The sequence below is a fragment of the Leucopleurus acutus genome (genome assembly GCF_964270905.1).
Source record: "Leucopleurus acutus genome assembly, chromosome: 13".
NCBI classification, from domain to species: Eukaryota; Metazoa; Chordata; class Mammalia; order Artiodactyla; family Delphinidae; genus Leucopleurus; species Leucopleurus acutus.
Window position 1 is genome coordinate 46183817 of NC_139155.1, and position 72089 is coordinate 46255905.

Consider the following 72089-nt stretch of genomic DNA (forward strand, 5'->3'; position numbering starts at 1 on the left):
CTAAATGCATAAACATCCCTCCCACACAGGCATGCGCACGCAAGCGTGTGCGTGTGTGCACTTACTGATGAAAACAAAAACACTTTTTTCCAAGAGATTTTTATTCCTTATAGGCATGTGTTATGTAAATAGTCAAGGGGGAAAATGTGAGTTTGATTGAGTTCCCAAGTAGTGGTTCAGCCTCGCTTGCTAAAGATCATAAATAAAGACACCACGATGAGCTTTCAACTGCAGAAGGGGTTTGCCTTGGTCCCTCCCTAACCCACTTCCACCTCTAGTTTCACAGAAAATTTTTCTTGCAGGAAGATCCAATTTATGCAGAGCCAAGCAGTCCCCTTGTCACCATCCCTTTGCCAGTATGTTAATAAACAATCTGTAACGCTAACCTGCCTTCAAATTATTCTGACAGTTTGGAGCCTTACAGGGAGCTGTCAGTTAAACAGCTTCCTTTTCTCGTTCCTTTGGAAGCCTTGAAGGAGGAGAGAGAAGCACCCTACCTGGTTACAACTGGAGATATTTTTGTACCTACAATCTTATACATCCTTAAGAAAATGTGAAAGTTACCAGGATGTTTAAAATGGATGAAATACATGGATTAAAAAAAATCAAGTCTCTTCAAAAAAAAAAAAGAGAACAGAACTGACTTGAAAATATTGAAGCAGTGGAGGCCAAATGTAACAAAAGAAACAGGTGGAATCTATATTTAGACATTCCTACTGGTATCTTGTATGATAACACTGAATTTTTAAAGCTTAATGAAATGAAGAGATATTGGAAGACTAGGATATAAGAGTTGACGTTAGTACATCTATCAATTTCTAATCTCCATCTAATCTAATCCTCTCTGAATTATCTGAAGCTATTTTTTTAAATATGAAGACCAAAACAATCAGCCTAGAGCTAATGAAGCTGATTAGTAATTATATATCAATCTCTTATAAAAACTAAAATATAGATCTGAACCTTTTTTTTTTCCTTTCTCCTTATATAAAGGAGGATTGTCTAAATAACCTTTTAAAGAGAAAAGAAAACTGGGTGTTTAATTTTATCAAGTGGATTTATTTTACAAAGGAAAGAGAATCTGTTTTTAATGAGAATTTTCACCAAGTCAAAATATTTAGTAGTGGTAAATGGCAGTTGTATCTTGAGACTCCAGGTGGCTGTCTCCAAAGTGGGGTGTATACTCACAGAAGTGGATGCAAATGTTCTTTTGGGGTATGGGAAGTAAGTATTAGAAATTCCATTTCTATTTTTTTTCTGAACATGCAGAAGTAATTAAGCTTCATTCTAGTCTAATTAATGTACTGACCTTGATGCTCTTAATGGGTCCATTTGTCAGAGTCACTTATCACCTCCAGTGATAAGGAGGGCTCTGGGAAGGGAGGGCTTGGAGGAACGTGGAGGTGTTGGCAGCACCCACTTTCTCAGCCATTCTACTCCAGTGCCATATGTCACACTGAAGTTTACATATGCCAATTTACGTAGATTTATCATTCTATGAACCTAAACCACGGCATCTTTACAGCACTTTAATAAGATAAGGAGCATTATGTAAAGTTATATAAGGCAATATTTCAAATTTAGTAATGGTTAGGAACATCTGTAGGGAAGGAAAATAAATTTTCATCCACCATCTTAGGTCTCTGGCGGGGTCTGAAAATTAAACCAAGAAAGACAGATTAACAGGAGAAAAGCATACACATTATTCAACGTTTACATGTACGTGGGAGTCTTCACAAGAGAATGAAGACCCAAAGAAGTGACCAGAGCAGGAAGCTTTTATAACTTTCAAACAAAGAAACAATTAATTTGTGAAGAACTGATAAGACAAAGGTTTAGGGCTAGGAGTAGTAAATGGTGAAGAAGTGACTGGGAAGATAAGGGTTATTTTAATAAGGTTTGTTTGTACAGAGTTCTTGGTCCCGAATTCTCCATCTCTGGTGACATGAATTTCTTCCCTCCTCCTGGTTCAAAGGGGGGAACTTTCACATGGGCGTTTTAGGGCCTGTTTCAGGGAGGAAGGGCAAGGGTGGGGGGAGGTCAGAGTGACCTTCCTGTTTCTGCTTTTTTTTTTTTAATTCCTTCAGCTTAAGATATTTAATATGCCAAGGTGCCTTATTTAGGGGTAGTATGCTCTGAATCCCACCAGATGGTGTCCAGAAGATATTTTAGAGAAAAATTAGCACACTTAATTTTGCCCTTCAAGATAAAAGCAATGTTTTAAAATCATAAGAATGTAATGATTCTTAAAACATATCCAGGCTATGAAGAGAGCACTTTGAAAAAAGTTGTTTGGAGATGTTTGGAGTTTTAGGTTACCACTTTCCAAAATTTACCTAAGAGGGTAATCAATGTACTTATCAATATGAAGCCACTAAAAGCAGATTTTTTAATTTGTTTTAAGATATTCCAAATGAGGGGTTTAGGAGAGTTTAAACCCAGTTGTTAAAAATATAACCATTTAGCTCCTTCAAAGTTTGAATAAACAATTGGTGGACATTAGGAAAGACAGAATTCGACAAGCTGAATTTCAACAAAATCCTCTCCATAATCACTCAGATAGATGAAATTTAAAAATAAATATTATGATTTGATAAGTGTAGCTGATGGCTTCTTTTTGCATTTGGATATTTGTGTCTTTGTAAGGTTATCATTTTCAGCTATGAGAGCCATGAAAATCAAATAAGTTAACTTCCAACAAGAAATTTTGTCCAACTGTGTCACAAAGTATTATAGCAATATTTTCCAGAAAAATGTGATAGAGTAAATAATATTGCTGGCACTAAAATTAGGTATAGTGATACCACTATTATTAGGTATCAATTAATAATGTTTTAGTATGAAAAAATTTGGAACACTAATAAAATATAATGTTGAATATTGCTTAATTTATCTTTACCTTATATTTTAATATTTCTATTTTGCATGTATTTTATGCATATAATACTTAGTAGAACATATCTATTATTTCAAGATAAATATGTATGGATATATTGTAGGCTCAAAACATTTTAATAATGAGTTGCTGTGTTAAAAGTATTTGGCTATCACTTCTTTCTGAATGCACAGTTATCTGCACATATAGAATCAAGAATCCATTATACTATTAAAATAGAAAATGTTATTCTCAAGGATTAGGAAATAATATTGAGCTACTACAAATACATATTATGAAGTATATTTCTGTAATATTTAGGAAAGAAATAAATTCTGAAAGTTTTCCCTTGTATCTTGAAAAAATGCTACATATCATTCATTTATTCATTCATTCAACAAATATTTATTGAGTATCTACTATATGGAAGACACTGTTCTGGGCCCTGAGGCTATATTAGGAAACAAAACAGAAGCTCTAGTCTTATAGAGCTTATATTCTGGAGGCAGAGGATCCAGACTCAAAAGTATGAACAAAAATGTCAAAAACACCAGGCTGATATTCTGCTGGGGTGGGCTGGTATGGTTGTACAGATTGTGAAAATATTGAAAGATTTTGTGCTACATGGTAAGTAGTTCCTCAAGTACACCTCCTTCATCCTGGCATCCTAGAGAACCCCCAGGCTTCCTCTTGATCTCAGTACTAAAGGATTAATGTCCCGCCCTGTAAGAGCCTGGCAAGCATCCACTCTGATGGTATCAGCATCTCTGTGCATCCCTGTTAGTTAAATATTTTGACTTTTACTGCAGGGTAAGTTTTTACCCAGGGTGATAGTCTATAAAAGAAGAGGAGGATAGGGGTGGAGAATCAAGGAGCAAGGAGCTTTTGGGGGAGGTGATTAGGAAAGACCCTGGGGAGGTAACATTTAAGCAGATAGTTGAAGGAAGAGAGAGGAGTGAACCACAAATGTACAAGAGTGAAGAGGGGAACCAACAGCAAACACAAATTCTAGAACACTCCATGGTGTTCAGGCGGGGCTACTCATCAGAATGGAAAATTTTAAAAGCCACTTCAATTTTATAAAAACAATCAGAAATTTGGGTTTAGGTGTTGAATGAACCACAAATCTTCCCACTCACCAGTCAAGCCTAATCTGAATGATGCTTTTATATAGAACTTTTGAAATCAGTCCTGAATGGATCTAGTTTTTTTTTTTTTAAGTTTCTAGAACCCCTGAACTCAAATTCAGAACACCAAGGCTCTCTTTTATAACAAAATTTGATGTTTACTATTGCATCCTCTTACATAGTTTCTTCCTTGGTAAAACACAGAACTATTAAAAATTACCCAGTCGTGTGCACTTTATTCCCTTCATTCAATAAACATATATTGAGCACTAACAGTTAGGAGCTGGGAATGTCAAAGAGCCCTGCTTTTTAGGTTTTAACAATTTAGTTAGAGACACAGTCCTGTAAATGGATAAAACAGAGTAAAAAGTGGTATATCCAAAATGTACATTTAGAATGCCAAGTAATGCTGACTTTCCTCCCATTTTTTCCACATAATTAAATAATTTTTTTTGTCACTTTTCATTATGTTCAATGGAATGTAAACCTGAGGATTAATGCAACACGCCACCTCATATTTTATTATTTTAAAATTACCTTGGTAAAATTATTTTACCAAGTAAAATAATTTATAGAGTTAATGAGAAAAAAAAAAAAGGCAGGGAGAGATCTATGGTTGGTTGAAATCCCTTAATTTTGAAACCCTATTTTGATATAATTTTTTGTTCCATTTTAGGTGAGTTAGACATAATGAAATTAAAGAGTATATATAGTCTTATAAAGCATGATGATCCGAAACCAGCCAAACTTTTTAATAATCAAGTTGATTTTACCTGCATGGCCATTGGCACTAACCACAGGTTGGCTAGCCTTCTTTTTCTCCCTCTCTCTATTTTCTTTCCCTAGGGGCTCTGTCCTTTAACACAGGGGTCCCCCAGCAGGGGGTAAGTGGTGGGCGAGCTTCATCTGCATCTCCTCATCGCTCCGCATCGCTTGCGTTACCGCCTGACTATCCCCACCCAGCCCAGGTCGGTGGAAAAATTGTCTTCCATGAAACCGGTCCCTGGTGCCAAAATGGTTGGGGACCACTGCTCTAACATAATAGAATCCATTAACCACCTACACTATAGTATAAGAAGGAGGTTTGCGGTTTTTACCACATCCATCATCATCTTGAATGTTTAAAAAGTCACACATGGCAATTTTATTTACATGCCAGTTCTTTTGTTTCCCTCCAGCTGAGACACAATTACATGTGTTTTATTATTTCCTCTGTATCTTCTGCACTTTACTTTTTATCAAAAGCCTGTTGATTCCCAGAGTTTCAGTTTTCTCCCTGGCTCAGGGAAGAGGGAAAAAACACAGTTCCTACGGGATAAAGTCACTGTTGCTTTTCCGGCCTCCTGCATTACACTGTTCTAATGCTGCCTATCAGGAAAAATCACATTTTTGTGTGCCTTTGGCCGGAGGGAAGGGGAGCGAGGAAGAAATATAAGTTTTCTCTAAAAGTACATTTGGGCTGACCTTGTGAAATTGGCACGTTCTTCTACCTCTACATCCACACTAATTCCCAAACTATTCTCTGAATAAATTCCCTCTAAAGCAGGATACCCTAGAACTGTAATGATCAAAGTGTGGACTGGGATCAACAGCATGAGCATCATCTGGGAACTGTTAGCACTGCAAACCCCAAGGCCCCACCGCAGACCTACTGCATCAGATGCTCTGGGGATGGGGCCAGAAATCTGAATGTTAACAAGCCCTCCAGAGGATTCTAATGCACACTCAAGTTTGAGAGCCACTGAGCCAGATATAGAAAGTAAGTAAGCAAGCATGTGTGAGTGTTATCTGCCATCCTGTTGCTTGTTTATCTAATTTTATGCCACCTAATCTTTTATGCAGTTAATAACCTTAAGTCATACCCCAGGTATCAGAACTATTAATACCTCTTACAAACTTTACCTTGGATCCTTTAGACTCATCACACAGGGTCGTCAGGGTGAATTACAATTTAAGGGGCATGATATTCATAACTTTACATTTTTTACAAAAAATAATGTAATTTGTCTATTATGTTGTACAAAGGCCAGTGAATAAAACCTGCACAGTAATATATAATTTTAGAATTTAGTCTAAGAACGTTTCTTAATTTGCATTATTGGTATGCTTTCACTGACCATAATATAAAAAATGTATAATATATTTCTATTTTCTGTGGTTCCCAGGAAATTAAAAATTAAATTTAATGTTCACTGAAAAATAGAGATTTAAACTAATTATATTTTATAATCAGTCATTAAATAAGCTTTTAAACAAATACACAAATTTAAATTTCTTGTGAACAATTAGTAAATATAGTGTAAATTTTCTATTATATATGTATATTTACTTATAAATGTGTGATATATATGCTAATATATATGTGCTGGTATATATGCTGCATGGAAAAAAAAGACCAGAAATTGAGGCCAGGATGCTCTTATTGTTTTATCACTGTGAAGAAAGAAAAGTTATAGGAAGTTACAGGTGAAAATTAAATGTTATACAAGAAAGTGTTTAAGAGAAAGAAAAGTAAAAAATTATGGCTTAATTTTAATATGGAATATGAAAGAGTCCTATCACACCTTCTTCTATCATTGGCTCATTTATGTATTCTTTGAAAAGTAACTGTAAAATTTTAAACATGAAAGGTATAATTCTTGTTTTTCATGTCCTGTACCAGGTGGATACCAATAGATATTCAACAACACTCAGAAACTTCTCTGATGGGAGGACCACACAGAGAAGCTTGCAGTGCTGAGTTTCTTCTAGCAGGGTGTTAGTTTCTCCTAACAGGGTGTTTCACACTGGACCCTTTTCTGACTTGGTAGAACTTAAGGTGATGCTTTAGGGCTCTTCTCTGGAACAGCAACGCTCTCCTCCAATAAAAATGACAACAGCAATTTGAAGAAAACCCAACTCAACTATGCTATATACCTAGAATGGAAGCTGGAGTACATTGAAATTTAGGTGATGATCACTGGCGTCTGAAAGTAGTTTTAACAAACAGAAGGACAAAATTACACAGAGAAGGATTTCCTCATCTGGGACAATATTTATCTCAGATACCCTTCCCTTTCCCCAGACTCCTGTTTAACCTAAGGTTTCATATTTGAACATAAAATACCAATAGAGTGAGCAGATGTAAAGGCTATCTATTTATAATATTTAGAAGAAAAGTATAAGGTGAAATGTTACCGATTTGTTGGAGAAAAAAGTAATAGACTTATTAAAACTATAACAAAAAAGACAAAGTATTTAAAAAGTAGATAAAGTACATGATTTCTAAAAATATATTAGACAAGAAACAAAATTAAAAATTAGATGGAATCTGCTTTGTTCCTAAGGAAATAAAGATAAACATGATTTTCATGAAAAAGACATTAAAATGCTTTGATATGACAATAAAAAAGGGGGCTGGAAAAGTTCAAGAAAGAAATGGGAAAATGTCACAGCAGAATTTTAAATGATATTTGCAATAGCATTGCAAGAATCAGTCATGATAAAAAGCGAATCTGTGATGTAGGAAGCATGTTTGAGAGGCTTTTCTGAGATGCAGAAAAGAGGGTCACAAAAATGATAGAAGACCTGAGACAACATGATAATGACGTGATGAAAGAGACCCAACACCCAGATGGTCAATATTCCTGAGGAAAATACAGAACAAACAGAAACAAACTAATAGTCAAAAAAGGATAGAATAAAAATTTCCTGGTCAGATACCTGAGAACTCAAGTCCAGGAAGCACAGGTACCAGACAAAATTAAGTAAAAGACAATACACCTGGGTGTTGATAAAAGCACTATCAGACTTCCTTCAAGGATGGTTTAATCCCAAGTAGGACTGTTGCAGAGTTGTGATAATAAACACCAAACATAGGGTGAAACATGTTGATTGAATTGGAAATATCTTCATAATAGATTGTCAACAGCCAAAGATAGTCAACTAAACAGATTGTACCATACAATGCCATTTTTACAAATTATGTGTATTTATAAGAGAAAGTAATAACAATGAAAACATTCATAGTGATTTTTCTATGGTAATGAGAGCACATTTTCTTTATTTTATTCTTGTCCATATTTATTAAATGTATAACAAAATATACATCACATTTGTAATAAGAGACAAAATAGTGTATTTTAAAATAAATTGCCAGTCTGAATACTGTGCAAAATTATCTCATACATGGAAGAACTCTTTCAGTCCAGGTGAGAACTGATAAAGGCTAAAAGAAAGTGAAATGTGCTTGGGTTAGAAACGTAGCTTTGTAGCTGTTATTGAGAGGAAAACTATTATGTGGTATGGCCATTGTCTCCTGGATTTATCCCTGTTATTTTTTCTTCTCTTCAATTTATTGTTGTTATTGTCTGAATCTCATTTGACAAAGGAAAGGTGAAGAATATTATTAGTTAAGTAAAAAACTGAATTAGGTATAATCATTTATTTACTAAAACCTTGATTTATTGAAAAAAGTATTGACCTACAGCATAATGCAGTTAATGTGTATGTAAATATAGATTAGTATTTGACCAAACATGCACTATTTAACACAGACCAACAAACTTAAACATTACTTATGAGGTCCATCAGTTACTTGTTTTGAAATTTAAAAATGAAATCCCCTTCACAATTTTTACTTGGGTAGAAATTTATATTTAAAAGATTTTATAAATACCATCCCCAAACATTTATACTCTGGCGCATATCATGTGGCTCAGTATTTTTCTTTTAGATACAATGAATATTTGACACTTAGCAAGCTAACATAGCACAGGAAACTTGCAAGCTTGGATGTAAAAGAAATGTTTGCAAATTCAGAAGCAGCTAAATCTGTGGATAACCCAAATGGTCACTGCAACCCGCAGTTATGCAATTCCAACATCTTTCTATTTAGTAGATTGGTCTATGCCATCATAATTGGATAAAGTCAATGTCAAGATAAATTCAACACCTATGTTAAGTCCACAAAATCAAGAAGCGATTCTAAGAAACAAATGATCGAATTAAATTTCAAATTTTGAATTTTCCAATGTGATGAAGACCTAGTGGAAAAAAAATCATAAGCTTCTTACTTGCTAGTTTCTTGGAGCAAGTTCAATTATGAAAGGTGACTGACACATTGAGCAGTTCCTTAAAGAGCTGTTTAATTTGAAAATGCAATGAAATTGTTAGCAGGGATCTGGGGGATTTCATTTTATTCCAGTATTAAGCATTCCTTTTTTTTTTTTTAATCAGGTGCTTTTTCATTGACAGAGTCTAAGGCATTTATCTGAAAAAGTCCTTTCTCATTCATTCTGAGAACCTAGAAAAGCTTTCACTTTCTTTTTTAGTGTTTCTTTTCCCCCTTTACCTATTAAATTGTCATTGAGAGCTAATTTGGTAAATGGGGAGAAAAAATTTTCTGACACAGAAGTTATGGACTCAGTTATTCATCCATCACTTTGAAATGAGCAGACATTCTAGGCTTTAAATGAAATAAAGACTAGTTATTCAACATGCATTTTTCAAATTTAGATGTGAGACTGAAAATAAGTAGAACTAACTCAATGTGTAGTCCTTAAATCATTGACCATATTTTATTTTCTCAACAAATATTTAAAAAAACAACCTGTAATACATAATATCACATTTGATCTGGTCTGTAGTATGCTTAAATTTTGCCAGATTTTTTTATATGTATCCAAAAAGATTATTAAAATGCATAGAAGGAATACAACCCTTGCTGTTATGTCACTATAAAAAAATTAACATCTGAAGCAAAAGAAAAAAACTCTAATTCTCAGGCAATTATTCTGTATTCTTTGACTTTCTGAGTCTTCTGCGCCAAAGCTGAATCACTTCTTGCAGGTATATAAATAGAAAGAGGAGGAAGGAGAATCAAAACAATGAGAAATCAGCTATAATTGATATATTTATATTCATCAACAACCAGGTCATTGACAAATACAAGTCAATTACAGAAGTTCTCAGGTATCCATGCATTTATGTAATTATGGAAAACCTCCAACCTTTTCTTTCTTTGTTTTTCTGATCGATATTGGACTTACTAATAACTCAGACTTCAGTCATCCAGGATTCCAAGTTCAGATATATTGTATCAAGCAATACAGAAAAAAAAGTGGATGGGATTTCTATTTGTATCTAACTTCAAGCACAATCAAGCAAATTAGGAATTCACAATATCTTCAAAGACATCATAATGTAGAAAAATATGAATTCATATTTACATATGCCTAAAGGTCTCAGCAGCCAGCAGCAAATTCTGAAAAATAAAATGAATAAGCAACATGTGACTATGTCCAGAGACATTTGTAGGATGAAATAAGATGCACATAGAAATACTATACTAATGCAGTGTCATTTTTATGTTGACATTCTGGTTCAAGAACTATATGACAATTCTTTGTCTTGTGTTTTGACTATATTCACTGAGTAGTGGTAATATTTTACAGTGCACTGAACTTCTGAAACTTTGTGTGAATTGGGACTCTGAAATATGAATCAGAGAAGAGTTGTAAGAATTAATGGCTAAGTGAATAATAGTACTAGTGACATGCATGTTTCTTTGAGACTGTGCTCACAAAGGTCACAGAACAGCTATGGCAGGTGTGGCTTTTGATCTCTACCAAGTGGGAACACATTTAGCCTGGCCTGTAAGTTAAAATAAGAATAGCTTTTGATAAGATAATGTAAAAAAATTTTTTATTGAAGCATAGTTGATTTACTATGTCTTGTTAGTTTCAGGCATACAGCACAGTGATTCAGTTATATATATATTTAACTTTTAAATAATCTTTTTCAGATTCTTTTTCCCTATGGGTTATTACAAAATATTGAGTATAGTTCCCTGTGCTATATGGTAGGTCCTTGTTATTTATCTATTTTATGCATAGTAGTGTGTATATATTAATCCCAACCTCCTAATTTATCCCTCCCCCGCCTTTCTGCTTTGGTAACTGTAAGTTTGTTTTCCATGTCTGTGAGTCTCTTTCTGTTTTGTAAATAAGTTCATTTGTATCTTTTTTTTTAGATTCCACATGTAAGCGATATCATGATATTTATCTTTCTCTGTCTGGCTTACTTCACTTAGTATGATCATCTCTAGGTCCATCCATGTTGCTACAAGTGGCATTATCTCATTCTTTTTTTCTGGCCGAGTAATATTCCATTGTATATATGTACCACATCTTCTTTACCTATTCCTCTGTCGATGGACAATTAGGTTGCTTCCATGTCTTGGCTAGATAATTTAAAATAGCAGTAAGGTAGTCAGTCAGTTATTTATTTACCAGTGACAATGTAACAAGGCAGAGTTTTATGCCAAGGAATCTGCACTGAACAAGAAAGGAGGTAGCTGCACTGAAAAAGATTAGATTTTACTTGGCAGAAAGAAATAGACCAAAAAAACGAAAGAGATAATAAATTTAGACAAATTTAAATCATGACTGGTGCTCTGAAGCAAGTAAATTAGTGTAACGGTGAAGAGTGATTGAGGAAGGGCAATCTTTTTCTTAGACTGTCAGGTGTGGTTTTTGAGCTGAATCTGAGAATCAGTTTAGCTTCTTCTCTGCTCTGTACCTGATATTTTAAAAAATATCCCTAATATGTGGGAGAGGATTCTCAATGTCAAAGAATCTCACTAGAATTTTCTGCCTAGGACTGTATTCATTCCTGAGCTTGTAAATGAATACAACGAAATAATGTATAATAATGATATAATACTAACTCTGTGCTGAGCACTTTGTAAGGCCCTTTATATATATTTTGTATAATCTTTATTAGAATTAAATGAAATAGATCTTATTATCATTGCTTTTCAGACAACACTGAGACTGGGAGAGGTGCAGTGACCTGCTCCTGGGGTTAACACAGGTGAAACCTGGATTTCAGAACCAGGCGTCTGACCCCTAAGCGTAAATTATTTTTGGTATTCCACATGAAGCATTCTATTCCACATGAATCATTATTCACAAAACTTTGGGGAATGGGTTTGTATTTTTTCTTCTTTTTTTTCTTGTGTATCTGTTTTGAGGTAACACCATTGTTACTCTATCTTGGTCCCTCTCCTGGCCGGTGTATCCTCCCTCGGTTGCTCTGAATTATGATGGTTAACTTCGCACAATTGTACCCCTTCCCCAGAGACTTGCTGGGCAGACCGAGGAGTCTTGCTTGAAAATGTCTGGGATTTTTTATATTCCCCCTTTCCAGAGAAGTCCCACAGCTAACAACAAAATGAAATAGGGTACAGAGGCCCTCAAGAAGGAATATCTTTGGGGTTTTCCCTTACACTCCAGAGCACACTCCTAGTATCAGCTAAATCAAGACCACAGCTGGTCACATATTTGCTTGGTTCCCTTCCCTGTTTCCTATCCTGTTTCCCTCACTTACTTATAGTTTCTCCTGAGAGCTCTCCCTCAATAAATCATTGCAAAAGAATTTCGGTCTCAGGCTTCACTTACAGGGAACCCGACTTAAGACATTTATTCAACAAATATTTATTGAACACCTACTTTCTGTCAGGTTTTGAGCTAAACTCCTGGGATTCAGAAACCAATATATTATGGTTCTTTCTTTCTGGGATTGGGTTTGGGGGAGGGAAAGTTTGTAGACAGCTAATGAAATATGAAAAAGACCGTGAGAGGCGCTCTATCAGAAAAATAACACAGGGTCAAAGAAAAGAGCACAGCTAGCTGTGCTTGGAGTGGAGAGAGAGGAGAAAGATCTTGCAAAGAAGATCATAAATGATAAATAGGAATTCATCAAGTTGATAAACGTAGAAAGGGTTTAAAAGGAAGAGGGATGGTCTTGTGGAAAGATGTAATGACATGAAAAAACAAGGTAAGACTAAGGGAATCTCAAGCCATTTTGTAAATATGTGTTCTTACATGAGATGGTAATTATAAAAGACAATATTCTAAAGAGTTTGGATTGTACAAATAAAAGCTATCAAAGATGCAAAGGAAAATGCAAAAACTACAAAGTTAACACACATGCAATATGTCTTTTGTGAATATCGGATCTTCTATTTGTGTGAATTTAATTGCTGACTTTGGACCAAACAATATTTTATAAAGTATAATTGAGTAATAAGGAGATATATATTTCCTAACTCTATAATGTGACAAGAATTGTATTAGTCAGAGGCTTCCTAACTTTCTTATTTATCACTGAGTAGACTGCATTTTCAGAATGTTCTGGTTAAACCTGCTATTTCTTTAATATCTGCATGGAAGTTTGCCATTGTGGGTCTATAGCAAGATGCGTTCATGAAGTTAGCACAAAATCATGTAGTTGCTAACTGGGTACACTTCAAATTATCTGTCATGTTCAGTTATTTTCATAGCCAAGTGTGCATCATTTGACCAAGTGAATCTGGCAGTGATTTGATTTGCTCATTATGAAGGCTAAAAATAACCGGTCTGACCTGGAGTGAACCATTTACTTTAATCATTAAATTATGAGCATTTTTCCATTGTTAGTTTTCATTTTATATACGAGGCAAGGTTGGCACTGGGGAAAAATTATGATGTACACGATATCCTCCTTCACCGCCCCGCCTCCAGGAGTCTCTAACCAGGCAACTAGTTGTTTTGAAATTTTTCATTTCTGTCTACTTTCATCTAAATACTTTTCCCAGTCTTCAGGAGTAGCAGAAGGAAACCTGTCAAATTGACACTGACGTGTGGAGGGCTGATAAATCTGGAGATTGGCTTCCCAGGGGTAAGTAGGATGGGTATGGTACAGTGAGAGTAAGAAGTTTACATAAGCTGTTTCACGTTCAAGACCATGAGGGAAGTTCTACATTTACTTGTGACAATACTATGTAGGCTATTCAGTAAGTGAGTTTCATTTAGTTGACAAAACCTTTCAAAACACAAAGCCCATACGACAAAAGGCAAAAAACAGGGGTGGTAAAAACGATGAGAAAAACTCTACAGTTCGAAGATCGTTAGCCTAGTAAGCTGAAGAACGTGTGTCTTATCCCAACTAACTCACTTATCAGATCTGGGACTTTATGTAAGTGATATAATGTCCCCCAAACTCATTGCCCCCCTCACTGGTCACAAGAAGAGAGTACCACCCATCTAAGCTGACTCATTTAGTTGTTACAAGGATTAAATGAACTCAAACGCATTTATTTTATATGTTGAAGACCTCATGGAAAATATTATGCTCCATCCAAGGCTGTAACATTGGCTGCGGTTCTCACTTAAAGACGATCCCTCCTCCCTGTAGTAGAGTTCTGTGCAGTCCTGTCTGTACCCTGCTCATATGTCTTGGGCAATCGTATAGTTTACCAAAGTCATAGGTCAGCCCCTATGGAGGTTTATGAAGATCAATGTTTAAATTGTTTAAAACTCTTGCTTGTGGTACAAGAGACTTTATATTTAAAAATTTCAATAAGAATATGCATCCAATGTTTTTAATCCAGCATTTATTTAAAGTGGCAGTGCTGTATAATTCATATAAACAACCACATTCTTTTTGGCAAGACGGTGAGTAAATTTGAATATGCCATTGTTTTGTTCTATCTATTTTTATCAGTATATGCAGAGGAAGAATGAGAAGGAAAGACTGTTCATGTACAATTCTTAAAACAGAAAGTGAATTTTTTTTTCAGGTTAATTCCAAGCGTAAGTGTCTAAATCATCCTCATGCAGCTTACTCCATGAGTGTCAGGTATTAGATAATTTTGACGCTTCTTCTCCTTCCCTTGAGTCTGTTTTATGTGATTTCATATATCCTCCTGATTTTTTTTTTGTTTTGACAAGATGAATAAAATGCACTTTATGACCAAATCCATGTATGTTTTGGACTGCTTCACTCAGAGATGCTTGGGGGAACTTAATCCAGAGAGATTTTGTAGAGTTTAATACAGAAAATAAAGCTGAGAAAGTAAGCACTGAAAATAAATTACCTTGAAAATGGAGTAAATCCTTTTTATCTGTCTGTCTATATTTAATTTCTCTCATTTTCACATGAAAGAGGATGCTGCTTTGGAGAAAAAGATTTTAGCTTCAGGTTTAATATACTTATTCTGATTTCCCAAGCACAGGGATAATAACATCATGGCAATCATTATGGTCTTTTATTATTTGCCACCCAAAACATTACTTCTGCCTTGGTTATTTTTAAATGTTTGCTGTAGAAATATTCCTATTTCCAGTAAATCGCCAATATTCCTGAACCACACCATCTAGACTGTGTGCATAAATTAGAATATGTGGACAGAAAGAGTCAGTTGGAGTGACAGTCTACATTCACAACTAAATTGCTAATTGCTCTACTCTGAGAATTAAATCTAAGAGGCCATGATGTCGATAGAGTTTGAAATCATAGGCCAGAAAGGAAACTAGCCACAGCCTTTATATACGAGGATATAATTAGGAGATATAATTAGGAGAATTTTCTAACCTAGGTTTTCATAAATATCTTTTGACTTTTTTTTTTTTTTTACCGTGAGAGAACTACTGCTATTGTTAAAAGTTCTAAAAATCCAGAGCAACCCTTTATCTTTGTCTTTCCCTCAGAAGAGAAGAACTCTTCTTTGTAGAAGCATCATCAAATTAGGGCACAGACTACGCAAAATAACTCCACCTGGGTTGGAGAATAAAGCATCGTCACCCTGTAGCGTTTTAGAGGTTTTACTTTATTTAGTATTTTAAGCTTCCATTTCACTGATAGCTCTTTTTATCTCTAGAGCTGGGGTCTGCAGATTTGGGTCCACTTTCTTTTTTTCCTCTACCAACAGTTCCAGTCCTAGCTGTTGCCCAAAGTCGCATACTTTCACCAGAAGAGGCTGCATTTGGATGAGAATCACTTCCTTGGCTTGGAGGCGCTTATTAAATTTCAAGCTACACTATTTACAATAGCCAGGACATGGAAGCAACCTAAGTGTCCATCGACAGATGAATGGATAAAGAAGATGTGGCACATATATACAATGGAATATTACTCAGCCATAAAAAGAAATGAAATTGAGCTATTTGTAGTGAGGTGGATGGACCTAGAATCTGTCATACAGAGTGAAGTAAGTCAGAAAGAGAAAAACAAATACCATATGCTAACACATATATATGGAATCTAAGAAAAAAAAGTTCATGAAGAACCTAGGGGCAGGACAGGAATAAAGATGCAGACGTAGAGAATGGACTTGAGGACACGGGGAGGGGGAAGGGTAAGCTGGGATGAAGTGAGAGAGTAGCATGGACATATATACACTACCAAATGTAAAATAGCTAGTGGGAAGCAACCACATAGCACAGGGAGATCAGCTCGGTGCTTTGTGACCACCTAGAGTGATGGGATAGGGATGGTGGGAGGGAGACGCAAGAGGGAGGATATATGGGGATATATGTATATATATAGCTGATTCACTTTGTTATAAAGCAGAAACTAACACACCATTGTAAAGCAATTATACTCCACTAAAGATGTTAAAAAAAAAAAATTTCAAGCTGCATAAAATGGCAAGGGAGGTAATTCAAAAAACAAGCTCTTCCCTGAAACCAGCTTCATCAGGGAATAGTTCTGCCCCATGGTGGTAATTTACACCCCTGTCTTTACAAATCCCTTCTATATCATTTTCTGTTTAGTTTAAAAGCTTAATGTGAGTTCTGTTGAATTAGACTTGAATCCCTGGGCCGTGGTGTTTGGCTCAAATCTGCCCTAAGCACTGCATGGGAAAGCAGCCGCCACCAATGTCAACAGAGTCCTATAAAGATTAATGGGGCACCTGAAAATCAACAAGGACTTTGAGTGACTTCAGGGATTTCAGACTCCAGAAATCAATTTCCCTGAATATGCCCTTGCTAATTTAACTGATAGTATTTGACACTCCTCTTACATACTACAAGCAGTGAGTAAGTAGGAGAATCAAGACTTTATTTTGACCAAGGATACAAATTAATATACACAAGAAGATAGGTAGGTTTCAACATATAGATGTATATGTGCACATATATGAACCAATGTGGAAATCGAACACAAGTTGTTCTTTCAAAATCAACTGTGCATTTCTCTATAAACATTTAAAGAATAATCACCCCCTACAGGGATGGAATCATTCAGATTAGACAAAATTAAGCAAAGGTTACTGCTTTGCATAGTTTATTGCCATTTGTAAGAACAGTGCTCGACTACATCCTTAATATTTTGAACTCAGATGACTAAAACAAGACAACTTTGGAATCCCAATAGAAAGGATTGTATTATAGTTTCATGACATATTGATAAAGGCCTAATTTATATTAAAAACTCAAAAAAAAGAGAGAAAAATCACAAAATTGAGTGTCTTATGGAAGTTTTTTGAAGCATTTAAGTGATGTTTATGTACATATCTTTTAAGTGGTTCAAGTGAATTTTGCAATTATTTAGGAATATTTGTCCTTTTATCTGCATAAAATGAGGACATTGTGATTTGGAGTTCTTCATAAGATGTTTTTCTTTTTTTTTTAAGTCTGTAATTAATAGATTATTAGTTTTATCCTAGCACCTGGATTTAGTAACTGCCTCTTCTAATATTTGGGAAAACTTTGTGAAAAGACAGTCTGAAATGAAAAAGTTGAGAAAAACAAAAGATAAAGGTAAAGATTTTGATGACTTGTGACCTCGCCTGCTACCGCCAGCTCTTAATAAGTATACTTTTTGAGGTCTCATTGATCCTTGATTTGAGTTCCCAGGTTTAGTAATAAAATATGACATGATTTCTCACTCTGGTGCAGGGCAATTTACTACCAAAGAAAATGCAAAATCCTGCCCTGTGTAGGGTTCTGACCTATTCAGAAAATTCATGAAGTTCATCAAAACTGCCTATTATAACTCAGAACTCCCCGTTTTCAATTTTGTTATGACATGAAACTAACAGAGTGTGATTTAAGTGGCTTGCGGTCCCGGGAAGTAATGCAGTTGACTACTGAAGCAAGTCTGCGAAAGTGAAGGATGTGATTTTCCAAGACTTGCTGCCTGCCTTTCTCTCTCTATTGTACACATTACATGTACACTCATGGGGCAGTTTTCTCCTCACTCCTGTTATCATCGTGGCTTCTGTGTTCAATTACACTACACCTAGCACCATGGTCTGCAGCCCAGTGTATCAAGCTTTCCCAAGCAGCAAATCTAGCCAAGTCTTTTGACTTTTTTGCTTCTTCTAAGGCTCACTTGACTTGACTCTACTGATAAAAAGTCAATGGAAATATTTTGAAGGGGGGGGGAGAAAAAAACATTTCAGAGCAGATAGACTTAGTAACGACTGTATTATTAGAAAAAGTGCCAAAGGATTGATTGTCTGAAGGGCAAATAACAAGAAAGAAAACTTCCACATGGATTTATACTGTAGAGATAGTGAAGGAAGGAGAAATTGGGATAGTCACAGCCACATGGGTAGGAAACTCAGGGCGGTAGATTTCACCGTCGTGACTGACAAAAAGGAGCTCCGCCGAAGGGACATCAGGACCTGGGGAGGGAAAGACCCACCACATGCTCTTCTGCCTCTTGTCATTACCAAACAAATGGCCCGACAAGGAGGTAAGATTGTTATTCACCACCCTTCTCATCAATGACGGTCCACAGTGAGTTTTAAACTCTAGCCCAGTGTTCCTGGAGCCTCAGGCCACAGCTAACTCTTCAGGTGTCAGGCTTCATTCAGAAACAGAGCTATCACAAAATCATATCGCACCCTTCTGGACAAGCCAACCATAAATGGAAATTGCTGACAACAAACTGTTTTTGGTTCGCTAAGACAGTTCCAGAACACACTTATATATTGTGAAAGACAAAAGAGCCAATGAAGGTCTGGCCTTTGAACTAGTCAGACACCCACCAGATTTCTATTCTGTAAAACAGAATGAATTCGTCTTCATTTATTCACAAGCCGCTTTATGTTAGTGATAATACGAACTCAAATTCATCATCACGTAACTCATACCTAAGCGTTTTGGGCTGAGACGCTTAAGTAGAACTTTTGTTTTTGCTCTTTCCTTCTATAAAATCTAGAATGAAATATAAATTAGAGGAGGAGAAAAAAATCAGATGTTATCAAATATTCGATATTGCTTCTGAAATTTTGTCATCTTTTCAAAGTGATGAATACGGACTTTTCCTCAATCCTCTGCTTTGCCGGCACCTTTCCTGGGGCAGGGGTCACGTTGATTCAAAGGCGAATTACTACAAATGAAATACAATTACTCAACCCCTGGGAGAAATGATCGCTTATTATGATGGAACTACAGGAAATGTGCTCCAACAGCTAGAGAAGCTGCTGATTTTCTGTAACATTTTTCTTGTTTTCTTTACGAAAACAGACGTTGTCCTCACACAGAGGATTTTTCTGTGCGTTCTTGCTGCTTTCGTTCTCACCTGGACACGACAACAACCATCCGCATGCATGGCCCCCTGCATTCAGAATCTGCAGAATAAACATGAATAGACAGAAATATATGTTATTTGAGAAGTTATAGCTTTAACCTGTGTAGGACACGGTAGCTGCGGGTCTCTGTATCCCTCATATATACTACCGTGCTTTTTGGTTCCTTCATCCTATTCTCAGTCTGCTCTTCATCATCTCAAATACATCACTTTAAGGTCTCAATAGGTTTATCAGAAAAGAGGTAAAAGCAGGAAAGGTGATCAGGAGGATGGATAGGGGCACAAAGGTATGCCAAAGGCCTCTCTTATTTTCAACGGCTACCCGAACCTTTGCTTTGTGTGGCCAAAGTTTTGTTCTGACCTGTCATCTGAATTAATTATTTTTGTCCCTCACAGAGCACACAAGGGATAAAACACCCTCTCACCAGCGATGTGGCTTTCTACCAGCGACCTCAGAGGAGCTGGGGTGGCTTGGAGGGGTGAAGTACGTGCAATTCGGAAATTTGGTTGCAAGAAAGCACTTCCCACATCTGGAAAGATTGCCTGGATATAGTGCTTATAAGTTTGACATATACAACATTCTTTACTGTCATTTTACCTCTTTTTCCACTTACTTTACATTAACAAATGGTAACCAAATATAAAAAGTACAATGCACTGCTTTTTAAAAAATTTTTATTGGGGTATAGTTGATTTACAATGTTGTATTGGTTTCAGGTGTACAAGAAAGTGAATCAGTAATACATGTACACATATCCACTCTTTTTTTAAGATTCTTTTCCCGTATAGACCATTACAGAGTATTGAGTAGATTTCCCTGTGCTATACAATAGGTTTTTGTTAGTTATCTATTTTATATATAGTAGTGTGTATATGTCAATCCCAATCTCCCAATTTATCCCTCCCCCCTGCCTTTATCCCCTGGTAACCATAAGTTTGTTTACTACATCTGTGACTCTACTTCTGTTTTGTAAATAAGTTCATTTGTGCCTTTTTTTTTTAGATTTCATATATAAGCGATATCCTATGATATTTGTCTTTCTCTGACTTATTTCACTCAGTATGACAATCTCTAGGTCCATCCATGTTGCTGCAAATGGCATTATTTTGTTCTTTTTTATGGCTGAGTAATATTACATTGTGTATATGTACCACATTTTCTTTATCCATTACTCTGTTGATGGACACTTAGGTTGCTTCCATGTCCTGGCTATTGCAAATAGTGCTGCAGTGGACATTGTGGTTCATGTCTCTTTTTGAATTATGGTTTTCTCAGGGTATACGCCCAGTAGTGGGATTGCTGGGTCATATGGTAGTTCTATTTTTAGTTTTTTAAGGAAACTCCATACTGTTCTCCGCAGTGGCTGTATCAATTTACATTCCCACCAACAGTGCAAGAGGGTTCCCTTTTCTCCACACCCTCTCCAGCATTTATTGTTTGTAGATTTTTTGATGATGGCCATTCTGACCGTTGTGAGGTGATACCTCATTGTAGTTTTGATTTGCATTTCTCTAATAGTTAGTGAGCATCTTTTCATGTGTTTGTTGGCCATCTGTATGTCTTCTTTGTATAAATGTCTATTTAGATCTTCCAAGCATTTTTTGATTGGGTTATTTGTTTTTTTGACATTGAGCTGCATGAGCTGTTTGTATATTTTGGAGATTAATCCTTTGTTGGTTGCTTTGTTTGCACTGCTTTCTTATTTAAAAATAAAAAAACTATAGCCCAATATAAACATTACAATGCAAGTCTTTCTGCTTAAGAATAAATAAATGATTTTTTAACATGTTATAAGGAACCACATTGCATAGATATCTTTGTTATTTCTTCAGGAAAAAATCACAAGCTTGGGAATTAAAGGCTTAAAATCATTTTTCAAAAGATATCTACTCAGTGAAACTTGTCATCAATTCTATATATAAGTACATATATGTATGTGTTTGTATATTAAATATACATGTCTCAATACAAACTAGCAATTGGATACTAGTAATTTAAAAATATGAATGAATAAAATCTTCCAGTTAGGATAGTTACATTTACAATTTTTCCACTTTACCATGGCACAAAAGCAATTTGCATTCAGTAGAAACCATAGTTTGAATTTTGATCTTTTCCTGGGGTAGTGATATATGCAGTATGATATTCCTTTGTGACGCTGTGTAGTGGCAGCTCCTAGTTAACCAGTTACGTAAACAATGGGTACACCGTAACCATTCTGTATCCAGAAAATCATTCGGTTTTTCATTTTCAGTCCAGTATTCAATAAATTACATGGGATATTCAACACTTTACTATGAAATATGTTTTGTGTTAGATGATTTTCTCAACTGTAGACTAATGTAAGCATTCTGAGCTCGTTTAAGGTCAGCCTGGCTAAGCTATAATATATGGTAGGTTAAGTGTATTAAATGCATTTTCAGCTGAAGATGGGTTTTTCAGGATGTAACCCCATAGTAAGTGGAGGAAAATCTGTAGATATGACTAGTGTGTCCTTATGAATTAATTTGTATTAATATACAACTACACTTCATGAATCTTCTTAATATGTTTATATCTCTTTATGAGTTATTTGCTCATCCTTTTGATTTATTTGCCTATTGGTGTTTATTTCCATCTTATTGTGAGGAAATTCTTCACTAGTTTTCACTCTTTGACAGTAAAACTAAATGAAGTATTTTATATTAGCAACTTTTAGAGTGAGGAAAAATATTGCAAAAATTAGGGAAAATGTTACAACCCTTTTCCCTGAAGTTCAATCCCTAATATTGTATGAAAAGTATACAATACTGTTAGCTTTCAAACTCCACAGACCAACAGAAGCTAATTAATAACAGCTATCATTAGACTTATTAATATTATACTGGCCAGGAAGAGTTAAATACCCTTCTAGAGATCCCCAGCAAGTAATCTGGATACTAAGATAATTAAAGTAATTATATATTTATTTACAATGGGATATTTGTAGGAAGTCAAATAAATTCAAGGCACTTTATATAAAGCTATTTAGGTAGTTTCTGCTATAATTTCACAGTGAAAGTTTTCTACTGAAATTCTAAACCGCCTGAACAATGTTAAAATTTGTGTATTCCCACTGCTGTAGCTATATAGCAAGACAAACTATATTCATTTATGAAATAGGTCTAATTTTCTGTGATGACAACTATATATATATAATTAAAAAAAACAATTTTTCTTACCTTACTCCCCGACCCTAGTGGTTGCCAATATATTTGAACAGATGTATTGAAACATCCAAAACATCATGCATATGTATACATGCATACATTTGCATTGCTATAGAATTATTACATGATGAATTTGTAAATACTAGCACTATTTTCAATAGTGAAATCTAAAAATGTTAACCATTTCTTAACCCAGAAGGGTGTAATAATATTACACATATTTTCTCTCCAGTTTCTACAGATCTGTTCCTAAGTCAAGATTCCATTTGTACATATGAATACATTTTGTTCCCACTAGGCTTTAGTTTGAGCTTTTTTAATAATTAGTATGTCTCCACTGGTGATTATTTTATCTATTTTATACATTTTACACAGGCTCATAACATTTGAAGATTAAATACAAGTTGCAAACACAAAAACATGCCATCTGAATTTTTTTAAAAAAACCAAAAGTCATGCATTAAATATCAAATTAAATTCTGCTTTGAAGAAAAAACATTAAACATTCATTGGATGGATTGTGAGAAAATCCATTTCTAATGGTGACTTTATATCAGTCCACAGGGAACCCTATCAATGCACAGTTGACTAATGACTATCATTTTCAGTTGATTTCATTAGTATTTAAGTTGTAGTATAGAGCACATGCCCAGTGATATTCTGAAAGTCAGTGACTTATACACATTTAGTGTGATGATTTTGCCTTGGATAATATAAAAGTGATTTAATAGCTAAGTGAAGATTTTGTTTTGCCTACCTAAATCCACTTATTCAAGAATAAATATTAACTTTAATATTTATTTTTATAAAATATTTTTATAAAATATTTTTATAAAATAGCATTTAATGCATTATTGCCATCCATTAAAACAAAGCATTATAATGCTGTCTGCTGACCATCTTCATGTCAGGTAACTACACTCTTACAGTCTTCTTTCTGGCTGAAACCCTTGACCTTTTTGATTGAGAGTGTATTTTTAGGAACGATATGCGCTTTACTTATACAGTAAGCTAGCTGAATGATGCTGACCCACAAATAAAGAAAGCAGTTGTTATGCAAAGAGAGAGAGAGAGCCCACCTAACTGTCTGATATAAAGGAAAATATTTTATCCTGTAGGTTTTAAAATAACAACAACAAAAATAAGTGCTGCTTGGACGTTTGTACTCAAATATGGTTCCATTTCTGTGATGTGCGTTTTTTGGTTCTAAGAGATATTAAAGGTGAAAAAAGCAAGTTGTGGAATCCGCTCCTGCACATTAAATATCATTCTGTGCAATGAGGGTTCCAGAGAAATAAATGTTTTATTCTTGACATCAAGGAGGGGACCAGAGGCCATTGGCCAAACAAGCAACATAATCAATAAGTATCATGAGTTGGAGGGTGGTCTTGTTTTTAGAAGAAAATCAAAAGCATCAGAAGCAGATATCAGATATTTAAAGATATTCAGTCATCTCACTCTAAAGTATCATTTCCTTGAAATTTATAGGATTCATGTTGTGAGGATTAAATGAGAAAAATGTTTAATATGTTTTGAAAAGCATGAAGGTCTGTCTTCTAAGACCAAATTCAAAGAAAAACATCAGTATGCTTTATTTTCTGAGTAATTGATATTTTCACCATATTGTTTACTCTGGTGGAGAGTTTTTTCATACGATTCCTCAGAAACTAAAATTAATGTTTGGAAAAAGTCATTAGTAATGCTTAAGCAAAATAATTATGACTGTAAAAATTTCTCCTGTTTCAACTAGGTCATCCTCACTATGTTTTTAGCATAGAATGGGAATAGTCTAGATCACTAAGGATAGTGCATTAAAAATAGTTCATCAGATCAGATACACTAAGCACTTCTGGCCTCTACCTTTCTGGTCCCATCTAAAGAAAGTGATTGATTTGGCCCAATCTGCTTTTCTTTTTACCTTTGATTTCAACACACACCCACACAACCAGATGTGGAATGCATTTAGGTAGGCTTTCGGTTAACTCACCCATGAAATGGGGCTAAAACTTACCTTTTCCCACCTTGGTGACATTCTAATTCTCTGATCTAAGTGCAGTTATTATATTTGTGCTTGTTTATAGCTGCTAATCAGCTCCCTGGAGTCAAGTACTATTACTGTGGGAATAAACCTCCAAGGGAAACAACAAGTAAATGCTTTGAATAGAGACAAAATTTACTTTAAAGTTTACAATACTGAAGTTTCATCAAGAATTTGCCTTTGGGGTATCTATGTAAAGTTGCAAAGCATCTCCTAACTTCTTCCAATTAACAATCAATCAAAATTTTCTGAGATAATATAATTCAAATATTCGTTTCAAGCTACTCATTGTAAATGCTCCAGTATATATGCTCTTAATTCCTCCTGAGTTATTTCAGAATAACCCCTGCATCTAAAGTCATTCTGGCTATGCTTCCACTTGGGGAACTCTGGAACGTGACTAAAGCAGCAGCCACAAGGCACCAAAACCGGTTTCTAGAACTTTAAACAGCCATGGCAGAAGTGAAGTGCTGTATCTGTTAAATCCTAACCAGGAGAAACCTACAGCTGTGGAACTGTTTAATTCAAACTGACTTTGCTCTGAACTGTAGACAATTGTGCCTACCCGAGAGCAATTTTCAGTCTGTTTCGCATATGAGACTGATTGACTCCAGACTGATTGAATTCTGCTTTAAAGGGAAGCTTATTGATACCAGGGAGAATATTAATGAAAGCTATTGACATCCCACTTTATCATTTAGTCCACATATGCGTTCAGGAATCAATTAACAAGTATCTTTATTGCTATCTTATTAAAGTAGGAGAAGAAACAAAGAAAATTATACTGATCCTTTGATGGAATTGAAGTTTAAACTGGGAAAGTGTTACTCATCATGACTATGAAATGAACTAGTGTCCAAACATTACAAGCCTGTAATGTTGATCTTTAGGACAAGCAGCCTTCAATATACTCACAGTCAACCTGGGATAACAAGTTTTGACAGGACTCTTTTTGACCATCTTTCTTCATTACCACGCCCAGCTGTTAAGCTCCTCTAATTTCCACCTGCTGGCTTTATTGTTTTCAACAATGCATTGGTACATAATCTGCTTCACAGACAATCAAATCCAGGCTCCTTTGAGATGACAGTTCCACAAATTAGTGTTTGACATTTATTCTGACTCCAGGAGGGCTGTTTCCCCAGTTCACTCTGGCAAACTAGCCAGCCTACCATTTCATCTATATCTCCAATTAATCTGTCAGTCTCCTTCCCATGCCTCCCTGCTCCACACTCAAAAACTACTGTTTTTGGAGAATGCTCTTAAGCTTGAAGTTCTCCAAATTCTATTGCAAATAAAGTCAATTCATTTGGAGAAGTAATTGGAGGTCTCTCACCTGTGTCCTCCTTCTCCGAGACAAAACCTCTGAGCTACGGCACTGGTGCTGGGGATGGGAAAATAATGCACTTCTGTCTGAGTGATACACCCATTTAGGAGCTGAGCTCTCCATGGATGTGGGGACAGCAGCCCCAAGTCTCTTTGCTTTGAACCTTTTTACATGGAACTCCCATGTCAGGATTCAAAGCAAAGGTGACTGGGGCCCCAGTAGTATCAGCAGGGCCACATCTAAGATGAGTCTCTGTCCCACCAGAGGGGGCTGGGCAAAGAAGAGAGCTGCCATTTATTTTTTTGTACTAGAATTTAGCCTCAGCAGCAGATAGCAAGATAAGGAATGTTGTCCCACCATTCCCAGTAAGATAGCCCTCCAACCAGGATTCAGAGGAAGAGGGAGCCCTGTGTTCCTTACCATGTTAATCTGGAAGGACTTTCCATGTTGCTGAGTAGGGAGGTGGGAAGTAGAGCATTGGTTTTGGTTCGTATACCACAGATCCTTGCAGTTCTATTAAGTTGTAGTATACTTTCTTGAATATATGTGTTTTCATTTGTTGTATGCCCTTAAGGCCATTTTCAAATACTTTAAATGGCTGTTTTCAAAAAATGATTTCACCAGTTTTGATGGGCAATGTGTCTGCAGAACTTCTCACCCTTTTATGTCAGAAGTGGAACTCCCAACCTAGATTTCTATATCAAGCAAAAATGTCTTTCAAAAGTAAAGGTAGTCCCTTAATGACCAATCGTGTTGAACATATTTTCATGTGCTTGTTTCTTTTTTGAATAAATATCTATTCAAGTCCTTTGCCCATTTTTAAATTGGATTATTTGTCTTTTTGTTGTTGAATTGTAAGAGGACTTTTTAAAATATATTCTGGATGCTAGACCCTTATCAGATATAGGGTTTGAAAATATTTTCTAACATTCTGTAGGCTGACTTTTTATTTTCCTGGTAATGTCCTTTGATGCACATACTTTTTAATTTGGATGAAGTCCCATTTACCTATTTTTTTCTATTGTTCCTTGTGCTTTTGGTGTCAAATAAGAATCTACTGAAAAATCTAAGGTCATGAAGATTTACCCTTATGGTTTTTTTTTACGAGTTTTATCATTTTGGCTCTTATATTTAGTTCACTGATCCATTTTAAGTTAATTTTTGTATATGTCATGAGGTAGGGGCTGGAGAGAGCAGCAAGAATAAGGAGAAAGAAGGGATGACAAAGGGTGATGGGGAACTTTTTAAGTGTGCTGCATATGTTTATTATCTTGATTGTGATGTTGGTTTCACCTTCAACAATTTACACTTTAAATACATACAGTTTATTATGTGTTAATAAATAACAAACATGTTAAACAGAGAAATTCATGAAAAAAATACAAACCTATAACTTTAAATCCAGCTACCATGAAACTCCAAGAAAGAGAGTGGAATATAAAAATATTTTAATTGACTTCTCAACTCACATTGATCTGTAGTATCAGATCAGAAGGCACTTTAACTAAATGTTCACTACCGTTATACCCTTTGAAGTTCGGTTCTGACCATGTTTCTGTGCTTAGCTTTTCAGCCTAGGTTAAGCATGCACACGTATCCCTTTATTTATTCATACATAAGTGTAACCAATATTCACTGAGTGCCTTCTATGTAATTAACAGGGCCAGCACCTGAAAGTCAGAAGTCAGGCATACAGTAGGTATTTGATACATCATTATTAATTGAGTGAATGAAGAAGAAATTTATAATAGGCGGCACTTCAGATACAGAGGTTAGAGAAATAGTCACGTTTTCTGGTCTCTTGGAACAAAGATCAAAAATTATCATTTGATAGATCAAGTAGTAATGTAGAAATTTTACATTTGCTTTTTTTAAATGTTTACTTAGAGCATACTGAATCTTTCATATTAAGTGTTTGAATCTCCTATTACCACTGAATCCATGCCATGCTTTTGTTGCATTTTAAGAAAATATCTACTACTGAGAAATTTAAAACATAAATTTCCTTTCCTTACTGAGAACAACTCTGTTCTGACAACTAGAAAATAAGCTTCTTTGAGCAATACACTTTCCTTTGAAATACCTGTAATACCTCTAAGTGTCTTCATTCATCACCATAAAGAAAGTGTCAAAAGTGAATTGCAGTATTTGACAGGGAGAAAGTTCTGAATTAGAAAATAAAGAGACAATGTCATAAACATCTAATTGTGTACATCTTTAAAAACATCTAATTGTGTCCATAAATCACATTATTAACTACTCAAAATCAGTGTGTCTTATATGGTTAAGCCAATCTGCATTTAACAATTCTTAAATTAATATATTAAATAAATCTCAAAAATGAAATGTAAGTGATTAATTCAAAAATCGTATTCATATTGTTTAAGCTGATTTGTTATGGTGTGGCGCCAAACCATGATTTTTAACACAATGTCTTAATTATTGTAGCTTTATAGAAAGTATTGAAGTCTATAGTGTAAATCCTCCAATTTTGTTCTTTTTCATCAATATTGATTTATCTATTCTAAATCCTTTGCATTTCCATAGATATTTTAGAATCAGCTTATCCATTTTTATTGTAAAAAAGGGCCTTCTGAGATTTTTATTGAGTTTGTATTGACCCTATGGATCATTTTGTCAGAGCAGAAAAAAAGTTCAAACATAAAATTGAAAATAAAGGAAATAAAATTAGGAATATTTCTAAAAAGTTGAATATTAACTGAGAATGCATTTATTTTCATTTTGAATATGTTTAAATTTTTATTGAGGTAAAATTATACAGAGTGAAATGCACAGTTATATGAGTCTTGACAAGTGCCCAACTAACCACACCCCATTTAGATACAGAACATTTCCATCATCCCCAGAAGTTCTCTTATACCCTTTCCCAGGCAATTCTTATACTCCCTCCAATCAGAGACAACCGTTTTACTGATTTTCACTAGTACTTTTTGACTGCTTAAGAATTTTATATAAATGGACTCATACAATGTTCCTGGCTGTGTCTTAGTCTGCTTGTGCTGCCATAGCAAAATGCCATAGACTGGGAGGCTTAAACAACAGACATTTATTTTCTTATAGTTTTGGAGACTGGAATTCCAAGATGAGTGCCAGCTTCTTTGAGTTCTGGTAAGGGCTCTCTTTCTGGTTTGCAGATGGATGCCTTTTCACTGTGTGCCCACATGGCTTTTCTTTTGTGCATGCATAAGGAAAGAAAAAGAGAGTGGGGAGAGAGAGAGTGAGAGAGAGCACACTTTGGTGTCTATTCTTATAAGCCCATCATAAAAGATCAGCCCCCCCCACCCCCGCCGACTTCATCCAACCATTACTACTTCCCAAAGACCCCCATCTAAAACACCATCACATTAGAGGTCAGGACTTCAACATATTAATTTTGGGGGTGGGCACAAACATTCAGTCCATAACAGTCTGTTTCATTTCTTTCTTTTTCCTTCCTTTCTTCTCTCTCTCTTTCTCTGTCTCTCTCTTTTTGTTTCCTTAGCATACTTTTGAGATTCATTCATGTTACTGTGTATCTGCTGTTTGTTACTTTTTATTGCTGACAGGTATTTTTCTGTATAAAGATCCCACAATTTGTTGATCTCTTTTCCAACTGATGAACTTATTTTTTTTTCAGGCAGGGCTATAATGAATAAAACTCCTATGAAAAATATTCTGTGATGTGGAGCTAACATCTGTGAAAGAAGAGGCAGGAGGAAGCATAATTAGGCAGGGAGAGCCTCCCACTGCAATGCAGATCTGACAAAGTCTCAGCCAAACAATCACAGTCTTCAGAACAAAGACTGCCCATTAGAAGACTCTTGTTTTGCAGATAAATGGCCAGGTGATGCACAGGTTAGGAAGCAGCACCCAAGAGTATGGATGCCTGCAGTTTGAACACTAAGGTGAATCCTGAAGATGACGCAGCTGGATGCTGGTAGCTAACTGAACAACTCTCAGATGACACGCAAGCTCTTTTATGAAGAGAGATCAGAATGGTACAACTCCATGACTGCCTCAAAGGGTTAAGCGTTAACCGTATGTTTAACTCTAAAGATGCTGCCAAACAGTTTTTCACTGCAGTTGTTACAGTTTACACTCCCTTCAGTAATGCATGAGAGATCTGGTTGTCACATAACATTTGTTGTCAGTCTTTTAAAATGGTATACATTCTAATGGATGTGCAGCGGTATCTAATTGTGCTGTTAATTTGTGTATCCTTGATCATTTATTCTGCACATTTTTATAGCTTATTTTTCATTACCTACTTCTATGAACTGACTCAAGTCTTCTGCCTGTGTTTTTTTTTTTTAAGTGGATTGTCTTTTTAGTATGAACTGTAGTATAGTTTTTCTTTTTTTTTTCTTTTTTCTTTCAGTCTATGTATGGCTCACTTATTCACTCACTTTCTTAATAGGACATCTGATGAGCAGATATTTGATGAACACCAAATGATCAATTCTTTTATTTTTAGTGATTTTTTTGGTATGGCTCGTGATTATTCTACAGAAACTATGCCTATCTACAGGACATATGGATTTTCTCTCCTGTTTCATTTTTTTCCAGAATTTATATAATTTGAGCTTATATGATTAGTTTGATGATTCCTCATGAATTAATTTTAGTGTGCATGGTAAGAGGTAGGGGATGTATTATTCCCTTTACTTAAGAATGGTTTTAATTTGGTAATATTTCATTTGTATTCATCTATAATTATCTTTTCTTCTGATGCCCTAGTCAGGTGTTTGTATCAGAGTTTTATTCTAGCTCCCAAAAATGAGTTAGGAGGTGTTTCCAGTTTCTCTATTTTTATATTTTGAACATGTGTAAGTTTGGGTCTATTTTTAAACATCTATATATAAGATAAAATTCACCCATGTCACTGTCTTGGATTGGAGTTTGCTCAGTGGACAGGCTTTGTAACAGTTCAATTTCTTTAGTAGCTGTATGATTATTAAGATTTTTTACCTTTTATAGGATCAATTTTGCTAAATTGTATTTTTTAAAGAATTTGTTCATTTTACCTTAGCTATATAATTTATTGACATAAAGTTCTTTGAGATATTTGGTTATGATACTTGTAATGTCTCTGGAATCTCTAATATTATTCTTTCATTTTTTCCTCCTTTTCTGATCAGTCTTCCTAGTAATTTCATCAATTTCTTTAGAAAGCCAACTTTGGCTTTGTTAATTCCCTCTTTGTCTGTTTTTTGTTTTACCTTCTTCTCTTCTTATCTTTGTCATATCCTTATGCAACTTAAAATTTATTTTGATCTATTTTTTTCTTGCTTCTTAACATGAAAGCTTGGAGAATTTATTTTGAACTATCATTTTCTTTGATATATGTCATAACTATTATGCATTTATATTTATAAACACTGCTTTGATTACATCCCTCAAGTTTTATTTCAATATATTTTTTAAATTAATTAATTAATTTATATATTTTTGGCTGCATTGCTGTACATGGGCTTTCTCTAATTGCGGCAAGCAGGAGCTACTCTTCATTGTGGTACATGGACTTCTCATTTTGGTGGCTTCTCTTGTTGCAGAGAATGAGCTCTAGGCACGCAGGCTTCAGTAGTTGTGGTGCGTGGGCTCAGTAGTTGTGGCTCACAGGCTCTAGAGCACAGGCTCAGTAGTTGTGGTGCATGGGCTTAATTGCTCTGCAGCATGTGGGATCTTCCTGGACCAGGGCTCAAACCCATGTTCCCTGCCTTCTTAACCACTGCACCACCCAGCAAGCCCTCAATAGTTTTTTATTACCATTTAGTTTAAAATATTTTTTAATTCCCCTGCTCTTTTTTTTTTTTTTTTTTGTAGCTCAATCTACAAATATTTGGTCACTTACTAGGTAACCTTTTGATGTCGATTCTTAATTTTGTTCTGTTCTGGTCAGAAAATGTCCTCTGAGTTATTTCAATGCTGTGGGATTTATTGAAAACTATTTTTTATGACAAAACATATGTCCCACCATGGTGAATGCTCCATATGAAAATAGTGTGGATTCTTTGAGTCATTGGTAAGGCATTCTATAAATGTGAATTAGACTTAGTGTGTTGATGGTTTTGTCCGTTGAAATCTTAATCTAACTGTGTTTGTCTATTTTTCTATTTCTCCTTTCACTTCTGTCAGTTTTTGCTCCATATATTTTAAAATTCAGTTATACAATGTGTGCACATTTAGGTGTGTTATGTATTTTTGAAGGACTGGCTCTTTTGTCATTTTGGAATATGTTTATTTTTCTCTGGTTATTTGTCTTTTCTTGAAGTCCATTGTGTCTGATAATAACAGAGATAATCCAGCTTTCATATGATTAGTGTTTGCCTGGTATATCTTTTTCTATCCTTTTACATAAAATCAGTCCTAGGCATCATATTTCAAGCGTATTTCTGATAAGTAGCATAAAGTGGGTTTTTTTAATCCAAGATGAAAAATCTTTCTTTTCTTTGGAACATATAGATTATTTACATTTACTGTAAATATTGATACGGTTGAGTTTAAGTCTACTATCTTGCTACTTGTTTTCTTCTTGCCCCACTTAGTATTTGTTTCCCTTATTTTCCTTTCCTAACATTTTTTGGGGATAATTAAGGGTTCCTAGTGTTTAATTATGTCTCTTTTGATTTTTAGCTACATATCCTTGTCTTATTCTTATAGTTGTTGCTCTAGGGATTATGATATTTATTCTTAGGTCACTGTAGTTAATAGTAAATTAATATTGTGCCACTCAACATGTAACATACTAATCTTACAATGGAATATGTTCATTTATTTCTTTCCATATCTGGTATTATTTTTGTCATATATAATTCTTAAATATGTTATAATGTCACATTGATACACACACAGGGATATCACTTTAGTTTTTAACAGTCTGTTATCTTTTAAATAAACTAAGATACAAGAAGATAACTTAAAAAGTATATTTATCCACATATTTAGAATTTCTGACACTCTTCATTCCTTTGTATGACTCAAAGTTTCTACCTACTATTATTTTCTTTAAGATGAAGAACTTTCTTTAACATTTTCTGTAGATCTCCTGCCAATCAGCAGTTGCTATTTAAAATGTTTTCATTTCAATGGAATTTTTGAAGAATACTTTTGCAGGATTTTTGTACAATATGTTGAAGGATATTTTGCATAACATTTATAAAGAATATAGAATTCTAGGTTGACTATATATTTATTTCCCATTCAGCATTTAAAATATACGATCCCATTGTCTCTTGGCTTGCATTGTATCAGAAAACTAGTCATCCGCCTCTATAATAGTTTTCCTATATTTAATATACTTTTAAATTCTGATTGCTTTTAGGATGTTTTCTTTATTTTTAGTTTTTAATAATTGATTGTCATATTCCTGTGTATGGTTTTCTTATCTTTTCTTACTTAGAATTGTTGAACTTGTTAGACAATTTTTTGATCAAATTTGGAAAATGTTTGGCTATATTATTCCTTCAGATATTTATTTCTGCCCAACATTCTCTTGTTTTCTTTTCAAGATGCCAGTTAATTCTTTGTTAAACTTATTGATGTTGTCTCAAATTTCATTGAGGTTTTTATTCCCCATCTTCTTTTCCTCTCTGTGTTTTAGTCTTGATAAAGTTGTTTGACTCATTTTCAGCTCAAATACCTATTCTTTTTTAATGTCAAAGCTTCTGTTAAAACTATTTAGAGTCATTTTTAATTTCAGATATTGTATTTTTCAGTCCCATAATTTCCTTTTCTTAAATAATTTCTATTTTTCTTTTGAAATATCTGCTCATTTATTGTGTCCAGTTTTTGCTTTAAATCCTGGAATGTATTTATATCTGCTTAGAGCCCTTGTCTTCTAATTTCAACATCGGTGTAATCTATTGATCAGAGTTTTTGTTTGTTTGTTTTTTCTAGTTATGGGGCACATTTTCCTAATTCTCCATATTTTAATATAACATGGACATTGTGCATGCTATGTTGTGGATTTTGTTTGTGTTCCAATAAAAATGTTGCATTTTCCTCTGGCAGATAGTAAATTTACTAGAATATCTGTTTTGTCTTGTGGAGAATTGTTTTCATACTTTAAAGGAGTGGGTCTAGAAAATGTCTTTTTTCTATGGTATGGTATGGCTCTTCTAGACAGTCAAATGAATGCCTAGACTATTTAGCCTCATTTCTCCACTCTGAATGGTTGGAACTTTAATGTGTTCTAGTACTATATGAAGTCTGGAATCTTCTTTCAGCACACAAGTCTCCCAATAGTTGTTCTCTGTCAAGACCTCTGTCAATGTGCAGGTGAATATTTGGCAAAAATTTAAAAGGGGTCCCAAAGCATAGTTTTGGAGCTTCTTCTCTAGGCTGTACCCTCCTCTTAAATATCCTACCTTGAAAATTCTAATCATCTCAACAACACTGATCTTTGATTGCTATTCGCTCTGCCCAGCAAGACTGTTTCTCTCTGTTTGGATCCCTTTCCCACGTGCTAATGTGTACAAAATGCCACAGGCAGAAAGTTGGGGGAAGTGAAGCTTGCTTCATATTTTTTTCTTCCCTCAAATAGCAAAACAGGTACTGCTTGTTGCTAATACCTGAAAATAGATACCTCATATTCTTTTTTCAATTAAAAACTCATTTACAGTGGAACAATGTCTTATACCAGCTACTAAATTATGCCTGGGACTAGAATTCCATATTGAATTTTTTTTAAACTGTGAATCTCCAAAGTGTTTCAGCACTATGTTTCTATTAGAGGCAAAATTCAGATTCAAAATGTTAAATTAAAAATATTTTTCACCTTGCCATATTAAAGCATTACATCTTGTCAATGTTGAAGTAATTAATTAAAAATGCTAACTGAATATCCCAAACCTTATAATTGAAATTATTTCATTCAAGAGTTTGCAATCCCATAATTTAAAAGTACACATCTATTTGTTTTATCTTTGACTTCCTTAAAAAATTATATTCCAAATATCCAGAGAAGCAGAATTGGCGTCATAAATTATAATCAATCTATACACGTAATATTAAACATTCACATTATGTAATGCCATAATAGCATAAAGGGTGAAAAATCATAAGATAATAAATTATAGTATGAACAGGCAGACACACCAAAGGCAATATATATATGTATATATTTTTTTGCTGTACGCGGGCCTCTCAGTGTTCTGGCCTCTCCCGTTGCGGAGCAACAGGCTCGGACGCGCAGGCTCAGCGGCCATGGTTCACGGGCCCAGCCGCTCCGCGGCATGTGGGATCCTCCCGGACCGGGGCACGAACCCGTGTCCCCTGCGTCGGCGGGCGGACTCTCAACCACTGCGTCACCAGGGAAGCCCCAAAGTCAATATTTTAAGTGACAGAAAAGTTGAATAAGCTAATATCTGTCACAATTTCCAAGAATTTTAGCAATTTGACTCTGTGACCCATGGAAATGCATAAAGACGTTGCTAAATCAATTGGCTTCTTCTTGAGTAACCACAGCCAACTAGGTCTCCTCAGGGAGAGACAACATAGTTCTGTTATTACCATTACTGACTTGTTACAGTGCAATAGCTTTGGGGTCAGTGAAAATCCTAGTTTAATGAGGGAAGCTATCTCCCTTGTGACAGAATTTTTTTTCTCCAAGGAGAAGTTAAAGTTTTTGAGAATTTCAGAAAGTCCTAAGGACAATTCCTAAAAGGAATGATAACCTTGGACCTTGGCAGCTCTGGCAGCAAAGTATATGGATTTTGTAGGATGCTTTATATTTCTAGGCCAAAATAACTATGTAATTATTTTGCAATTATAACGCAATCATTTACTGGCAACTAGAAGTTTTGCATTTTTTATGGTAATTCCAAGTTTAACTACCATATAATTTGTAAGAAAGAAATAGCTGTGAAATTACTCTGTATTAACACAGTAATTACCAAATATGTCCAGGCTTATTTGTGTCTTATGTAATAGAGATTCCCACACCTGCAAACTGCAAATTACATAGCAGCTATGTATCCTTTCTTCATGTGGTCTATCATAAAACAAAAGGCTGTGAGGTAGGTATTCATTTCATCATATCACTGTATTAGGTTATCAGTTTAATGCTGTATTTTGTCACAGCTTTGCCTCTGTGGTTGCAGTAGAATTGCTCCATCAGAGAAAAGTGGGAATAATTTCAGAGCTGCAAGAAAAAGATAGTACAGTGGAAAGAGTAGGAGTTTTGAAGTCAGCTTTGTGTTTGAAGTCTAGCTTACTTACTTTCTCACAGAGTAATTTGGACAAATTACCTAATTTTCTATAAAATAAGATTTATAAATTTATAAATTCTAGGGGTGTTATAAGACTGGATAATAAGTATTATGTATACATTATCTATCTTCATGACTGGTTCATTTAGTCAAAAGTTCATTTCCCAAATATCTATGAACCAGTCACTCTATTAGTCACTAGGAGCACAATTATGAGGAAAAACAGATATAATCCCTGCCCCCATAGTTCTTAAGGTCAAGTAGAGCCTATTAACTGTAACTGAATTATCACACACATGTAAATATAAAATTGCAACTGTGATAAGTGCCATGAAGAAAAGAATACAATACAATGACAGCATACCTTCCTTGAGATAAATCTTAACTAGAAGAGTTAAGCGCGATCTCACAAAAACCTGTACACAAGTGTTCACAGCAGTTTATGTGTGTGTGTGTGTGTGTGTGTGTGTGTGTATATATTCAAATTTATTTATTTATTTTTGGCCATGTTGGGTCTTCGTTGCTGCACTTGGGCTTCTCATGGCAGTGGCTTCTCTTGTTGCAGAGCATGGGCTCTAGGCGCTCAAGCTTCAGTAGTTGTGGCACACAGGCTCAGTAGTTGTGGTTCATGGGCTCTAGAGCACAAGTTCAGTTGTTGTGGTGCACAGGCTTAGTTGCTCTGCGTCATGTGGGATCTTCCCGGACCAGGGATCGAACCTGTGTTCCCTGCATTGGCAGGCGGATTCTTAACCACTGTGCCACCAGGGAAGTTCCCACAGCAGCTTTATTTATAAGAGCCCAAACTGGAACAGGCCAGATGTCACGTGGAACAGGCCAGATGTCATGTGGAACAGGTGGATACTTCACCAAATTCTAGAGCAAACATATCATTTGGCAATAAATACTACTCAGCAATAAAAAGGAACCAACTATTTGATACATGTCACAACCTGGATGAATCTCCAAGGAATTGTGCTGAGCAAAAATGTCAATCCCAAAAGATTATGTACTGTATGATTCATTTATGTATTTTTGAAGTGGCAAAATTTTAGCAATTGAGAGTCATTTTATGGTTGCCAGTGCATGATAGGGAGGTAACTGTGTTATAAATACAAAATACAAAGGGTCCTTGTGGTGACAGAAATATTCAGTATCTTATCTGTGATGGTGGATACATAAACCTACACATGGAATAAAATTGTATAGAATTAAATAAACACAAATGAGTACAAGTGAAACTAGGGAAATATTAAACAGTTGGACTTACCAATATCAATATCCTGCTTGTATATTTACACAAATAATTTGCAAAATGTTACGATTGGGGAAAATTGGATAAAGGGTACAAAAGATCTCTCTGTATTATTTCTTACAACTGCATATAAATCTACAATCACCTTAATAAAAATTCAATTAAAAACAAGCTTGCATTCTTGTAATCCCTCCCTCCTCAAAAACAAAACAAAACAAAGACAAAATAATAACTCAAAGATGGAAAGAGCTAAGAAGAGCTATCTTCACAGAAAATGAAGCTTCTGGCAGAAAACATTACATATAAAAGGAACCAAAGAAACACCTGTGTGTGTGTCGAGCAAAGAGAAAGAGAGATATTAGGTTCTTGTATGAGATGGGAATGAAGAGAATTCAGAGACCAGGTTATTCAGAGCTTTGGAGTCAACAGTAAAAGATTCAGTAAAGCAAAATGACATCAGATTTAAACTTTGAATCTTTCATTCTGAAAGATATATGTTTAAAGGAAACAGAATAAATATACAACTGTTCACCTCCTTTCTCTTCCAAAACTAAAATATTGAAAATGATGGCATTTTAAAAGTATTACCTACCCACAAGAACTGAGAGATTAGAGTAGGAGGCAGTAGCAGATGAGGTACTTTAACACATTTTTGAAGGATAGAAAGAAGATTGACAGATAACCTATTCAGTGAAAGAAAGCAAGCTTTAATTTAAGGAACTTCAGTGGAGAGAACAGATTTTACTCTTCAGCTCCCTAGGAGGCTCACGTCTTGGATTCCCCAGGTAACACATGAAGCATGAGTGAAGCTGCAGCTGGGAGGGGAGGGAGGAGGTTGTTTGAAAGTTTGTATGCAGAGAAATTGGTTGACTTGCTTCTGGTTCTCTCTTACACAGTAAGGACACAGCTATCCAGGGAGAAGCTCACCTCCCTCCCAATAGGCTCAGACCACACTTTCACCTTCTCTTATAATTTCAGTTGCCAGATACTTGTTCCACTCCAACCCACCACCACCTAGGCATGAAATTCAAGTAGAGAAGGAGAGGGAAAAAGGGAGAAAATGGAATAAGAGAGAAGATAAAGAGGTTAATTCCAAGCAACTTATAAAAATGAGAAATGAAAGATTAGAATTAAAACGATTAAAATAAAAACAAATCTATAAAACATGTTCTTCCTCTCCCTAGCACATTGAGTGGTGGGTTTATTACAAAGAGCTTGAAAAAATAACAATTTCAAGCTCTCATTGGAAACATTTGTCAGCAACAGATATTTCAAAAATTTTTAAAAGATTGTATTTTGCAACTATGATGCCTAGGGAAACAATTCATGTTGCTTTGCTCTTGGCTGTGCTGACTTTCACTGGTGGTCCAGACTCTACATCTGAATGGTACTTCCCTTCCTTCTCAAAGTGTCCGGTTTGGATAATAAATTATATGATCACCGTAACTAAGTATGAACTCCCTTCTAAACACCATGCAAAATACCTGATACTGGGAGGTAGGCCCTCAATAAACCAGCTTTGAGGAAATTATAATCTTTTATTGGCCAGAGACCAAATATCTGACATGGACGATGACAAATTATTGGCAATGACCAATCTAACATGTTTAAGCAACTTTCACATATTAAATTATTTTAAAAGAAAAAACTACATCTTCAAATTTTAAATAAGTTCAGTTTTCAAGGACTTTATATAAAGACCCTATCGTAATAGAGTTTTGAAAACTGTTTATTCAATTCTCCTCCCTACATTGAACAATTGAATAGGAAAAAACAGGACTAATATTTAAATTTTAGAGATTCATTTTTAAAGCTCCCCCTCTTGCATTTTATTGAGGTGTCAAGTATTTTTTTTGCATAGCTGGCAGAATGAAGTTTCCCATAATTTACTGAAATTCACTTAATGCTCTGTCAGCCATCACAATTTATTGCAGTGTTGTCCAGATGAGCCGGAATACAATAATAGAATACAAGATGATATATTACATAGTAAGCCAAGAAAGGAAGAGTTTCAATTAGACAGGAAAATGAGATTATTTTAAGGAGTTAAAACAAAAAGTGTGTCTATACTTCATAATTTCTCAGCCCAAAGCAACCTGAAGTTGCAAAGGAAAAAGAGAAGAATAGAATAGATTTTTTAAACTATTGCATGATTAGGAGGCTGTCACCATCTCCCCCAATAAGTCTAGAGAGAGTGATATATGTTCCAATCTGATTGATAGGTAACAAGTGTCAATACTCCCTAGAGCATAAGTTACTGCAAAAATAGAGCTATTTTGGGCTTCCCTGGTGGCGCAGTGGTTGAGAGTCTGCCTTCCAATTCAGGGGACACGGGTTCGTGCCCCGGTCCGGGAAGATCCCACATGCCGGCGGCTGGGCCCGTGAGCCATGGCCGCTGAGCCTGCGCGTCCGGAGCCTGTGCCGCGCAATGGGAGAGGCCACAACAGTGAGAGGCCCGCGTACCACAAAAAAAAAAAAATACAGCTATTTTAACTATGCCCATGACTGTGAGCTTGCCTTGCTAACCAAACTAGTTGATAAGTGATGTTCTGTGCTAAAAAGCACCTGTGAAGTGTCAGTGCAGCCGTATCTATCACACCCTAGTGTCTGAAACTCTATTTTTTTTTTTTTAATGTGAATTTTAAGTGGAAAAGGAGAACTCGGCCAGTTAGGGAAAGTTAACTCACTCAAAAAATAAAAAGAAGCCACATTTCTGTAAATTATTCAAAGGATACGTAAAGGCAGTATCATGATACAAATAAAAATCTTCCTATAGAGGTAACCTTGTGTTGCAAGAGGTGTTCAGTCTAAAGAAAATGCAGTTGGGACTTCCCTGGTGGTCCAGTGGGTAACACTCCGTGCTCCCAAGGCAGGGGGCCTGGGTTCAATCCCTGGTCGGGGGTACTAGGTTCCGCATGCTGCAACTAAGATCCAGTGCAGCCAAATTAATTAAATAAATATTTAAAAAAAAAAAGAAAATGCAGTTGTCTGGAGTATCTTCCCTTTCTACCTTCTTCTTTGCCCTGAATTTGATGAGTCACACATATTAAATAATAAGAAGCACAGAAACATAGAGAGAGAAAACTACATATTGATGGTTTAAAGAAAATTTTGATGGGCTGTCTGGTAATAATAATGATATTGTGACGATAATATTTTGAATACTGTTCACTGAGTATTCAATGAGGCTGTGTATGTGAGAGTTTATTTACTTAAAGACAAGTCCCAAGCCCCCATTTTGAATACTATTTCCAAAGTGGTCCTAAATTCATGAATTTCTGAAAAATCCCTACACGGGACATTATTAAACTCACACTCTTATCATTACCAAATAAACTGATATAGTAACTAAAAATATCTGTAATGATAGTATAAAAAATGGAATTTTTCATTATCTTGGATCTGCATGTCAGATACCATTTTTTAAAGTGACAATAAAATATTAGATTTAAAGAAGAGTAAATTGATTTGAACACTCCAAAATGTCAATCTGGGACTATGAAATATAGAATCTGAAAGGAGAGTCAGAGAAAGACTCTTCCCAGGAAATAGTCTCTTCATTGCACATTTTCATCTCAACTTGTCCCTATAACCTCTTAGAAAAAGAAAACAGAATATTACCCACCCTTCCAAAATACGTTTTTCTAAGAGAAGCAGCCTTATGTTTAGTCTCTCGGCTCCCACCCCACCTGCAATGGTGTGATTAAGCTCTTTGGCGATGTCTCTCCCTCAGCATTTTTGTCATCCTCTGAACACAGCAGGTGCATGATACAATTTGACCGCATCCTCCTTGCTTCCCAGTTCAGAATGGGCATATGAACCATAGTATACCTCTTAACAGAGTTTGCAATGGCTAAAATGCTAACATTTCCATTTTGTGGTTGGAGTTTGAAAAGCTTAATCAATGTATCCGTAGGGTAAACTGGGATACACACTGCCTTTTCCTCCAGTGCTCAGATCCTGTGTGTATCACAACCACAGACTTCTAGGAGCTGAGGGTAATAATGCACATTGGCACTGTAAGGGGCTGTTATTTGCAGCTCTTGCTGCAAATTTTGGTGTCATTTCTTCCAGTGAATTTCAAGCATATCCAAATTTGCTTGACAAATATGAAAACGTATTTCCACACGTTCTTGGATATGAGATTTGGGGTAGAAAGAAACCTTGTTTAAAGTATTTCCTTTCCTATTCATTGTTTTTCTGTACCATGGAGCTTACTGATGGAAAGGTTCAGCAATGGAAATACAAGGACAGAAAGCGAAGAATGAGTATTAGCAACAGAGAAGTAGGAAAAGATGTTGATGAATGTAATCAATTTATTAAGTAGTCTTAACTCATTGTGAGGCAAACACTAAGGAAGATCATTTTCCTCTAATTGCTGCCTTACACATACTACATCAGACTTCTTTTCTTTCCACTAAATGATATCTTGGGTACATTCCATCCTTTTATGATCACTTTTGGTTCTGAAGATCAGCCCGATTTAAAATTTTTAATCACAAATTTTATTATAATAATCTCCTTTCTTCCCTTCTCTCAGTGGAGCTGGACCTCTGATCCCGACTTCTGGGTGAACAGGGGAGGGAATTTGTTTAATTTGGAATAACAGGAGAGGGAAGGGTGATGGTTTCAGAAAAGCAGTCACATCCTAAATTCTGTAGAAAAGTGGAACTAGGATTTGGGATTCTTGATCTTGAACAAATGTTCCATGTGCTTGTGGGCTGTACACATTTGATCTCATTTACCTTCTCTGGAAAAATGTGGATTTCAGGCCCAGTTGAATTGCTCTCCTGAATTTTTGAAAAGTGCTTTTTAAGTTGTGGGTCAGTTTTGCAGTGTTTCTCAATTTTTTTCAGTTGTCCCCATTGTTTTTCTAACACCCCACCCACATGAAATGTTAATACCACAGACACACTGTATTGTATATTTATGTACCTTGACCTCTTGGAGGGTTACAAGCCATTGTGCAAAGTGTTCTTTGCCCCCAAGAGCCCATTTTTACCCCTTTGGGGGCAATATCACTCCCGTTGAGAATGCTTGGTTTAGAGGATTGCTATCAGCATTTTTTTCACATAAGCCTGAAAAAGAATAGAAAATGTCATTGTATATCACAAGTAGTATAATAGTAGGTATTGTTTTATGAAAATGTTTTTCCAAAATTATATAATTGTGTGTGTGTGTGTGTATTTATATACAGTCACAAAATAAAATGCTCTTCTTACATTAAGCTTCTGTTAAATGTTGAAAGTCAATGTTGTAGCAAATAAATACTGGACAAGAATACACAATACACACCCACCCACCCCCGCCCCACTTACACACACACAGTATTTCCTAGTTCTGCAGCCAGAAACGAGCTAAAGCCTTCTCAGTCCAGATGCCATCCCACCTTTAATAGTCTGCTTTCCAGATTTTAAAATACATGTTTTTAGACTTTATTTAGAAAACTGGCAATTCTGGCAGTGTTATTGTTATACAATTGTAAATACCAATGGTGATTATTTTTGAGAAGTTATTCTCTATTCAAAATATTTTCTTCATGGCTCTGCCTGCGATTCTCATGGTTGTCATAATCTGTGGATGAGCGAACTCTGCCACATCCTTTCCCACAATGAAACGCAGTTGATCTATCTGTACAGCTGATTGCCAGAAGCCAATCTCATGGTCTGATCAGATCTTATAGTTCTTTGCGCATTTTCTTTGCAAAGTCTCTACTCTGCCCATTGTTTAACAGCTACTTACGTATCCTGCCCTCGACCATGCTCTGAATCCGGCTAGTGCAATAGAGCAGGGCAGAGCTATAGCAAGGAGGGATGTTCATTGGAGATAAAAAAGCTGTTATCAAATTTTGGTGCTTTATTAATACACTCTCCAGTTTGGGGTTCGTGGAGCAGATCATAGAGGAAAATGCAGGATATCCGATCAAGGAGGCCAATCTATCCTTAGAAAGTCAGCGGGGAAGCAATAAATAAACTAGTGCTTGCTCGTAAAAGAGCTAAAATTATCATTGGTATTTTAGATATTTTTGCCTGTGGAGGAGTTTAGGTATAAATAGAATTATTTCAAAATAGTCACTTTAGAAGTAGAATTAATTTATCCCAATTTATCATATTAATTTAATATGATAAATTAATCATATTAATTTATATGATATTTCATATACCGTAGACACAAACCTTGACACCATTTTGTGGGACTCCTGTAGTGAGCCCTGCCCCCCTCTCTCTGTCGTTTCTAGTACTTCTGTGCTCTCTGTGCACAATTCTTTAAAAGACCTGTTTCTATTCAAGGGCTATTCATTATTATATGTTTCATAATCAACCCTAAGAATTTGTATGAGGTCTGAGAAACTAAAAATCTTTAACACAGCTCTAACTGATTTTCTTTTAAAGTAAATGGTGGGTTCATCGTCAGCCCAAATTCCCTTGAACCTTTACTATTTCTGTGATTACCTCCCCTACCTTTGAAATAGATTTGCTTCGATTTGCCTGTAAGATTTGACTGCTAGGATTATAGTAGAATGCTACTCCAGGCTACTGCAACTGGCATTTCCGACAGTTGGCAATCCCGTTAGGGGCAGCCTTACCTAAACAATAAGCAGGAGGTAAAGGAATAGAAGGCTTGCTTCTCTGTCTTCAAGGTTGGGGGCCGCTGAAGAGTAGCAGACAAGCCAGAGCTGCCCCCGGGGAAGAAGGGCTGAGGCCACCCTCAGGAAAACTCGGCTGGACATTGCACCTTTCTGGCTTCCTCCCTTCTCTTATTCTGCTCTGTCTCTGCCTAACAGTGTCTCCAGGAAGGATCTCATTCATGAATCTCTTGCACACAAATCCTCATCTCAAGATCTGCTTCTAGGAATCCTGATCAAAGGTGGCGTCTTCTATAGTGGGATATAATGCCTCCACTGAGAGCCCCTACTAATTCGTCATACGGCATATTGTCTTATTTTTCATGAAAACTTATGTAGGATTCTGCATGGCTGAGAAATGACAAGTATATGATAACAACTCAAACAAAATAGCATATCTTTGGAGATAGGTCATGGCTATTATCTCCTTTTTAATGTGGTTGGGAAGAGGTAAAGCAGAAAAGAAACTGGAAAAATTAGTTCAAGCTGACAACAGGCTCCTAGTTGAAAAGCTGACAGTGATGTGTTTTCACCACGGGGGCTTCTCAAGGCTGCTCCAGGCTGTTCGCTATCAGTGGTTAGCTGAGGGAACTACAGAAAAAAAGAAGGAAAATAGCAAAATGTTCCAACCTCCTGCTTTGTTTGAAATTACTAGTAGTGAAGGCTGAGCTGGTAAGAGCTTTTAAAAGCATCTGTTCACCAAATCTTTTGAAAAGTTCTGTAGACTTCCAGCTCAGGCCAGAAAATGATCTTCTTTTTCACCCACTTTGAAAAGAAAATCCTTTGTATGATTGCAGAAGCTCCACATTTCATACCAACTCAGAAAGAAAGACTGTGTCAACTCTGCCCTCACCGTGCTTTTATTTCACATCTCCATCCTAACAAAACTCACTTGTGATTGATTTCTGATTTCTTTTTGATTAAATTAAGCCTTACATATGGCTATATGCTTCCAGAAGTGAGCTCACAATTTCCATCCAAAAGTATTGTAGCCTTTAATTACAGAAAGCGCTGTCAGTGTAGAACACACTTCATGAGCTCTAGGGAATTCCAAAATACATCTTATTCCCTGTCAGAGAGATAAGACAAATAAAGCATTCTCAGCTTGAGGCTCCCTCTTTAAAACCTTTCAGAGATGGAAGGGGCAGTTTAAAAAATTAACTCACAGTCTCTTTCCTCATAATAGAAACTGCTCGCCTTCAGATATTATACCATACTCGTCTGAAGTAATGTAGGATCATGGAAAGAATCCCAGACATTGAGTCAGAAGATTAAGGTTCAAGTTCCAGTTTGGTCATTTAATTGCTTGGTTGATATGCTGGCTTTTCTTTTTCCTACTGGCAGAAAAATATTGCCTCATAGTGTTTATATAAGAGCAACCCACGGGGCTTCCCTGGTGGCGCAGTGGTTAAGAATCCTCCTGCCAATGCAGGGGACACGGGTTCGAGCCCTGGTGTGGGAAGAACCCACATGCCACAGGCACATAAGCCTGTGCACCACAACTCCTGAGACTGCGCTCTAGAGCCTGCAAACCACAACTACTGAAGCCCACATGCCTAGAGCCTGTGTTCCGCAACAAGAGAAGCCACTGCAGTGAGAAGCCCACTCACCGCAACGAAGAGTAGCCCCCGCTCGCTGCAACCAGAGAAAGCCCGCACCCAGCAACCAAGACCCAACACAGGCAAAAATAAAATTTAAAAAAACTCCGCATCGCCTACCTCCCCGTCCCCTCCCCGCAACCAAAAGAAAGATTAAGAGCATTTCCTACTAATCATGTATCTACTCTGGTGTGTTGATTCCAGTGATGCACATATGAAGTGACTCTGATGAAATGTTCAGAAGATTAAACCTGGAATAAAAACATTTGAATTTGATCCTTTTTTGTAACTTATAAGCTATCTAAGTTTCTCTAATATCTGACACCCTTAACATTCCTTCATCTGCATTCCCAACTATAAAGTCTCAATATTTTATTACCCATTTATCAGACTTGTTGTGAGGATCAAGTATAAACTCTCACCATCTATTTAACATTATTATCAATATTATTATTATTATAGCAACCAGGAGTAGCTAAGGGGGTAATAATAAGAAAAAAATGTATTAGATTTTCCTTTCACACACAATTAGCAGTCCTCTCCTTTATAAATTCTCCTTTCAGGGGTACTCCTTGCTCCAATGCCTACATTTATTTTCATAAAATCCTTTTGGTGTTATATCCTAGTTTTCTCACAGCTTATTTTCATTTCCTTTGCCCTGGCCAGACCTTTATAGTTTCTATATTCTTTTCGCATCCTTTCTTGTCTCAGTTGTTGCAAGAGCTTCTATGCCCCTCCTCAAGTCGTTCTCTTCACCCGCTGTTTCCTTCATAACGGACAGAAATGATCAAATCACTCTTCTGTTTATAATCTTTCTATTCATTTCAATTACCTACATAGTTAATACCAAAACCTTTATAATGGCTTTCTAAACCTCTGTATGCTACTTCCAACCTCCTTTTTTATGCCTGCATCTTTATAAGAATTTGAGTTTTCCAAGAAACTGGGATCATCTGCCATTTCCCCACATCCCCTTTCTTACATTCATACTTTTACTCCTGTCCTTCCCTGTCCCAGGATTCATTCCTCCCTGTTTTCTGCCTTTCATGATCCTATTTAATCGTCCAGGCAGAGCACAAATGCTGGCCCTCCTTTGAATCCAGCCAGTCCACCTAAGAGAAGATGAGTTTCTAATTCCTCTGCTCACAAACAGTACTTTACTTAAATCACCATGATTTCATTACCAATGATCTCCTCATATTACAACATAAATACACATACAAATGTGTATACAACACAAATAAAAATACACAAATACACTTACAACACAAATACACTTCATATATATATATGTGTGTGTATATCTATATCTATCTATCTATATATCTATATATATATCCTCATCTCTCTAAGGGCTGATAAAATAGAAAAAATTTTATTTTGTCTTCTAAAACCATAGTACCTTGAATAGAGTGGACAGTCATTAGATATGCATTGAAAAACAGCAGTTGCATAATTTAGTTGCAGATAAAAGGAATGGAAGAAATTTTCTATCTGTTCAAAGACGTTTACCTGAATCTGGCTCCTTGCAAAGGATGTCATATCCTTATACCTTTCCTTCCCTGATAAAAACTTACATGTGTTGGTATCTCTTTGTAACACTGGCAACCAGCTAATTGGATAAACTGATTTATAATGTTTGGGTAGTGAAAGCTAATAGTTGAATAAAAAATATATTGGAGTACAATGATCTCAAAAGTGAGAACTCTAGAAGACAACAGCAAATGAAAGAGACATCTGGAAAGGGAAGCCTTTATGGATCCCTTTTATCAGGTGATAATCAACTATCTAGTCTGCCTCTGCATAAAGCATCCTGCTCTGTGTACAACGCAAGAAGAATCAGTCTCTCACTGGATAAAACCTGAGAGATATTAGTTGCCCGTGTTCAGAGAAATGGACAATATATTCTAAGATTCAGAATACCTATCAGGAAATAGGTCAGTAGTCTGCCCATCTAGTGGTGGGACACCAGGAAAAAGCTGGTGATGTGAAATTTGAACACAAAAGTGATCTTTGATCTCAGGATGGGAAAATAGCATATTTCTTTAGTGCAACAGTCCACACCTAAATTGAGATTTTTGCCAATAAGTTCTCTCCATTCCCAAATTTGCTATTACAACAGGTGAGTTATCCTCAATCTAAAGGATTGCCCTTAGCAGGTCTCACTTGTGAATGAAGTTCGCCTGCATTATTTAAGAATATAAAACTGAACTGACCCTAGATGCAATATTTTTGACTCCTAACAGAGTTGAATGGAAGTTGTTAAAAATGAGCTTAAAGGCAGAGTTAGGTTCTCACATTCAGTAATCCTTGATGTTTCTAGGGCTTTTCTTCTAACCAGGACCAACACTGCATTTAGATTTTCACACGTGGCTGCTGAGAGGGGACATTTTCCTCAAATGCTCCTGGGGTCAGTGTGAGGCTTTTGAAATGCTGCCGAGCCAAGTCTACAATTAATAGGCTTATTGAGACCATGATATGTAGTAAGCTGCTATAGTCCTGCACTTTAAAACTCAATGATGTGTAAAGAATGCAAAGGCTGACAGTCCTTTATAAAAACCATCAGCAATCCCTGCTTGGGAGGCTCATCAAGCATGTTTCAAGTAGACGAAAGTCCAATACAAATAGACTTCGCACAGAAAACTTCAAAAGGGAAATGCTTTCACTTGCACAAAAGTATGCAGTATTATTGTGCTGCAGTGAAAAGCCCCAATAGCAGAGAGGTAGTAATAATAGTAATAATCAGTATCACAATAGGTCACCTCATGTAGGCAAAGAGGAAGCCAAAGTCACTTCACTATCTCTATCTCTAAAACCTTCATTTTTGGACTTCCCTCATGGCGCAGTGGGTAAGAATCCGCCTGCCAATGCAGGGGACATGTGTTTGAGCCCTAGTCTGGTAAGATCCCACAGACCGCAGAGCAACTAAGTCCATGCGCCACAACTACTGAGACCGTGTGCCACAACTACTGAAGCCTGCATGCCTAGAGCCTATGCTCCACAACAAGAGAAGCCACCGCAATGAGAAGCCTGTGCACCGCAACCAAGTGTAGCCCCCGCTGGCTGCAACAAGAGAAAGCCCGCGCGCAGCAATGAAGACCCAATGCAGCCAAATAAATAAATAAATAAATAAATAAAATGTAAAAACCTTCATTTTTCTTATCAGTAAAATGGGGATAATCATACTTCCTATTTCTTCTCCAGAGAACTCTTGTATGAGCATCATTAGATCATTAAAGACGATTATTAAACTGGAGGTTACTGTGGGAACAATGGGTGATTATTAATATTACCTTTGTTCATAAGAGAGCTTGCCTTTGGTGTAAATGCATTCGGCAGATGCTGTAAGTGAATGAGGTGAACCGGAGACCTCAGTGATTCCACACAGTCAGGATAAAACAAAGCATGAACCAGAAATTGAACGACTCGTGTCTACTTTTAACAATTTTTACAATTTGCAAATCACTTTTATTTTAGGTCATAATAAAATCTTAAGATGAAATGGGTTTGATATCTCAGTTCTTAGAGATGTCCTGGTAGAATCTGAGATTTGGTCTTGGCAGTTGTGTAAAATCAACTTTTATGGCCCAGGCAGTAAACTGCAACAGTGGTTTCTCATCTCATCTCCTGGCACCTAGCTCTCTCTAGAAAATTGTCCTAAAGAAATTCTCCAAAACCTAACAATTGCAGGAGTCACTTGGATAATATTCTAGTTTTAACCTATAGAAAATTAATTTTTCATTGAATATATGCATATATATACACAGATGTATACACATACTCACTTAGCTAAAGCCAGAATAATCAAATAAAAATGATTTATAAAAATGTTATTTTCCCCATGTGATACTAACAGCTATTGTAAGAGTTTGGTTTTTTAAAATAACTAAAATGTCTAATTAAAAGACTGAATTTTCTGAACTGACCGTAAGTTGGATCATCATACAAGTTGCCTAAATACAATGCAAACACGAAAGGAAAAAAGGAACCTATTTTTCCCTCCCCAAAGCGTATCTGAGTTTCCAAAGCCATGGAGAATGTGATCTGGGGAGTTTACCACTATTTTCAAACTAGAAGACTTGATGCGTCACCTTGGAATGAGAGGCATAGCCAGATGTGTTCCTGACAGGGTTTCCTTTATTCTGTCAGCTCCATGCTGGGAAGGCTTCGTTGTCATAACTCTATACATCCTGCCCTGATACTTTTGATTTCCTCTTTTAGAAAACTCAAACCAAACTTGATGATCCTGGTTTTAAAAATAGCATAATACGAAGCTTCCAATGTCTTTTATTATCATTGCTTTGGGTCATTTGAATAACTGAAGTTTTTGAATTTGGTTAATGACTCCTCTAAGACTAAGTGCTGCTAGAAGCTGCTCTAAAAGATGAAAGTACCAACCATGTAAACTGAAGTAAAATCAAAGTGTAGAGGCAGTTATTTAAGACGCATTATACACAACATAGATAGCACTGCCTTTTTTGTTATGATTTATTTTATATAAATATGGTGCTTAAGAAACAGAAAAGAGATGAGCAATTGTTTAATAAGTAAGACAAACTTGAAACTATTAGAAGGTGTAAATATTTAACAGAAAATGAAAATGTTAGAGAATATTACACATATTTACTGATGCTCTACGTATTTGCTTAGATTTGTTACTTAATATGTGACCTGATTTAATGTAGTTCAGATCCAGGTTAAACGCATGCCTTGAATCCGTATAAGCAGGCTGGAAGTTTCCTAATTTATTTATAGTTGAGGGCTCCAGAACTGTCAGACTATTACACTGCAAAACCTGCATTCCCTATTATTGTTAAGAAGCAGCATTGCAATGTAATTTTGGAAATACATAACTTGTGTTATTCTCTCTTTGGTTGGGTACAGATAAGTAGTATCAAGAAAAACCTTCTATAATAGTAATTTTGAAATAAAATTTATTAAATTTAAGTACTGTAAACCTAATTAATGTGGAGCTAATTTAAGAATTCATGATTCATACAGTGCCACATGCACTGCTTTAACAGTATACAAGGTTGCAAATAATACCATCTCTAAAAGTTTGACCAGTATAATAAATATACTTTAATTTCAGCTTAATAAAAAAAACTATTTTCCTTTCATCTTCCTAGGAACATAATCAACTCTCAACCTATGTGTTCTGTCCATACTTACCCTTTCTCTAGTGAATTCCTATTATTCCTTCCAATACCAAGGTGTCATTCTCCCAAGAAAGATGTCCTCAAAAGATAGTACTGTTTCAAAGTTCCCTAGAGTTCTCCCTTGTTCCTCTCTTTTCTATTCCTAAGCTAGTCTAGCAGCTAATCCAGTTGCACTACCTTGAAATTACATCCAGAAAATGACTACTTTTCACTACCTATAATGTTGCCACCAGTTTCTGAGCCACCCTTATTTGCACCTAGAATATAAAATGGACTTCTCACTTGTCTTCTTGATTCAACCTTGATCCTTATGACCAGAGCCATCTTTTTAAGACACGTCAGACCATGCCACTTCTCAAATCCGTCTAAAGCTTCCCATCTTGCTAGGCTAAAAGCCAATGCCTTTGAAACTGGCTAGAAGGCCCTACTTTTTCCGTCCCCCGCACTCCACTCAGGGCCTCTCTGACCACATCTCCTCTTATTACTCACCACACTTCTCCTTGGTACACTCTACCCTAGAATCTACCTACTTATTTTGGTTATTGCTTCTCCGGAAAACATATTTTGCCTACTTTATTCAATGAAAACAGATGTTTTTTTTTTTTTTGCCTGTTTCGTTCACTACCATAAATCCAGAAAGGGAAGAGGTGCACATAGTAAACAAAAAATATTGTTTAAATGAATAAATCTCTATACTTGTCTCTCAAGGCACTTGTACAGACATACCCACCACCCCCACCCCATGTTTAGTGTGATTATTTGTTTAACGTTTGCTTTCCCTACACTCAGTGCTGACGTAAGTACTTGGAGTTCAGAGACCATATGTTTTGTCTACCTTGTATCCTCAAGTCCTAGCACACAACAGACCCATAATATGTATAATATATATTTATTTATTAAATGAATTAACGAAAAAAATTCATAGGCTCTATTCATTTTCTTTATCTTCTGGTGAGCTTATATCAATATTAAAATATTTCTGTAATTAGTAATATACCAGCCATAAATAACTTATCTGTCTCACAGAAGTACTTTATTTAAATAATACTTTTGTTATCTGTCTTGCCTAAATACCTTAGTTACAAGATCAGTACCTGTTTTCCTTTCAAGAGGCAGAACTAGATTTAATATATTTTTCCCTTGCTTAGAAGCATAGTGTAGCCTTGACACAATCATTTTAATCATAATATGCTAAACAAGGAAAATACTTATGGCACTTTGTTGTGTGCATTTACATGAGCAGCAAAAAATAAAACGAGCATAATATGATCAGGAAAAGATGCCGTGGCTGTGTGTAAATGAGGAAGGTCAGTGTGCTCCAGACTTTGTCTAGGCCTGTTCTCTCATCATCAGGTTTCTTGCTGGAAGCAATCAATTAAAAGGGGTGTGCTGTTTGTTTTGTTTTCCTAGCTGAAGGCAGGACTCACTCCAGTAGCTGACCCTGCCTGTGGTCCGGTGGACCAGGACTTGTTAACATACGTACGCTTACGATGCAGCACGGCCACCTCTCCATCAATTACATTTGGTTTAAGGGGACTTGAGTTTCCGTTAAACAACTCCAAAAAGCAAACTGCAGGTGCAAGAGTAAGTGTAGTGATATCACATAGGCATAACATGTTTTCAGTTTTCTTCCAAAATGGGTTTTGGGCTAAGGTCTGTCTGTGTTGATGGCCAGTGTAGACAGCTGTGTGAGTCACATTCTGCTTGGCTTGCACTGGTCCAGCCAAAATGGAATATTCTGTGGAGTCCTCATGTACCATGTAATTAAAACACAAATTTTATATTCCAAATTTGTTTAAACTTTCAGTTTTTGAATTTTGAAAGAAAATGTGTAATGAGCCTCTACTTTCTGTGAATCACTAATTTGTTAAGAAATTCTAGGATTGCCATTGAAATTAAACTTAAAAAACAATGCATACCACCCTAAGAGAACCTAGGTGGGGACTCTGACAGTATTTACCTAATTATATCTTTTACCAAGGTTCTCATGCCTCACCCATGTACTTCTTTTATAATTGTTCAAAATTTATTAATGATCTTTAATATAAAAAGATATACCACTTTAACCTACATTTTTCCCACTGAGACAATTTACAAACAATTGTAAATTGTCTAATTACCAATATAGTAATAGCTCTGGGCATAATCACAGGTTATCTTAAGTCCTATTGTTCTTTTTCCCTCAATGCTTCTGTGATTCTTCCACCTTAACTCTGATGTCTTCGATATAACACCTAATTTATATTTGAGTGGAAAGATGATGGCTTTAAATAGGGCTAGTGTATGTCAGACTTTTAGAAAACACTCAACACAAGCATTCTGAAAGCAGGAATGGAGGGATGAATTAATGGATATATTTGAGTACATTTATAGCCACCAAACCTGAAAATATATAATTAAATACTGTTCCCTTCTAGTGCATAGATTCATTCAAAACATATTTTTGAAAACCTATTTGTAGGATCTGAGAACACAACAGTGAACAAATTCCCTGTACTGATGCAAATCATACCCTGGTAAGACAGGAATAAACAAATACTTTTTTGTTTACTAAAAATAATAGTAATAATAACAGTAGTTGTATTGAGAATAATATATAATACTTCTGTAGTTTTTTGTGCTAAGTGCTATTTCTATCATCTATCTATCCATTATCTATCTCTCTATCTACCTATTCCTTTATTTCTCACCATAACCCTTTAAGGTAGGTCCTTAAAATGGGTATGTGTATCCCATTTTACAGATGTAAAAACTGAGGCACAGAGAAGTCCTATCTCTGGTTTATTTTGTCCAAGCTTTTATTTCCTATAAGTTGTACAACTGGAATTTGAATTAAAACAGTCTGGTCTCAGAGTCCATATTCTCAACTTCACTTTGTTGCCTCTTTAGAGATATATCATGAGTGGCATAAAGATAAACGAAGCACGGTGATGGGTAGGAAGGGTGAAATATAGTTATGATGATTTTTAAAAATATGACCACAAATTGTTTGATCCTCTTCCCTTCAGGAGGTGAAGCCTAATTTCTTTTCCCTTGAGTGTGGGCCAGATTTATTATTCCTACAAATAGAAGAAGGTGGAAGAGAAGGTGTGCTGACATCCAAGAGTAAGATAGAAACCATGTTGAGGCTTTTTCTTTTTTCTCTCTGTCTTGGAGCACCCACTCTGGGGAACACCAGTTGCCATGTCGCAAAGACACTCAACCGTCTCCAGAAGATGTCCACGTGGTGAGGCACTAGGGCCTTCTGCAGACTACCAGCATCCACTTGTCAGATCTGTGAACAAGCCACCTCTGAAGGGGGATATTCAGCTCCGGTCAAGCGCCAGATGACTACAGCCCTGGCTGATGTGACTGAAACTTCTCTGTCAGAATCATCAAGCTAAGCGGCTCCCAGATTCCTGACCCATATAAACTATTTGATAATGAGTACTTACTGCTTTAAGCCACTACAATTTGGGATACTTTTTACACACCAATAGAAAATTAACATGGTGGTCAAGAAAAGGTCCTCTGGTAAGATAACATTTGACCAGTTGCTTGAATCAAATGAAGAAGCAAATGCCAAGAATGTTTTCGGGAAACCATTTCAAGCAGTGAGAAAAAAAATATGTACAAAAACCTTGAGTATGTTTATTGTGTTCAAGGAACAGTAAGTTGTCCATTTGGCTGGAACAGAGACAAAGAAGAGAAGAATGGCAGGGGCTGAGGTTGGAAATTCTTATTCCATTGTAGATCTGTTGAATGGTTGTGAACAGGGAGTGATTTACTGTGAAAAAGATCATGATGGCTGTTGGGTGGAGAACAGACTGGAGCAGAACAAAAGTAGAATCACTGAGGTCACTTAGGAAGCTGCTTTAATAACCGTGGTGAGACACAACAGTGGCTTAAGCTAGGGTAATTGTGTGGAAGTGGTGAAAAATGTCAGATTCAAGATTTAAAGAGGGAGCCAATAGGACTTGCTGATGGATTGGATGAGGATGAACTACATGGATCCTTGGTAAATCAGTGATTTCAAGGTCTACTATTTCCACTGGAAAAAGTATTTTGGAGGTAACCCGGATTGGAATGTGTTGGCACAATCTCTTTTTTTTTCCTTATTTTAATTGAAGTATAGTTGGTTTAAAATGTTGTGTTAGTTTCAGGGGTACAGCAAAGTGATTTAGAAATAGATAGATATAGATATTATTTTTCAGATTCTTTTCTCTTACAGGTAATTACAAGATATTGAGTATAGTTCCCTGTGCTACACAGTAGGTCCTTGTTGGTTATCTATTTTATATTTAGTAGTGTGTATATGTTGATCCCAAGCAGCTAATTTATCCCTCCCCCCTTTCCCTTTTGGTAATCATAAGTTTGTTTTCTCTATCTGTGAGTCTATTTCTGGCACGATCTTTTCCTTGGGCTTTCAGCGAAGAGAATTAAAATATGAGGGTAAATTAGAATAAATACTCATTTTGTTTTCTTTTTCTGTTCTTTTCAAGAATATTGTACTATATCTTCTAGTGAGGTAAATGAAATCTGTCACTCCAAGGCATGCCCTTATGAGATGTGAAATTAGAAGTGAAGAGAAAAAACATAATAAAGGCCATATATGAAAAACCCACGGCCAATATCATTCTCAATGGTGAAAAACTGAAACCATTTCCTCTAAGATCAGGAACAAGACAAGGTTGTCCACTCTCACCACTATTATTCAACATAGTTTTGGAAGCTTTAGCCACAGCAATCAGAGAAGAATTAGAAATAAAAGGAATGCAAATCGGAAAAGAAGAAGTAAAGCTGTCACTGTTTGCAGATGATATGATACTATACATGGAGAATCCTAAAGATGCTACCAGAAAACTACTAGAGCTAATCAATGAATCTGGTAAAGTAGCAAGATACAAAATTAATGCACAGAAATCTCTTGCATTCTTATACACTAATGATGAAAAATCTGAAAGAGAAATTAAGGAAACACTCCCGTTTACCATTAAAACAAAAAGAATAAAATATCTAGGAATAAACCTACCTAAGGAGACAAAAGATCTGTATGCAAAAAACTATAAGACACTGATGAAAGAAATTAAAGATGATACAAACTGATGGAGAGATATACCATGTTCTTGGATTGGAAGAATCAATATTGTGAAAATGACTATAGTACCCAAAGCAATCTACAGATTCAATGCAACCCTTATCAAACTACCAATGGCATTTTTCACAGAACTAGAACAAAAAATTTTACAATTCGCATGGAAACACAAAAGACCCCAAATAGCCAAAGCAATCTTGAGAAAGAAAGACGGAGCTGGAGGAATCAGGCTCCCTGACTTCAGACTGTACTACAAAGCTACAGCAATCAAGAGAGTATGGTACTGGCACTAAAACAGAAATAGATCAATGGAACAGGATAGAAAGCCCAGAGATAAGTCCATGAACATATGGTCACTTTATTTTTTATAAAGGAGGCAAGAATATACAATGGAGAAAAGACAGCCTCTTCAATAAGTGGTGCTGGGAAAACAGGACAGCTACATGTAAAAGAATGAAATTAGAACACTCCCTAACATCATACACAAAAATAAACTCAAAATGGATTAAAGATCTAAATGTAAGGACAGACACTATAAAACTCTTAGAGGAAAATATTGGCAGAACACTCTATGACATAAATCACAGCAAGATCCTTTTTGACCCACCTCCTAGAGAAATGGAAATAAAAACAATAATAAAAAATGGGACCTAATGAAACTTAAAAGGTTTTGCACAGCAAAGGAAAACATAAACAAGATGAAAAGACCACCCTCAGAATGGGAGAAAATATTTCCAAACAAAACAACTGACAAAGGATTAATCTCCAAATTATACAAGCAGCTCATGCAGCTCAATATCAAAAAAAAAACAACCCAATCCAAAAATGGACAGAAGACCTAAATAGACATTTCTCCAAAGAAGATATACAGATTGCCAACAAATAAATGAAGGATGCTCAACATCACTAATCATTAGAGAAATGCAAATCAAAACTACAATGAGATATCACCTCACACCAGTCAAAATGGCCATGATCAAAACATCTACAAATAATAAATGCTGGAGAGGATGTGGAGAAAAGGGAACCCTCTTGCACTGTTGGTGGGAATGTAAATTGATACAGCCACTATGGAGAACAGTATGCAGGTTCCTTAAAAAACTAAAACTAGAACTACCATACAACCCAGTAATCCCACTACTGGGCATATACCCTGAGAAAACCATAATTCAAAAAGAGTCATGTACCACAATGTTCATTGCAGCACTATTTACAATAGCCAGGACATGGAAGCAACCTGTGTCCATCGACAGATGAATGGATAAAGAAGATGTGGCACATATAAACAATGGAATATTAGCCATAAAAAGAAAGGAAATTGGGTTATTTGTAGTGAGGTGGATGGACCAAGAGTCTGTCACACAGAGTGAAGTAAGTCAGAAAGAGAAAAACAAATACCGTGTGCTAACACATATATATGGAATCTAAAAAAAAAAATGGTTCTGAAAAACCTAGAATCAGGACAGGAATAAAGACACAGATGTAGAGAGTGGACTTTAGGACACAGGGAGTGGGAAGGGCTAGATGAGACGAAGTGAGAGAGTGACATGGACATATATACACTACCAAATGTAAAATAGATAGCTAGTGGGAAACAGCCGCATAGCACAGGGAGATCATCTCGGTGGTTTTTGACCACCTAGAGGGGTGGGATAGGGAGGGTGGGAAGGAGACACAAGAGGGAGGAGATATGGGGATGTATGTATATGTATAGCTGATTCACTTTGTTATAAAGCAGAAACTAACACACCATTGTAAAGCAATTATACTCCAATAAAGATGTTTGAAAAAAAAAGTGAAGAGAAATGTTGTTAATGACCTAAGAGATTCTCTTGTGTTTGTCCTATGTGAGAACACTGTGGAATTATCCTACTCCTCCTTCAAAGTTAGAAACCATGATATCTGCAGCAGGATGGCTTTTGGAAATGGGGCAGACACTGTTTGGTGTGGTATGGAAGTTGTTTGGGACAATGTACCCAGTAGGGGTGAATTATTCCCATAATAGAGCCAGCCCCACAAGGTGGCCATTGACAATAAAACTGTGGCCACCATGCCATTCCACAGCCATTAATAACTGCATCCATATGGACCACCTGGACCAGAGTAAGCAGTGATGTGGGGCAGTGTGACACAAGTATTCCCTGAGCAGTCTTTTAGAAGGTTTTGGAGTCTTGAGTAGACCTGAGCAAGAAACATACACAGTCACCTGTCATCTGTTTTGCTTTTTAGCCAAAAGCTATTAAGTTTTTATTCTGAAAAACAGCACATAGGCATCTCAGAAATTCATGGTCCATATTCTTTTTTCCTAATTCTTTCTCCTCCTGTTCTGCAGAGAAGAAAACATCCTTGATAGCAAGACTGACCCTAGGCTGAGGTGCAGGAAGACTCCTAAGAAAGGACATTCCATTAAATCAAGCAACTAGGAATTCAGGAGGTCAGGTCATAAATTCTCCTCCGCTCTCAGCACTGGCCAGCATGTCTGTGACTCCTATACGTGTCCTTTTCCATTAGGACTGTGGATGTATAGTCTATGTCATTTCTTTTCAGCATGTGAGTGTTGTATTTCCTCCTTCCCTTTGAAATTAGTCACAGTCATGTGATTTGCTTTAGTCAGTGAAAGGTAATCTGAAGTGACATTTATTTCTTCCAGACAGAAGATTTAAGAGTCAATGTATAGTTACCACATTCCCTTTTCCTCCTTCCTGGTTATCGTAAAAGCACGTGTCAAGATAGATCTTCTTTCAGCCTGAGTCCCTATGTAATTACAGTAAGTGGGGGCCCTCCATCCCCCATCTCCCCATGCTGCCCAGGTGATGTGAGCAAGATATAAGCCTTTGTTGGGTTTATGCCCTCAGATTTGAGGGTTGTTTGTTATTGCAGCAAAACTGAGACTATCCTGACATATAGTTCCCAAACTATACTCACATGTTTAACACTACAAAGATGGAAGGGACATTAGACACAGAAAAGTCTGAGAGCAGGTTTCAAAATATCCTAAAGTGAACCTCAGATGGCCAAGGGGCTCCAAGGCATAAAGAAGCAATTTGTCTATACTCATCTGCTCACGTTCATGCATTGATCTCAAGAAGAGCTGCCTGGTCCTCTTGGTTGCCAGAGCAGCCTCAAGAGAATTCCCTGAGGAATGCTTCACCCCACACAGAGGTAGGTTTTAATAGGAATAACAGGACTCAGGCACCATTTGCCAAATAAAAGTCTCCTGATTTTTCTGACATGAAGCAGGCTGTTACATTTAACAGAAGGAGATGGAGCCTCCTATGCCTTTGCATTCATCATTGTGAGAGCGATAGCTTTTCCGTGCTGTTGACATTGCTGGGTTTTGTCATGTGTAAAGCGTACAGCTCTATGAGCTAACTACCTCTCCTCCCTCAGAGATTTAATTAAGTATATCACATGCCATGGCCCTCTTTCTATCTGTTTGATTAGTGTGCGGTGAAAATTTTATTGTTGTCAAACCTCAGGGTGATTTATTTTTCTCTAGGTTCTGCAGAGAGTACTGTTTCCCCATATTCAGTTTGTGGTTGGGGGTGGTGGTGTGTATATTATGGAAATAGAAACAAAGGGCTTGTGATGCTTAGTTTATTCTAGTGATTTCTCATCTTGTTGAAAGTCAGAGTACCATTGTTCGTCACTGGCAAAAATATACCACTGGATTTTTTCATACCAGAAATTATTTTTGTTTTTGCTTTATTCCAGATAGATGCAATCATATGGTAAATAAGCACACTAACTCTGAACCTCAACGTCTAGTGCTACTACCAACGTGCTGTGTGATTTTGAACGTGTTACTTAAGCTTCAGTTTCATCAGTTATAAAATAGAATGATAGCCCCTGTTTCATAAAGTTGTTATGAGGATTATATGTTAACACATATAAAGTACCAAGTACAGTGCCTAGAATATTGTTAGTACTAAATAAATGTTCACATTTATTCTTTTATATTTAAGCTATTGTTCCCATGAAGGAAATCTGTTAATCACATGTGTTATATCTCTGCTTACAGTAGAAGAAGAGGAAGAGTAGATTGGGAATAATAGTACTTGCACTCATATTTTTTCAAAGAGTAAATAAAAATAAATGCATTCTTTGATGCTCTGTGTAAATAGGTATATATACTTATTTACATGATCATGTCCCTTTGATGTTAACGAGAAAAATATTGATATTTGAGGTTAGAGATCATATTTTTTCATCTTTGCATCCCCTGCTTCTACCTAATACTGTACATATGATAAAAGAGCTCTTCAGGGCTTCCCTGGTGGCGCAGTGGTTGAGAGTCCGCCTGCCGATGCAGGGGACGCGGGTTCGTGCCCCGGTCCGGGAAGATCCCACATGCCGCAGAGCGGCTGGGCCCGTGAGCCATGGCCGCTGAGCCTGCGCGTCCGGAGCCTGTGCTCCGCAACGGGAGAGGCGACAGCAGTGAGAGGCCCACGTACCGCAAAAAAAATAAAAACAACAACAACAACAAAAAAAAACAGCTCTTCATTTATAAAAAGAATAAGTGAATGAATGACTCCCTCTTTCACTTTTTATATTTTAAATTCCCATTAAAACAGTGGACCTCCATGTCCTCAACTGCATTTTTAAAATTTTCCAAATTTAGCTGCTTATCATTATGAGAAGTTGATAAACACACAGATTCTTTGGCTCTACCCTGTCAGGATTTGATTTAGTATAACTGGGCTAGAACCCAGGAATGGGTATCTTTTGTAAGCTTCTTAGGAGATTCTGACCTCTTGTCAGTTTCAGCAATCATCCTTCTCAGGTCTCTTTCAACTCCAACACTGTATGAGGCTAGGCTTAGCTGAATCTCAACTCAAGAGATGGGTGAAGGTTTTAGAAATAGCCATCCCAACTGGTTATATCAGAATTGGAAATCTGTATTGTCTTTTCTCTTTATAACTTCCTATTACAACAAGTTCTCAGATAAAATCAGAGTAGGTAACTCCGAAAGTCCCTTAGGCATGCTTTTCTTTTCCTTCAAAAAACATTTTAAGGATAGAGCTATGTGTTCTGCTTAAAGATTTCTATATAAATTACCACCTGGCTAAAACAGCTCTAAAAATCAAGCAATCCTGCCGCATAAGAGAAAAGAGAACTGTTTGAGTCGTAAAATGGTTATTTAGACAACTCAAGTCACCGAAGGTTTATTCTTCCACTAAAAGAGATACTAGTAAATGCATAGATTCAGACAATTGCCAAGTTTCAGTATTTGAAAGGCCATAAATTACAAAGCAGACACTTCCTTTGACACATGATTCTTAACAATCTGCAACCAAACCCCTTGTTGCCCCAGCTTTTAATTCTTTACCTTTCCAAGCTAAAATAATTAATCAAATTTGGACAGAGTAGAAGGCAGAGTGATATACGTTATGTGTTCATGGCCAGCAATAAAACTAAGTCATTACAATTGAACTATTAGAAATTTTTGACCCAACAGAGATCATCTGAAGCCAAACAGGTGGCATGTTAGAATGGAAAGGAAAGGTGAAAATAAATATATATTATGAGCTACTTTACTTTTAAGAACAATAGTCTCTTAAATCTATGTCATTCAAAAACAGTAACCTCTTGATAAGCAAGTAGTAAAATCATCAAGCTTATCTAAAATATACCACCCTCTGTTCATCCCCTTGTTGGTTTTTTTCATGCAGTTATTAAAGGTTATAACTATTTTATTTATGTGTGTGTGTTTTCTAACTCCCCACTAGAACTGAGCTTCTTAAGGGTAAGGAATACCTTCTTCATTGCTTTGCCCACATCACTGAGTATAGTACTTGGCACGTGATACGTAGCCAAAAAACATTTGGTGAAAGAATGTATGCAAATTTTTTTTTTTGATGCAGGTATGTTCCTAGCCCTGGACTAGTTATGCAGAGATATTTTATTTTTCCAATGACTCTGTAAAATAAGCATTCACTTTATTTTAGAGGAGAGGAAATTATAATTCAACTGGATGTAATTTGCTCAAGATCTCCTAACTTCCAGTCCAATATACTTCCCAATAACCTCCCCCACGCAATAAAAATCTTGATATATAACCGTTGTCTCAAAATCCTAAAGCACTTTTCAAAGCACTTGTGAATCCATTTCTAACCTAGCAATGAGCACTGTTTCAAGCCAACACTGCACCATAAAACTGAAACTGAAACAGACACTAATATAGTTGGTTCTGTTTTATTGAATCATACAATAACAATTGAAAGTATCAATATAAAAAGTATAGGAAAACAAAACTCTTAAGTATTATTAACCAGTCAGATGTTTACATTAGTCCTGGAGTTCTCAGTTGAGAATTTAATAAGTCAATTGCCAAATAAAAGCTTTGGTTTTCTAGGTGTGGGAAAGCAAAAGCCAGTTAGGGTCATGTTGCCCCTTGATTTCTGGCTGAACCCCTTGATGGTCTACCTTCCCCATGTCACCGTGAGTGAAATTCTTGACTCCTTGGACTTCCTGAAGATTTCTGCAAATTTCCTGGACTACATTTGCCCCTAGTCACCCTTGACTTGGTTTCTAGTTTCCACTTGGAAAGTAAGAATGAGAAACCAGTAAGTTAAAACTGATTAGATTTTCATTATTCAAAGCATCTCAACCATTCTTAGCAATTTTCTTTACTCTACTAGAAAGGGACACCTCTCTTCTCTTTCACCCCCTCTGCTTTTCTCCACCCATAAATTTCTGTTCATGTCTCATTCAGAGTTTATACTTTTGTTGGTGGTATTATTTTCTCCTCACTCCTCTTCTTCCAGCTTCTAGAAACACCAACAACAATAGCAATGACAATAATGATATCTAACATTCTCACATTTATCATGTTCCTGGCACTGTGCAAGGTGCTTGAAATGAATGAATACTCTCAGTTGTTGCCTTAGTGATCTGTGAGGTAGATATTGTCATTAACTCAAGTTTATATAGGAGGAAGCAGACACAGAGGATTACTTTTCCAAGTAGGTTATCCCATCTAATGCTGTGTCTCAAGGTAATGACCTAAAGTAGGCTGTTCCAACAGGAAAATTTGATGACAGCTACTAAAAAAATCATTTATCATCTCACTCCACCCACTACATTTTGCTACCTAGTTCTGACAAGTCCTTTTCAGCCATGGTCCCAGAAAAAGAAAGATAACCAGCCATGTGCAATCCAGCCCTACCGCCTGGATAGCCTCAATCTCTCAGTGTGCACAGGTTAACACAGAGGGAGCCCTGGTCTGGTACTCAGGTAACCTGGACTTGGCCTTTTCATCTGTAAGATGAAGATTCAAATATCTTCTTCCCTCTAAGAGCCTGTGTCCTTCAAACACTCATCTTTCTGGCCACTCACAACTATTGGATCCTTCACAACAACCACTTAAAATTTACAAAGTCATCACTGCTCATATTATTCTTCCATCCTGGAATGTTTTCCACCTCTATGTTTATTGAAAGCTTCCTTCACCCTTCAAGTTCAACTTCCACGCTACCATATTTTCTTCCAAACCTTCCTCGAATCCCCACAGTGTTAACGTACTATCCCCTCCCTGTCATGATGCTCTACAATGCTATTATTCCCTCTGATTATGCAACATTGCTATTTGTCAATACTTTTCTCAGTCTCTTCATGTAGATTATATGCCCTTACAGACAGGGACAAGGTTTTCCTTGGTTCTCTTCCCCATATATTACCAAACACATCATTTGTACCACAAAAACATTTGATTCATTAAGCAAATAGGCAAGATCATCCAGAAGCAGAATTTGCCTTCCTGATCTTCAAACCTGATACCCCAAAACTTTGCCATGTAGGGTGCTCAAGGATAAAGTATTTGGCTTAATCACTTGAATGACTTCAAATAAACTACTATTCCAAGAGATTTTTCTAGAAACCCCATGTTAGGGGCTGTGTCTATTAATTGAACAAAGGAAAGTGTTTTCTACCAAAATGTGCTGACCACAGTTCAGTGATACTGGAAAACATCAATTCTTAGTTATTTTCCTTTACTTTTCTTCATTCACAATTGCATTTCATTTACTTAAGATAGAGTCCAAATCAAGAAGTAGTTAATTTCTATGACATTTTGAGTGGGCATAGCTGTAAGTTGTTTTTGAAAACTGTGTCCTAGTGATGGACCTTCAAGATAGCGGAGGAATATGACATGGAAATCACCTTCCTCCCCACAAATATATCAAAAATAGATCTACATGTGTAACAAATCCTACAGAGCACTTACTGAACTCTGGAAGAAGACCTCAGACCTCCCAAAAGGCAAGAAACTCCCCGCGCACCTGGGTAGGGCAAAAGAAAAAACAGAGACAAAAGAATAGGGACGGGACCTGCACCAGTGGGAGGGAGCTGTGAAGGAGGAAAAGTTTCCACACACTAGGAAGCCCCTTCACCAGTGGAGACGGGGGGGTGGGCGAGGGAGAAGCTTCAGAGCCACAGAGGAGAGCGCAGCAGCAGGGGTGCAGAGGGCAAAGCGGAGAGATTCCTTCACAGAGTATCGGTGCCAATCAGCACTCACCAGCCTGAGAGGCTTGTCTGCTCCCCGCCAGGACGGGTGGGGGCTGGGAGCAGAGGCTCAGGCTTCAGAGTTCAGATCCCAGGGGGAGGGCTGGGGTTGGTTGCCTGAACACAGCCTGAAGGGGGCTAGTGCGCCACAGCTAGCTGGGAGGGAGTCTGGGAAAATGTCTGGACCTGCCTAAGAGTCAAGAGACCATTGTTTCGGGGTGCTTGAGGAGAGGGGATTCAGAGCACCGCCTAAACAAACTCCAGAGATTGGCGTGAACTGCAGATAACAGCTCGGACCCCAGAGACGGGCATGAAATGCTAATGCTGCTGCTGCAGACTCCAAAAAATCTGTGTGCAAGCACAGGTCACTATCCATACCCCCAGCCCCAGGAGCCTGTGCATCCCACCACTGCCAGGGCCCCGTGATCCAGGGACAACTTCCCCAGGAGAACACACGGCATGCCTCAGGCTGTTGCAATGTCACGCCAGCCTCTGCTGCCACAGGCTTGCCCCACAATTCCAATCATGACTACCATACCCCTCCCTCTCCCTGGCATGAGTGAGCCATAGCCCTCTAATCAGTCACTGCTTTAACCCCATCCTGTCTGGGCAGGAACAGAAGCCTCAGGGTGACCTACACGCAGAGGTGGGGCCATATCCAAAGCTGAACCCCAGGAGCTGTGCGAACAAAGAAGAGAAAGGGATATCTTTCCCAGCAGCCTCAGGAGCAGCGGATTAAATCTTCACAATCAACTTGATGTACCCTGCATCTGTGGAATACCTGAATAGACAACGAATCATCCCAAAATTGAGGCAGTGGACTTTGGGAGCAACTGTACACTTGGGGTTTGCTGTCTGCGACTGACTTGTTTCTGAATTTTATGCTTATCTTAGTGTAGTTTTAGCACTTGCTATAATTGGTGGGTTTGTTTATTGGTTTGGTTGCTCTCTTCTTTTTTTTTTACTACTTCTTAATTTTTTTATTTTAATAATTTATTTTATTTCATTTTAATATAATTTTATTTATTTTAAATTTTTTCTTTCTTTTTTTCTCACTTTTCTTCTGAGCCATGTGGCTGACAGGGTCTTGGTGCTCCGCCCCAGTGTCAGTCCTGAGCCTCTGAGGTGGGAGAGCCGAGTTCAGGACATTGGAACACCAGAGACTTCCCAGCCCCAGGTAATATCAATCGGTGAGCGCTCTCCCAGAGATCTCTCTCTCAATGCTAAGACCCAGCTCCACCCAACGGCCAGCAAGCTGCAGTGCGGGAGGCCCCATGCCAAACAACTAGCAAGACAGAAATACAACCCCACCCATTAGCAGAGAGGCTGCCTAAAATCATACTAAGTTCACAGACACCCCAAAACACACCACCAGATGCTGTTCAGCCGAACAGAAAGAAAAGATCCAGCCCCTCCCACCAGAACACAGGCACCAGTCCCCTCCACCAGGAAGCCTACACAACCCACTGAACCAACCTTAGTCACTGGGGGCAGACACCAAAAACAATGGAACAACGAACCTGAAGTCTGCAAAAAGGAGACCCCAAACACAGTAAGTTAAGCAAAATGGGAAGACAGAGAAGTATGCAGCAGATGAAGGAGCAAGGTAAAAACCCACCAGTCCAAAGAAATGAAGAGGAAATAGGCAGTCTCTCTGAAAAAGAATTCAGAGTAATGATAGTAAAGATGATCCAAAATCTTGGAAAGAGAATGGACAAAATACAACAAAAGTTTAACAAGGACCTAGAAGAACTAAAGAGCAAACAAACAATGATGAACAACACAATAAGTGAAATTAAAAATTCTCTAGAAGGAGTCAATAGCAGGGTAACTGAATCAGAAGAACAGATAAGTGCCCTGGAAGATAAAATAGAGGATATAGCTACTGCAGAGCAGAATAAAGAAAAAAGAATGAAAAGAATTGAGGACAGTCTCAGAGACCTCTGGGCCAACATTAAATGAACAAACATTCAAATTATAGGGGTCCCAGAAAAAGAAGAGAGGAAGAAAAGGTCTGAGAAAATATTTGAAGAGATTATAGTTGAAAACTTCCCTAACATGGAAAAGGAAATAGTCAATCAAGTCTAGGAAGCACAGAGAGTCCCATACAGGATAAATCCAAGGAAAAACACACCAAGACACATATTAATCAAACTATTAAAAATTAATACAAAGAAAAAATATTAAAGCAGCCAGGGAAAAGCAACAAAAAACATACTAGGGTATCCCCATAAGGTTAACAGCTGGACTTTCAGCAGAAACTCTGCAAGCCAAAAGGAAATGGCAGGACATATTTAAAGTGATGAAAGGGAAAAACCTACAATCAAAATTACTCTACCCAGCAAGGATCTCATTCAGATTTAACGGTGAAATTAAAACCTTTAAAGACAAGCAAGAGTTAAGAGAATTCAGCACCACCAAACCAGCTTTACAACAAATGCTAAAGGAACTTCTCTAGGCAGGAAACACAAGAGAAGGAAAAGACCTACATAAACAAACCCAAAACAATTAAGAAAATGGTAATAGGAACATACATATAGATAATTACCTTAAATATAAATGGATTAAATGCTCCAACCAAAAGACATAGACTGGCTGAATAGACACAAAAACAAGACCCATATATATGCTGTCTACCAGAGACCCACTTCAGACCTAGGGACATGTACAGACTGAAAGTGAGGGGATGGAAAAAGATATTCCATGCAAATGGAAATTAAACGAAACCTGGAGTAGCAATTCTCATTTCACACAAAATAGACTTTAAAATAAAGACTATTAAAAGAGACAAAGAAGGTCAATACATAATCATCAAGGGATCAATCCAAGAAGAAGATATAACAATTGTAAGTATTTATGCATCCAACATAGGAGCGCCTCAATACATAGGCAAAGGCTAATAGCAATAAAAAGGGAAATCGACAGTAACACAATCATAGTAGGGGATGTTAACACTCCCCTTTCACCAGTGGACAAATCATCCAAAATGAAAATAAATAAGGAAACATAAGCTTTAAATGACACAGTAAACAAGATGGACTTAATTGATATTTATAGGACATTCCATCCAAAAACAACAGAATACACTTTCTTCTCAAGTGCTCATGAAACATTATCCAGGATAGACCACACCCTGAGTCACAAATCAAGCCTTGGTAAATTTAAGAAAATGGAAATTGTATCAGATATCTTTCCTGATCACAACACTATGAGACTAGATGTCAATTACAGAAAAAAAAACTTTCAAAAATACAAACACATGGAGGCTAAACAATACGCTACTAAATAACCAAGAGATCACTGAAGCAATCAAAGAGGAAATCAAAAAATACCTAGAAACAAATGACAATGAAAACACGATGATCCCAAACCTATGGAATACAGCAAAAGCAGTTTTAAGAGGGATGTTTATAGCAACACAATCCTACCTCAAGAAAAAAGAAAAATCTCAAATAAACAATCTAACCTTACATCTAAAGCAATTAGAGAAAAAAGAACAAAAAGATCCCCAAAGTTAGCAGAAGGAAAGAAATCATAAATATGAGGTCAGAAATAAATGAAAAAGAAATAAAGGAAAAAATAGCAAAAAACAATAAAACTAAATGCTGGTTCTTTGAGAAGATAAACAAAATTGATAAACCACTAGCCAGACTCATCAAGAAAAAAAGGGAGAAGACTCAGATCAACACAGTTAGAAATGAAAAGGGAGAAGTTACAACTGACACTGCAGAAAGATAAAAAATTATGAGGGATTACTACAAGCAACTATATGCCAAAAAAATGGACACCCTTGAAGAAATTGACAAATTCTTAGAAAAGCACAACCTTGCAAGACTGAACCATGAAGAAATAAAATATATATAAACAGACCAATCATAAGCACTGAAATTGAAACTGTGATTAAAAATCTTCCAACAAACAAAAGCCCAGGACCAGATGGTTTCACAGGCGAATTCTATCAAGTATTTAGAGAAAAGCTAACAGCTATCTTTCTCAAACTCTTCCAAAATATAGCAGAGGGAGGAACACTCCCAAACTCTTTCTATGAAGCCACCATCACGCTGATACCAAAACCAGACAAAGATATCACAAAGAAAGAAAACTACAGGCCAATATCACTGATGAACATAGATGCAAAAATCCTCAACAAAATCCTAGCAAACAGAATCCAACAGCACAGTAAAAGGATCATACACCATAATCAAGTGGGGTTTATTCCAGGAATGCAAGGATTCTTCAATATATGCAAATCAATCATTGTGATACACCATATCAACCATATGATCATCTCAATAGATACAGAAAAAGCTTTCAACAAAATTCAACACCAATTTATGATGAAAACTCTCCAGAAAGTAGGAATATGGGAAACCTACCTCAACATAATAAAGACCATAATTGACAAACCGACAGCCAACATCGTGCTCAGTGTTGAAAAACTGAAAACAAGATCAGGAACAAGAAAAGGTTGTCCACTCTCACCATTATTAGTCAACATAGTTTTGTAAGTTTTAGCCACAGCAATCAGAGAAGAAAAAGGAAATGAAAGGAATCTGAATTGGAAAACAAGAAGTAAAGCTATCACTGTTTACAGATGACATGACACTTACTATACATGGAGAATCTTAAAGATGCTACGAGAATACTACTAGAGCAAATCAATGAATTTGGTAAAGTAGCAGGATACAAAATTACTGTGCAGAAATCTCTGGCATTCCTATACACTAATGAAGAAAAATCTGACAGAGAAATTAAGGAAACACTCCCATTTACTATTGCAACAAAAAGAATAAAATACCTAGGAATAAACCTACCTGAGGAGACAAAAGGTTTGTATGCAGAAAACTATAAGACACTGATGAAAGAAATTAAAGATGACACAAACAGATGGAGAGATATACCATGTTCTTGGAATGGAAGAATCAACATTAAAAATGACTATCCTACCCAAAGCAATCTACAGATTCAATGTAATCCCTATCAAACTACCAGCGGCATTTTTCACAGAACTAGAACAAAAAATTTCACAATTTGTATGGAAACACAAAAGATCCCGAATAGCCAAAGCAAACTTGGGAAAGAAAAACGGAGCTGGGGGAATCAGGCTCCTGAACTTCAGACTATACTACAAAACTACAGTAATCAAGACAGTATGGTACTGGCACAAAAACAGAAATATAGATCAATGGAACAGAATAGAAAGCCCAGAGATAAACCCACGCACATATGGTCACCTTATATTTGATACAGGAGGCAAGAATATACAATGGAGAAAAGAGAGCCTCTTCAATAAGTGGTGCTGGGAAAACTGGACAGCTACATGTAAGAGAATGAAATTAGAACACTCCCTAACACCATACACGAAAATAAACTCAAAATGGATTAAAGACCTAAAGGTAAGGACAGACACTATAAAACTTTTAGAGGAAAACATAGGAAGAACACTCTTTGGCATAAATCACAGCAAGATCTTTTTGACCCGCCTCCTAAAGAAATGGAAATAAAAACAAAAATAAACAAATGGGACCTAATGAAACTTAAAAGATTTTGTACAACAAAGGAAACCATAAACAGGACAAAAAGACAACCCTCAGAATGGGAGAAAATATTTCCAAACAAAACAACTGACAAAGGATTAATCTCCAAATTATACAAGCAGCTCATGCAGCTCAATATCAAGAAAACAAATGAGCCAATCCAAAAATGGGCAGAAGACCTAACTACACATTTCTCCAAAGAAGATATAGAGATTGCCAACAAACACATGAAAGGATGCTCAACATCACTAATCATTAGAGAAATGCCAATCAAACTACAATACGGTATCACCTCACACCAGTCAGAATGGCCATCATCAAAATCTACAAACAATAAATGCTGGAGAGGGTGTGGAGAAAAGGAAACCCTCTTGCACTGTTGGTGGGAATGTAAATTGATACAGCCATTATGGAGAACAGTACGGAGGTTCCTTAGAAAACTAAAAATAGAACTACCATATGACCCAGCAATCCCACTACTGGGCATATACCCTGAGAAAACCACAATTCAAAAAGAGTCATGTACCACAATGTGCATTGCAGCACTATTTACAATTGCCAGGATATGGAAGCAACCTAAGTGTCCATTGACAGATGGATGGATACAGATGATGTGGCACATATATACAATGGAATATTACTCAGCCATAAAAAAGAAACAAAACTGAGTTATTTGCAGTGAGGTGGATGGACCTAGAGTCTGTCATACAGAGTGAAGTAAGTCAGAAAGAGAAAAACAAATAGCGTACACTAACACATATATATGGAATCTAAAAAAAAAATGGTTCTGATGAACCTAGGGGCAGGACAGGAATAAATATGCAGATGTAGAGAATGGACTTGAGGACATGGGGAGGGGAAGGGTAAGCTGTGACGAAGTAAGAGAGTAGCATTGACATATATACACTACCAAATGTAAAATCGATAGCTAGTGGGAAGAAGCTGCATCACACAGGGAGTTCAGCTCAGTGCTTTGTGACCACCCAGAGGGGTGGGATAGGGAGGGTGGGAGGGAGGGAGATGCAAGAGGGAAGAGATATGGGAACATATGTATATGTATAACTGATTCACTTTGTTATAAAGCAGAAACTAACACACCATTGTAAAGCAATTATGCTCCAATAAAGATGTTAAAAAGAACAAAAAAGAAAATTTTGTCCTAAATAGGATCTCAGGATCACACCTAAGTAGTAGGGTGAACTCTACTACTCTTCTTGTGGTAGAAATATTCACCTGAGTTTGTCATATGATTTCCCCTCTTGCCAGCACACAAGAAGACAGTATTTCCCAGCCTCTGTTGTAATTAGGCTGCAGACAAGTGCCTGAGTTCTGGTCAGTGGTAGGGGGGTGATGTCACCTCTTCCCACACTGCTCTTTAAAAGTATCCTAGGCAATCCTCCAGCAGCCTTCTCCAACTGCTCTAATCTGGGCAGATGTATGCACATATGGTATAGTTTCAAGATGGAGGGATTTCCTATGTCTTGCCTTGTACTTGGTGTGATGGAGAAATAAACTTTTACTGTGTTAAATAAGCCATTGGGATTTTGGTATTTATATTGCAGAATAGCCTAGTTTAATAAGATTAACTGATGGAAAACACCAACACATTTAAGGAGTGCCATCCCTTTTTGGGAGGTGTTGGCTTCCCTGGAGCAGCGATGAGTTTAGCTATGAAGTAGCTGTGACACACAGCCTACAAAATCCAAAGTCATTTCCATGGCCCATGTGGGCTCTAATGATCTAATTATCTAGGATGGCTCTTAGCCTTTCTTTACTGAGATGAGAAGCCTGGGAGACTGACTTAGCTCAGGTGTTGAGACTCCAGAGAAAAATTTCTTGACCTTCTTTTCTGGATTAGGTGCCCCTGTTATATATCTATAGTGCGGATGTGCTTTCCATCATCATAATACTTACTTCATGGTATTATTATTGTGTATTTATTTACTGCCCTCCTCTACCCCGACAAGAGTTCCTTGAAGATAATGTGGTTTTATTCCTTTTTGTTTTCCCAATGCCTCGCACAATCCTTGTCGTATAGTGTTTGATAAGCCTTTGTGGAAGGAAGAAAAGAAGAAAGAAAATATGCTTAAACAAATTATCCAAACACAAAGATGATTTTCCAAGCAGACCTACAGGGAGTGATTCCTTCTACCCAACTGTGTTTTATGAGTCTTTATAATAATAAAGCCCATATCCCCCAATGCAGGAAGAAGAATCTGCTGCATTATCT